Source organism: Periophthalmus magnuspinnatus, chromosome 4, assembly GCF_009829125.3.
Source record: "Periophthalmus magnuspinnatus isolate fPerMag1 chromosome 4, fPerMag1.2.pri, whole genome shotgun sequence".
NCBI classification, from domain to species: domain Eukaryota; kingdom Metazoa; phylum Chordata; class Actinopteri; order Gobiiformes; family Gobiidae; genus Periophthalmus; species Periophthalmus magnuspinnatus.
This window is the reverse complement of record NC_047129.1, coordinates 23,141,770-23,213,858: the sequence shown is the minus strand read 5'-3', so window position 1 is coordinate 23,213,858 and position 72,089 is coordinate 23,141,770. Positions and strand designations below refer to the sequence as shown.

General features: G+C 37.8%; 2 protein-coding genes across 3 annotated transcripts; one reads left to right on the top strand and one right to left on the bottom strand.

The window, feature by feature from the left end:
- Positions 1-37,399: 37,399 nt before the first annotated feature.
- LOC129456205 (regulator of G-protein signaling 8-like) lies at positions 37,400-48,896 on the top strand. 2 transcript variants are annotated; one of them, XM_055221425.1, is made up of 4 exons: positions 37,400-37,483; positions 39,420-39,478; positions 43,365-43,528; positions 47,962-48,896. In XM_055221425.1, coding segments are annotated over exons 1-4 (402 nt in total). In that variant the 5' UTR covers positions 37,400-37,481; the 3' UTR covers positions 48,139-48,896. The 2 variants fall into 2 exon arrangements, with proteins under 2 accessions (XP_055077400.1, XP_055077399.1); XM_055221424.1 differs by having other exon boundaries at positions 43,362-43,528.
- Positions 48,897-64,246: 15,350 nt separating this feature from the next.
- On the bottom strand, positions 64,247-67,999 carry LOC117369809 (regulator of G-protein signaling 8-like). Its single transcript, XM_033965153.2, has 5 exons — positions 67,901-67,999; positions 67,187-67,261; positions 66,754-66,815; positions 65,847-66,013; positions 64,247-65,591 (listed from the first exon to the last, which is right to left on the bottom strand). Exons 1-5 carry the CDS (start codon positions 67,987-67,989, stop codon positions 65,343-65,345), a joined length of 642 nt encoding a protein of 213 aa, XP_033821044.1. The 5' UTR covers positions 67,990-67,999; the 3' UTR covers positions 64,247-65,342.
- Between the last annotated feature and the right edge of the window lie 4,090 nt (positions 68,000-72,089).

Below are 72,089 nucleotides of genomic sequence, written 5' to 3'. Positions count from 1 at the left end.
AATGCAGAATAGTTTTGTTAAGAAATGTGTCGAACGTCACAGAGAAGCCAAAGTGTTCATATTTCTGGGTCTGACCAACCAGTGCTGCAAAAAACACTTTCATTCCTTTATTCCAAGTGTCAAATGGAAAAGGGCCACTCTAGTCCAGAGCTTTGTACTTTTAGAATAGGTGAGAGAGTGGCGAGTCAAGGCTAGGCTAAGTGCTAAATGTAGCGCAGCAGACAGGAGCTTTACATTATGAGCTCCAGGTGTACAGGGACATAATGGAGCAATTTCCCCAGTAGCCCGTATATCCAGCAGGGACTATATTGTGCAAAATTGACTATTTGGACCTTTTTACCGTGTTTCTGTCTAAAGTTTTCTGACAATGAACAAGTCTGGGGTCAGAGTTGGGAACATTACTTTGCATCTTTGGGTTGGCAATGGCTCAGTAGCTTGGGTTGGTGAAAATCAGGTATCGATACTAACAAACAGTCACATTTGCAGGAGAGAAATGAACCTTTCCTGAAAGATTTAGAATGATCATGAGCTGTATGAGAACAAGTATAAGACACATAGACTAGTATACGCCCATGGACCACTATGGAACAATCCTTGGATGACTGAGGGATTACGCAGATATAAGGCCACATGGTAATATAAAAGAAAGAACTGTGAGTTAATGTTGAAAATCTAAATCTATTGTCTAAAGAAAGAGTGTTTTTTTAATAATCGTGTGGTATCAGAATCCATATCGGTATTGAATATTCCTTAGTATCGAAATCGAGTTTGAAATTTTAGCATCATGACAACATTAGAATCAAGGCTGGACAGTATCTTTACTTTATGAGCTCCAGGTGTATAGGGATAAAATGGGGCAATTTCTCCAGAGCATGTAGGCGCAGAAGGGACTATATTGTGTCAAATTGTCTTTGTAGAGCTTTTTTTTTTGTTTTCTGACAATGAACAGGTCTTGGGTCATTGCTGGGAAGAATACGGTAATGTACGTAGTTACAGAATAGTGAATACTTGCATTCAACTGTAGTTTGTAATGTAGGACTGAGCAATATGGTCCAAAGTGTATATCTCAGTATATATTTTTTTGTAGAGAGGGTATTATGCAAAATCATTTTTTAAGCCTTGTACCATGTTATAATGTTGGCCCCTCATCATAAACATGCCCGAAGAGGTTTTCTATGTCATGCATGCTTGTTTCAGTAATTTTTGCAATCTCTCCTGGGCCCAATTTGAACCTTCCTTACAGTTAGTTGTAAGATTCTGTGCAAAGCTTCACCCACAAGCACTACATTATCCTTGCTACCCCACAAAACAGATACACTACAACAACACTATCACTATCTGATGCAATGTGTAGTAGTTTCATTAGCAGGATACACACTGGTTGTGTTGTTATAGCGCTCTGAAGGGGGAGTGACTTGGTGTGGGGAGCAAAGGGAGGGAGGAGCATTAAAAACAAAAGTGAAACTTATAAAACATGTTAATATGTTATTTTTATAACAGTTCATACTCGATAAAAGTGAAATACCCCCTCTTTAATCTGGTAATATCTGTAAAATGCATTTTTTCCAAGGCTGTATGCTGCTGATTATGAAGTAGAAAAGCATATACATAGAACAGGCTAGTTTTGGTGTTGCCTGTTGCAGATTAAAACAAAATCTAACATAAAAAATAAATATGATATCTTCTTGTATATACTTTGTGGCTTCTCTCGTTAACTGTGGTCAGCTGGTGTTTTTGCCAGCTGACCACCTGCTTGTGTATTTATGTAACAGGGTTTATTTAAAAAAAACTGTTGGAAAGTGAGAAATTCCCCTAAAACAGTAAGACATCCTGTAGGCTACACCGTGCCTATGTGTTAGCAGTGCCTAATGCTAATAATATAGCTACTTGGCAAAAAACTTTTATAAGAGAAACTACAGCCCACATGCCCCTGGCCTTTGTATGGGCACAGCGTGGAGCCAGTTTGGGACTTTTCCTGGGCACATTCAGCAGTAAAAGAGTAAGACAAAGCTGTCAGTAGCAGACACGAAGGAGGGAAAAAGCTATTCTTAAACATATAAAAATGAACCAGACAAAGTACTATTCTACTTAACCTCTTTTTTGATTTTTGACTTATATTTTTTATATATATATATTTCATTTTAGGAAGGTAACTGCGTTCTGATTACCACCAAATGAAAGAGTACCTATACCAAAATACAGTTTTACTCACAATTAGTATTCTGCATATGTATTTCTGCAACAGTATTAGTCCACAATGTCCGGAGTTGGGTCAGGACTGCGGAGATGGAGGAGAGTGCTTAAAGTAAAAAAAAAAGGGGACAAGGTTCTCTTCAAGGACTGGGCAATGGACTGGGCAATCTTAAAATCCGTACAATCTTAAAATAGTACAAAAAGCATTCTATATTACCTTGTGAAATAGTCCTTTATCTTAGAAAGGTATTACCCAATTTTCAAACATATTAATTTTACATTTTTCTCAGGTAATAACTAATACAGAAACTACTGACAGGGTCACCTTTTATTATCCAATCTGGCACATTGTTACAAAGAATCATGGGAAACCAACTGCCTGGCACTATCCCAGACACTTGGTTCTCTGTCATGGTGCAATATCACAATGGCAGAAATGACAGGCAGGGCAAAGAGTTCACACTAAAACTTCTTCCTCACTCATGAGTTGAAATACATTATAAGTAGCCCCGTTTTGAAATTAAAATTGTGGACACTGCTCTTTTTGGATTTCCACAAAAAAGTGATTATCCAGAGTAACACGACCTGCTGCTCAGAGCCTCTGACATTTAAAAATGGAGCAAACATAATTTCAAAAAGGAACAAAGTGAAATCATCAGTTTGTATAAAAGTTTGGATAAAATGTATTGCTTTTTGTGGCTGTATTTTGCTAAGGACCATCCTCTGCTCTGTCTGAACGTCTCCTTTGCATCCTCTTCTCCATCTGACCCTCTCCTCTGTCTGACCCTCTCATCTGCATCCTCTGCTCCATCTGACCCTCTCCTCTGTCTGACCCTCTCATCTGCATCCTCTGCTCCATCTGACCCTCTCCTCTGTCTGACCCTCTCATCTGCATCCTTTGCCCCGTCTGACCCTCTCCTCTGCTCCATGTGACCCTCTCCTCTGTCTGACCCTCTCCTCTGCATCCTCTGCTCCGTCTGACCCTCTCCTCTTCATCCTCTGCTCCGCCTGACCCTCTCCTCTGCATCCTCTCCCCCATCTGACCATCTCCTCTGCTCCGTCTGACCCTCTCCTCTGCATCTTCTTCTCTGTCAGACCCTCTCATGTAGATCTTCTGCTCCATCTGATCCTGTCCTCTGCTCTAAAGTAGGACTAAACAGGTCTAAGACTGGTCTAAACTAGGACTATATCAGGATTAACGAAAAAAATAAAAATAAATACATTTAAAAAAAAAAAAAAAAAGTCCATATAATTACTCATTTACGAGTGTTAGAAGAAGGAAAAAAAAAATCCAGATGACTACTTTAGAAACTTTTTGTAACAGAAAACAAGATATACGAATGTCATTCTTAGGTGTATATTTGAAAAAGAAAAATGAAAGTCTTTCCATTGTATCCAAAACAAAACAGTATTGTCTATTTTTGTGTTGAATAATGTTAGCTTTTTAAAGGAACACAACAAAAGCAGCTCTGTCATCCATCAATGGCACAAACACAAATATCACAATGAAACCCACTGAAGCCTATTTTTGAGTCTAAACCAGGACTGAATCCAAAGTAAACTTGATCTGAACCAGGAGGAAATCAGGTCTAAACTCATACTAACAAGAATCTGAACCAATTCAAGTCTCTAGCCAGTTCAGGTCCAGATCTGAACCAGGTCTAAAGTGAAGCAAACAAAATCCAAACTAATAACTCTAAACCAGGACTAAACCAGATCTGAACAAGGACAACTAAGACTTAACTTGTTTTGACTCAAGTCTAAATGGGACTAAACCAGGATTGATCGAAAGAACTAATGATAAAATGAAAACACTGTATTGTCTATTACTTTCTGACAGGATTAAAATGTGTTGAATAATATTAGCGTTTTAAAGGAACATAACAAGAGCAGCCCTGTCATCATCCATCCATCAAACACAAATATTACAATGGAACCCACAGGAGCCGATTTAAGAGTCCAACCTAGGACTAAACCAGGTCTAAGTCAGAATTTAACCAAATCTAAAACAAAACTATACACCAAAAATAAGCCAACTACTACCAGGTCTACAACTGGGACCAATGATTAAACGATAAATGATAGAGTCAAACAAGACTAAACTGGGCCTCACTCAGGACTAAATCAGGTCTAAACTCTTAACCAGCGGAAGTCTTGAACCATGACTGTGATAAATCAGGTCTAACTCTAAATCAGATCCAAACCGAGACAAAAGCGCTAACTCAGGTCTCTTGAAAAAAAGCAGTAACTAAACCAGAACTCTTTCCTACTGGGATAAATTTAGTGTGTTTTCAGACTTGTTGGTCCGGTTAACTGGTTCGATTCAGGGCCAAAGCTGAAACATTGTTGCAGTTTTCATTTGGTGCGGATCACGTTCTCACCACAATTCAGCTCAAATGAACTCAACTAAACGAAAACAGAATATACCCCTCGCCTGAGGTGGTGCTACATCAAAAATAGCACAGAAAACAACAAGAAACAATAAAGTGCGTTTGCCCATTGGCCGGAGGAAAGCCCTACCTGATCTGTTATAGACAAAAGTTGAAATGCATCAGATTTTAGCAATGCTTTTATTTCTGTCTGGATAATAAAAGCGCAGATCAAGGTAATAGATGCAAATGTTGTAAGGATTAGCCACAGCTCTTTACTTTATGAAACCTTGTAACTCCTCTGCTTTTTGTGATCAGTTCCAGCAGCTGTGATATATTTTTTTTCTAATTATATGAAATAACAGCAATCATTAATTTCTTCTTCACTACACATCTTGTCAGGTGTTTCTCCTGTTTTGATCACCATCATTCTGGCGTTTATTTTGTTCATGGTCAGTGCCCTACGGAAGCTTGTTTAGATAAAAAAGTGTGTGTTGGGCTGAATCACGGCCGGTTAGCATTTACATGACAAGCAAACCACACTGGAGTCTCTTGGAACCTTTTTTAATCTGCACCAAATCAAACCCTCCTAAGCCAGACAATAACACAAGTCTAAACTGGGACTAAATCAGGACTGACTGACATAATTAATATTGATTAACCTGTATGATGAACCTGCTGTATTTAAAAATTAAATCCATGATCTTTTACTGCCTATTTTTCTGACAAGACTAAAATTTGTTGAGTAATGTTAGCGTTTTAAAACTATATATCAAGCAGCTCTGTCATCCATCAGTGACAAACATTCAATTAAATTCAGTTTATTTTCTAAAGCCCAAAATCACAACAGCAGTCGTCTCTTAGGGCCGAACATGATAATTGATTTAACCAACAGAAACTTAAAAAATAAACAATGAAACATACATTGGTCAATAACAGACAAGCAAATTAATCAACAGAAAACAAGCAAATGGATAACTGTCCGAGAACATCCCCTGTCCTTAGACCCTCCTTCTCGACAAGGAAAAACTAAAAAACTAAACTGAAAAAGGGAAACCTTGAGGAGAACCACAGGAGAGATTCACTCCCATAAACGAGCAGCTGCTGCAGATGTGTTCAGGACTAATGAGCATCCATTTGCAGATAGATTTAAAGTCTGTAGGGCTAGAGCGTACTCAACTAAGGGACAGAGGGAGGCTTAACCACACTAGGGCACTAAGGGTTATCCGAGCGAGGTATTGGGCTAGGTGAGGCAAGGGAGGATCCGGATACAAGAAGATATTACAATAAAACCCACAGGAGCCCATTTCAGAGTCCATACCAGTACTGAATCCTTACTAAAATAGGCCTTAACCAGGACTAAATCAGATCTGAACCAGGACTAAACCACGTCTAAATTCAGTCTAACAAGAACCTGCACCAACACAAGTTCTCAGTTATTCCAGGTCTGGCTCTAAACCAGATCTAAACTGGACTAAACCCAATCTTAACCATGGTTTTGGGATAAGCTTGACCAAAAGATGCCACGTTGATATGTCGAACCTCAGTGCTGTATCTGAAAATGAAATCTGAAGCTTTTTACTGACTTTTTTTATTCTGTCAGGTCTAAAAGTTGGTGAGTAATGTCAGTTATAAAGGCAACGCAAATATATGGGCATTTTAAGTGATAGTATGTCATTTTCTAGAAGTGGAAAGTCAACTGTATGATTCTGTGGAAATAGAAAGTTAAAACCATACGTTTGGAACATTTGTGATGACGATAAGTACCATACTGTGGAAGATTATAGTCAAAGGAACAACAAGACGAGGTCCTCCACCAGGCCAGATTGGAATCAGCTTTGTGGAGGTGCAAACCCGCTCACGGTAAGGACAAATGCTTTTCATTGTAACATTCTATTCTGCCTCCACTGGTGTTTGGAAAATTCCTTTGCAGACAGAAAACAGTTTTTCCAACAAACACCCAGGAAACCTCTTGATGTTTTGGACATTTACTGAAGAGTAGATTGTAAAAAGGTAACATACAAAAAAAAAAAAATGCATAGTACAATCATGTTTCCAGATTCATGTGAGCAAAGATTATGCAGAGATACATAAAACAATATATAGTAGCTTATTACAATGTACAGTGGTCCCTCGTTTATCGTGGGGGTTTTGTTCTAAAAATAGCCCGCAATAGGCGAAATCTGTGAGGTAACCAGCTTTATTATTATGTTTTGCAGCTGTAAAACCCCTCACCACACACTTTATACACTTTTCTCAGACAGGCATTAACATTTTCTCACATTTCTCTCTTGTTTAAACTCTCTCAAAGTTCAAACCTTCGTAGGATCCTTTGTTGGTGCGGAACGTTTCATCGACATTGTGGGTTTTGTTGTGGAGAAAAGTTGCAAACATACAGCACTTCAGAGTCACACTGTGATCGAACATTTATGTAAATTTGCCTTAATACATTCTGTACTGTACAGGAGACATGGCACGGAGGAGACTGATTGACAATGGTCTACAGTCTCTCACATAATCAGGACGCAGAACACAATGCATCTTAGTCATACTCTGTAAAAAAAGAATGTAAAATTGCATTAAAAAATCCGCGAAACAGCAAGAGCAAGCTAACATCTTATAACGTTACAGTACTGACAGATATTTTTATGGCACCAAATGTTTACGAGGCTTAAACAAGTAAATAAGTCGGCAACAATATGGAAGATCGCTCTAAGCAGACAATACACATGAACTCACTGCACTGTGGCTTTAACCAATTCCTATTTGAATTTCAGTTGTAAATTGCTAAAGACACATGCAATTTTACCACATAGAAGTAACATTTAAGATTATTCAAATTCTAAAATCAAACTCATCAAATCAAAACTCCAATCCTTCATTTCTGACGTCGTCACCAGCCGTACCACTGGTCAGTCGTGTTCAAATGATCCGTCCCGTGTTGAAATATGATTTGAAAGTTGCGCTGAAACGGAACGTCTTGCATTATTCTCCCTGTGTCCTCGAGATACAAGAGTTCATTATGTGCCGCCTTTGATGCATCGGACACAATTTCCCTGTTTATTTGCCTGATCCCGCTCCACATGACAGTCACATTAATATTACGTAGCCTCACGCATTTTGTAGCATGTAGAATAGATAATATGAGATCCTGTTTTCAGTGGTTTCCGGGTCAACAGACAAATAATGTCACAGTTACAGAGCGATTTGGTACAATTTAATAGACGAGGACAGTAAACAACATCTTTATTCATTTGCAAATAGAAAAAATAAAAAATAAAAAAATGTGCAAAAGCTGAAGGGGGAATCTGAGGGCTGAGGGTTACAGAATGGTCCTGTTTTGGTAGAAATCTGGGAAATTCTTTGTGTCTAGGGTTAATTAAATATTGAAATCTAACCAAAGAGAGAAATCAGCCAATAATTAGAAGGCAGCTGGTTCAAATCCCTCTTGTTCCAACTCAAAATGCCCTAAATTAAAGGTGCACTGTGCAACTTTACAGCGGAGGGTATGCAAAATGTGTGTCTCAATGAAAGTGCTATTGCTTTGCTTAGAATCTCCATGGAGACTATAGACTGGTATAGCAAAAGTGGATGTCACCCTTTGCGTTTGGTTGCAGTTGTAAGAAATGTTCGTTTCTGGTGCAGCGTCAAAGAGGACCAAGAGACTAAAGCATAAAGTCAGAAGGGTTTAATGAGTTCCACACAGGTAAAATGAACAATGAAGCAACGCACTCTCAAGAAACATTCCTTAGTGAAAGGAGCTACAGATAAGAAGTGGCTTTAATCAAAAGACCAGAACATAGGTGTTATCTTCTTGTCCACACGTCCTTGTAGGCTCCCACGCTGCTCTGCATTTGATGTAGAAAATACCTTACACTGGCAAATGATGCTCATCAAGGCCAGCAGTTATAGCAGTTAATCTGCAACCTGGGCTCATATTTGCAAATCCGAGTACAGACCCAAAGAGCCAAACAGGAGGGAGGGTTTGGTTTTCAAGACAATTCTCCAATCAGAATTTCAGTTTCAGTGCCTAAAATCTGTTTGATTTGAACCTAAAAGGACTCTCTCTGATCTGAATTGTCATGACTTAAACCTCAGCACCAGCAGCCGATCATTAATCAGGGCTAGTACAGGTCAGTGAAGGAATTCTGGACTCAAAGTGGGAAGAATAAATACAAGTTTTACTGACAGTACTGTTACACTGTACAATATGTACCTCAAGTAAGAGTACATATGGTATCTGAAAACTACACAGAAAAGTACAATTTTAGAAGTACAATTTTAATACTCAACTAAATGTATTTAAGAAAATACAAAACTACCCCTTCCCTATAGCCTATATCACATTTTATGTCTGCTTATATCTTATTCACATCATCATCATTAAAAACAGTCTATCATTAGTTTTCATAATTGCCACTGGCCTTAACACGACCCATTACGTAAGGTAAATTAACTCCCTCCTATGCACACACATTTTTGAGTTCATTTTTAATCCCTAACCTTTTGTATCTTGATGAAAATATCCTCGCATACGCCACAGAGAAGGGGACATTTGTGAGCTAGCCCGGGTTAATGTTAGCTAGAGTGTGTACTGGAGGATTGTGTGGGACTGTAATCACTCTTCTATCAGGGGCTCTGGACACATTGTATTGGACGGGGGACCCATGAGGCGACTTTTCTAATTACTTCACTGATTGGAAGAATAGTGAAGGCTAACCGGTGCTGTCAATCAAGCACACGGAGTTTCACCGACAATTAAACAGAGGGAAAGTTGAGACTCGAAAAAGCTGTGTGCAGATTTAAGGTGGAACGGAACTGACAAAAGTCTTATCGTGGGGTCGTTTATGACTTCAAAAGCAACTTTGTCACAGCAGAACTTTGTCATTTATTCATCAGATGGGCCAAAAAATATGCCTGTTGTTCATTTTTATTACTTTTATCAATAATGAAAATTTGAAAAAAAAGTTATGTTCATCTGGAGTCAGTTTTTCTTATAACGCAATAACACATGTTTCTTTATAATTTCGGACTCTATTTTTAGACTTCAAATTAACGCACTGATATCATATTCATTTTATTTATTTATTTTTATTTTTTTTTTATTTTGACCAATAGACAGTATTGTAGTAAAATGTTTTTTCCATGTTGTGATTGGTTGATTACTATTAAGGGGGCAGTCCCTTAACTTATATAAAGGGAACAGAAGGGGCTGTCCTCATACATGAGAAAGGTCAGAGGAACTGTTAATAAAAGTGTTAATAAAAGTGAACCAAGAGTGAGACAGTGTGCGGAAGTTTTCCCTCTGACGCACCTGTCGCTCAGTCAAGTGTGCAGTGTCTACACAGAAACGAGTACAGCATTTTTAATCTTCACAATGTCCTGTAATTACACATTTCTGAACAAACACTATTTGCTCAGTTGCCGAGAGGGAGTTGCCAAAATTTTGTGAAAAAACATAAATATATTTAGAATGTTCATACAAATTTCATTCAAATTCCAGACTGACAGCTTTTATGAAATATACATCTCATACGACCTCATTTACATCAATAATTACTCTTGATTTTGGATTTATCATTTTGTCCATAGTTTTAATAGAATAGAATTTATGATCTTTGTTGAAATGATTGAAAGTTCAGAGCTGGACATGGAACTAGAGCTTTAACAATTGTAATTATAGACAATATACTTGATATTCTAATTTAGCATACCACTCAAAAATGTGGAACTTCCTAAACATCACTTGGTGTACAGAATATTTAAAAATGGATCTATAGTTTTAGACGCCATAGCACTGGTAATTCACTTTTTCCGTCAAGTTACTTCACTGATTGGAGGAATATTGAAGGCTAACCAGCGCTGACAATCAAGCACATGGAGCTTCACAGATGGAAAGCTGAGATCTGAAAAAGCTGTGTGCAGATTTAAGGAGGAACGGAATTGACGAAGGCGTCGTCCTGGAGAAAATACAAAACACCATGGTTACACTGGATTATTCACTTACTGCGCATTCCGTGGTGGTAAGGTACTTCTATAGCCACAGTTGCCCTGGAGAAGACCGCCAATCTACGCAATCGAACCTCTGACCTTTCGCTTGGTGGATGAGACCTCTATTCACTGAGCCACTGTCCTTAAAATGTTGGTACAAACATCTGCTGTAGCGTCAAAGTTGGATCTATATGGCAGAATAACCCCACAACGGTCGGACAAATATTGTATTCTTTAGGCTTTTTTGGTCCATATTTTGAGTTCAACCTCCAGTAAATTTAGCTGGGTTTTGTTGACAGGTTTCATAACTTTGCTCATCCAGTTCGGGGCTGTTGTTTTTAGCCCTGTGTCACATCCCTTCATTCTCCTATGGCTCAGAAAGAAAAAAAAGAAAAAGAAAAAAAACACATTCCAAAACAGTGTTGTGCAAAGAGGAGCCAATCTGCCCGAGGTGTTCTAGAGAGAGAGCATAGGGAACGCTAGAGCCTGGTGTATCTCACAGACACAGACGGAGAGAAGAGGGCAAAGAGAGAGAGAGGGAGGGGTGAGAATGGGAAAGAGAAGGGGGATGAGAGAGAGAAAGGAAAGAAAGAGAGAAATGGGAGGTTGGATAGAGAGAATGGGGGAGTAAAGGATGGGCAGGTAGAGGGAACGCTAGAGCCTAGTGTATCTCACAGACACAGACGGAGAGAAGAGGGCAAAGAGAGGGAGGGGTGAGAATGAGAAAGAGAAGGGGAAAAGAGGATGGGCAGGGGGAGGAGAGAGAGGAAGGAAAGAAAGAAGGAGGGAGAAGAGAAAAAGAGAGAGAGAAAAGAGATTAAAGGATGGGCAACTCTAGAGCCTAGTGTATCTCACAGACAGACTGAGAGAAGAGGGCAAAGAGAGAGAAAGGGAGGGAGGGGGGGGACAGGGTGAGATGGGGTAAGAGAGAGACAAAGGAAAGAAAAAGAGAGAGAGGGGAGGAGAAATAGAGAGAGAAGGGGGATATGAGATAAGAAGAGGGGGGGAGAGAGAGAGAGAGAGAAAGAGAGAGAAAAGAAATAAAGAGAAGGGAGAAGAGAAATAGAGAGAAAGGGAATAAAAGATAGAAAGGAAAGGGAGATGGTGTAAGAGAGAGACAAAGGAAAGAAAGAGAGAGAGAAGAGAATTAGAGAGAGAAGGAGGATAAAAGAAAGGAAAGAGAGATGGGGTAAGAGAGAGACAAAGGAAAGAAAGAGAGAGAGAAGAGAATTAGAGAGAGAAGGAGGATAAAAGAGAGAAAGGAAAGAGAGATGGGGTAAGAGAGAGACAAAGGAAAGAAAGAGAGAGAGAGGGAAGAGAACTAGGGAGAGAAGGGGGATATGAGATGGGGGCAATAGAGAGAGAAGGAAAGAGATATGGGAGAACTACAGAGAGAAGGGGAGTTAGGAAAGTAGAGTAAATTAGAAAGCGAGAGAAATAAAAGAGGAGAGAAAAGACAGGAAGAAGAAGAGAGGTGCAAGAGTCATATGCAAAATTGACCTTTTAATCATGTAATATGTTAATGTTTTTTGTTCCCTCATCAAAAACATACATGGGGTTGTATTGTCAAAAATGCCTAATTCGCATTTTGCCCCGATTGTTGCGTCACAGGTAAAACTCTAGACTAGTGGTGGGACTTTCGGCTTCTTTATGGGATCACAATCTTTTGGATCCGCTATCATCAAAGAGCCTTTCAAAACACTGGCTCTTTTTATACTTAATTATAAGACTGAAACCAATGTGAGAAGTCATGTTAAAATGTTAAAACTAATCACAGAGAGAACTGAACAAGGCTACGATTTGATTAAAATGATTCAAACTCTGTGTGGGAGTGTGTTTACCCATTTAAATTATGCATATTCTAAATAAAACATCGCACTACAATAATAATTTTAAAAACTAACTGTTATTAAGATGCCAAATATGTTTTTTTGTGCACAAACCTGTCACTCATGTCGCCTGCTCTGCTTCTGTGCTGCTTCTTGTTTTGGTTTAGGGTTAATTAGTGTGAAAATGCAGAAAAAGATTTGGTTCTTAAAAAAAAAAAAAAAAAAGAACCGGCTGCATCATATGTGTTTTTTAAAGGAGAGAAAGAATCAAATAAAACAACTGGAATGACTGTGAAGTTGTGATCATCAACACCAAGGAACATGGCACTCTACTTGGCCTCCACCTGCCCTTTTTTCTTTCTTTTTTCACCCCTCTCATGCATTCTTTCCCTTCAACTTCAACATTCTTTAGCTATGCATATTACACATAAACACTCACTCATAGTTTATTTTTCTCATTTATTTTTTTGTCTTCTCCACAAACTGTCCCGTTAAGTCTTCAAACTTGTTATTTGAATCAGTGTGTCTTGTTATTAATGTGTTGAATCTGCAATCCTGTATTTAAAAATGCTTAATTTGTATGTTCGGCTGGCAATAAATAAATACATTAATAATAATAATAATAATAATAATAATAATAATAATAATAATAATAATAATAATAATAATAATAATAAATGCATCCGTCTGGCTTTAAATAAATAAATAAATAGAAAAAAAGACAGAAATACGAGAAATATAGAAGGAATAATATAGGAAAATCATAGTGAGAAACGGAGAAGGGGAAGAGGGAGAGAAAAAAGAGGAAAGAGACTGAATAATAAAAAAGAGAGGAGGGAGAAAAGAGACACAAAGAGAGGAGAGACAGACAGAGTGAGAAAAGAGGCAGGGAGGAAAAGGAAAGGAAGGACTGAGGGAATAGTATGAAAGATATGGAGAGAGAAGAGAGATGAATAAGAAAAGTGCTAGAGGGAAAATAGGGACAGAGGTGGGGAAGAGAGGAAAGAGGGAGAGAAGAAACATTGGAGGGAAGGTGGAGGACAGAGTGAGAGTAAAGAAAGAATACAGGAAGAGACAGGGGAAAGAAGAGCGATAAAGATAGAAACTGGAGAGAGAAGGAGCGCAGAGAGAGCGTGAAGATGGAGAAAGCGACAGCAGTAAGTGGGATTCGAGCAAAAGGGGAGATGGAGACAAGAGTGAGAGGGAGAAAAGAGAGAGGAGAGTGAAAGAGAGAGAGAGCGGGAGAGAAGGGAGCCTTAACTAGCTGTTTGGACAGACTTGTCGTGGAAAAAATGCCTCATTTGTCAAAACAGAAAAACAGAAGTGCCACTGCTGCAGCTGACGGCTCCAGGACACTAACTGTGTGGAGAGAAATCTATTTATCAGATGCTGTAGTTCTGCCAAAAATACAAGCAAATAGTGTTGTTTATCACCAGAATATACACAAATACAATTTACAATGTGTGGGGAAAACAACTAATTATATACATAGTCACTTTAGCCATCTTGACTCATTTAAAGGTGCATTATGTAACTTTTTGGTCAAGGATCTGCTGCCTGCTCGTTTCCATGGAGATGTTATTGGTTTGCTTGAAATCTCCCACAGTATAGCATTAAATTTATCTTACATGCATTGGATTACAGGTGTTTTATTGCGTAAATGCTGAAACCTGTTGGTGTCATCTGCTCGACTCCATGGGAATCTAAGTTAAATGCCATACTGTGTAACATTAAAGGCAATGGGTGGATGCAGGGACATATATAAATGGAGACCAGGTGGTGCTCCTTTGCCTTAAGTACCCTCATGGTCAGTGTATATTCTAGGTTTAATATTTCCCTCATGAAGACAGCAGATGTGTAAAAGTTGTTTTAAACACAACATTACTATAAAAGTTTCACTGTCGCTCCTACGCTTTACGTCTCGCTCTCCTGTCTGCCCCTCGAACGCTCGCTCATGTGCATCCGCCTGTCACAGCTCCCAGACTCCACCTGTGTCTAAACCTTAATAGCACACAGCGGCAAATCAAAGACTCAAGGAACACTTTAGAAACCATAAAGATGTTCTACACCATCAAAGCTTTTAGCCTGTTTTTTAAGTTTTTTGACAATCCTCTTATTCACAATGTTAACAGCAAAAAAGGTCATGCGATAATGTGTCTGCAGATTCAATAGCGAGAGTATACCGCAGTGACATGCGGTTCATTTCTCAGAAAAGATCTGTTGAATTCTTTTAAAGGCAACATAAAACAAATGTCTAGGCGTGTGGGCAAAAGTTTTAGACTGGACTCGTGTCTGGAGCTTTTGACCACAGTCCTGTGTGAGTCTGCATCTTACAGACAGGGGGCGCTCAGTGCACTGGAGAGCAGGGGTAAGATCAGGGAGCCCCACGGGGAACCACTGACACAGGAATTGGACAAAGTGATCAGTATTTAAAAAATGGAAGTTAGTGACAAGTGCCGTAAAAGTAGGCCCGTTGTTACAGTCTATACAATTGACTGTTTTGAATCTTGGAATAAAAATAGGATTTCTTCAGCTAAACTACCCCATATTACAGGAAATCACATTTATGTTTTCAGAAATTTCCTTTTGCTGCTAAACTTAATTTTAAGCCATATGAAAAACTGTCCTTTTAGAGCACCTGCCCTTCAAAATGTCTGTGCACGTCTCTGAGACTCTGGTTATAAACTATGTCTCCATATTCAAGGTAGACATGTTCAAATCAAATATAGATTTTGGTTAGGGTTATAATTTGGTGTTTTGATTATCCAACCAGAAAGAAGAATGAGCATTACATGAGCCTCCTCCCCGCACACATCAGTCTGGAGCGGTTTTCGGGTCTTATCACGTGAACCCATGTCAAACCACGCTGCTTTGGTCAAATATAACAGACATAACAGACAGTCTCCAACTAACCTGCTCAAAGTATGTACCAGGCCAGCTCAGTAGTTAGTGTAAACCCATTGTTACAGAAAGTCTCAGACTCTATCAAGACGCTATCAAGCTGAAATTTAAATCTTTTGAGTTTTTTTTCACTTATTTTGCAGCACTCATTTGTACATTTTTACATAGCGCTTCAAGGTACTCAAAGCGGTTTGCAACAAGGACCCACTCACCCATTCACACACGCATTCACACACCAGTGTACGCAGACACTGGGGGCACTGGGTTAAGTGTCTTGCCCAAGGACACAATAACACAACAACCTCTCAACCAATATCGAAAGCGAGATTCGAACTGCCGACCTTCAGAGCCGTGGACAAACACTCTACCAACGGAGCTACTGTCGCTTTTAACTTAAAATTACTGTGGCTCAACTAAAAATTTTGTTGTTTTTCACTTCTTCCCCAGCGCTCCTTCATACAGTAAATCACTATAATGTCTAAGAACACCTAAGAACAGCTCTCCTCTCCCTCCCCGCCCTCCCTCTCCTCGTGCTGTCTCTGAGGATAAAAGTCTCGTCTCTCGCGGTGAAATTACACGTCATTGCAGCCGAATTTCATCAGCCCCGTTTGTTTTCCCGTCTCCTTACATTTGTTTGGACGTCCGTCACAAAAAAAAACACCTCGATTTTTACAAAGAGTCACTTCCAAATTGTGTTTTTCATTTGAAGACACCCTGATTTCCTCCCTGTCACTCAAACCCTCTCCAAGTATGTGGTCGTGTTGCATCGCTGTTTATTTGTTTTTCTAATTTGTATTTCACTATTTTTAGTCTCCATTTTAAAGGCGCTGTACCTGGTTTTCACTATCTTTAAAAACGTGAAAAACACAACTAGTTCATCTTAAACAGTTTGCAGTGATCCAAAGTTATTCCTCACTTATCTTATGCATCCTGAGCATCATAATCATTCACCGTGATGAGTGTATTAGTGCTTTTCAGATCTTTCAGAGACCACTGTGGAGTTTTGACGTCACGATAATGCTACAGCAACAAAAACAACTAGAATGCTAAGACGCACTTCCTCAATGACTGACAATAAACTTTATAATTAGGTGCAGACATTACACAGTGGAATGATTTTGACTTCAGAAGCTCCTTATACAATATATCTGCACTGGGGAAAGACAAATTTTGATGACCAAAACTTGTTTCTTTTATTGAGCTGTTTTAGATCTATATTGTGATTTAAAATGTGCACATTATAACATAATCATCCACAGGTGTCATAGATTACAGTTGCCCCTTGTTATATCGCGGTTCACCTTTAGCTGTTTTGCAGATTTTGTTTTCTTTTACAGTGCATGAACGTGCATTGTGTTCTGCGTCCTGATTGGCTAAGGGACTGTAGACCATTGTCAATCAATCTCCTCTGTGTCGTGTCTTCTGTACAGCACACGACGCGTTCAGCCAAATTTACATAAATGTTGGATCACAGTGTGACTCTGAGGTGCTGTATGTTTGCAAGTTTTCTCCCCAACAAAACCCAGAATGTTGTTGAAACTTTCTGCACCAACAAAATAACTTTGAGAGTGTTTAAACAAGAGAGAAATGTAAGAAAATGTTAATGCATGTCTGAGGGGACCTTAAAACACATATAATAATTGTAAAAAATAGACCACTTGACCACTTCACAAATTTCACCTATTGTGGGTTATTTTTAGAACGTAACCCCCGCCAAGAATGACAGACCACTGTATAACTATATAGCAGACACCAGCACAGTAGGTCTTTAAGTACAAACAGACTTTTTTTGGCTCTCCTAAGTCTCTCCTCTTCCTTACCTCTTTTCAGTAACTCTATAGTATTCTCCCAGATCCCTCTTTTGTGCCATCGCTCTTTCTTTTTGTCTGTTTCTATGTCACACTTCTTTTTTTCCTCTTCTTCCTTTTATTGTTCCAGTTTATGGCATTAAACATCTATCTTGTATTTGTTGGTGGCAGTATTGCTAAAAGAAATACATTAAATAAGTTGCATTCTTACAGTGAGGGGTCTCCTCTTGACAGATCTGACCTGGTACCTTTAACCTGACCTGGCGTTGTCTACTTGTTTCCACGGAGACTGATATGTTTAACTGTGGTACATTCCAGGCAAAGAAAAAGGAGACAAGCAGGTGGTGAGACCCTCCACCTGAAAAGTAACTCAGGGTATTAATGTAGTCTTCTTTCTTTCTTTCTTTCTTTCTTTCTTTCTTTCTCACCTTTCTATGTCTCCTTGCCCATCTCTCATCAATTTCCCATCTTCTCTCTATCCTCCTTTCCCTTCTCTTCCTCCCTCTCTCTCTCTCCCTATCTTTGCCTCACGCATGTCTTTCTCTCTTTTCTCTCAGATTACTGGTTTCTATCCCTCACTTTTACCACTTTTTTTCTTAATTTCCTTGAATTTACCTTCCTTGCATTGCTATTTCCTCCCATACTCTGATAAGAAGGTGTTGTGAAGCGTGATGTACCTGGACAAGATGGTTTAATTACAACTTATATGTTCAAAACAAGAACTTAGCAAGAGGTCAGTCATTTACTTTATATAGTAGAAAACCCACTCAGCATGGAAATAGCTGAAATGATTACACAGCACGATAAAGACCCAAACTACAGGGGTAATTACTATGAAGAATGTTCTATCAAAGCACTGTACCTGATTTAGGATGTGTGCAGAACATGAGGAAACAGAAGTAATTCATATTAAACTGTTTGGAGTGGTCCAAAGTTTCCAGGTAGTGGTCCAAAGTTGCTAAGTTGTGGTCCAAAGTTGCTAAGTAATGGTCCAAAGTTGCTAAGTAATGGTCCAAAGTTGCCAGGTAGTGGTTCAAAATTGCCAGATACGGATCCAAAATTGCTAAGTAGTGGTACAAGTTGCCAGGTAGTGGTCTAAAGTTGCCAGGTAGTGGTCCAAGTTGCCAGGTAGTGGTCTAAAGTTGCCAGGTAGTGATCCAAGTTGCCAGGTAGTGGTCTAAAGTTGCCAGGTAGTGGTCCAAGTTGCCAGGTAGTGGTCTAAAGTTGCCAGGTAGTGGTCTAAAGTTGCCAGGTAGTGGTCCAAGTTGCCAGGTAGTGGTCCAAAGTTGCCAGGTAGTGGTCCAAGTTGCCAGGTAGTGGTCCAAAGTTGCCAGGTAGTGGTCCAAAATTGCCAGGTAGTGGTCCAAAACCACCAAGTAGTAGTTCAAAATTCCCAGGTAGTGGTCCAAAGTTGCCAGGTAGTGGTCCAAAGTTGTCAGGTAGTGGTCCAAAGTTGCCAGATAGTGGTCCAAAGTTTCCAGGTATTGTTTCAAAGTTGCCAGGTAGTGAGGATTCAAATCAGAGAGATTCTTTACAACTGCATGTATCCATTAGCATGTCGAAAAAACTAGTAACTAATGAGGTTTAGAATTGCTTACATTTTCAGTAAAAAAAAAAAAATACTGCCTATGATAATTTGTGCCAAGGACATTTCTGAGTAAACCAGTCAGATGTTGTGTATTACAGGACGCACATTATTTTTTTTGCCCCATCTGCCTTAAAGCGGGAGGGAGCGAACTGTGTCCCACGTAGCTGAGCACATGAACCTCCCAGCCACAACACTGCTGTTCTGAGCAAAACAATGTGATTAGAATGAATATTCCACATGAGGCTTCAATGTACACTTATACTTTTCAATTTAATCAGTTCAAGAAAATAATAGTAGAGTGGTTATCCTAACTGGAATGCACATGTCCTGCTTTGTTTGCTATATTTACATGTTTTAATTATTTGAGATTGTATGATCTCCAAATTGTTTTCGAGTTTCTGCTGATAAGATAGTTGGACAAAAATCTCACTAGCCACAAATAGCTTGTACACAATTCCACAAAACACAAAATAATCAATAATAGAAATCATTTGGAGACAAAGACGTATTTTCAGTTTTCTGTAAACACTAGACAATAGTTTCTCATAAAACTCCACCATTTTGTCCAGAGAACATTGGGGCTACTGTATTTTGAATGAAACTGTCCGTGATTTCAATTGAAAATCCATTCACTCCACTGACCTCTATTACAAAGCCATTGTCTGCATAGTGATAGACTACGTTAAATTATTGCAAGAATCTGAACAGTTTCTCTCCACTCCCCAGTTGTGAGGTTTAGCAGGAAGACTTGAGCCCGTGAGCAAAATAAAACTATTTCTTTAAACCAGAATCAAAACAATAATGAATATTTGATCAGGCTGGTGTACAGACAGCGAGCCTATGGGACGACAGGCGAGTGGAAAAGATTTGATTTGGACTAAACGCCTTGAGTCCTGTGGAAACTACTGAAAAAAAACATGGAATAAAATATTAGATGAATAGTACTTTGTCAGTGTGGGAGTGTGGCCTGCAGGCGGGCCTTGCCACTTTAAGAGACTGGCCCCACTGGCTAATCACGATAGCTGTCAAACAATAAATAGCACTTCCTTTGTGTCAGTCATCATGTTACCTATGCGCATCTACGGTCCTCTCAGTGTTTTTTCTGCATCCTCCTGCGGTACCTCTGTTAAAGCTGATAATATGTGTTCCTGTGAGGTGAAAGTGATGTGATAGGAGCTGCACTGTGGGTGCTGGAGCCATCGTCTTGCCCTTGTAAATGTGGGCTAATGACTGTAGCCCGCCTTGTTCATCTTCTTGCCCCATTAATATGGGCCTGACCTGCTAAGCCCAGTGTTGACTCTTATTCTCCCACTTGTGTCGTTTAATGGACTTGGAACTGAACTAATGAAACATACAGAACTACTTATGCATCTATCCATTCAACTAAATTAATAATGTGTAAAATAAATGTACCATTTTAAAAAAATGGAATCTTGCCTCTGTGTTATGAACAACAGACTTGTGTGACCTTTTAGTTATTTTCTGGGCTATGCTCAGTGGTGTTGTTTTGCTATACTTTAGTTATTTTATTTCTCTTAAACATCACCACTCGTCTTGCCACATCAATGTACTGATCAGCCCAAACATTAAAACTCTTTTGTAACATGTACGCTTTTGTAACATGTAGTCTTATTCACAACAAACACACACAAGTAACAACCAAGTAACATCGGGACTAACACAATGCACAATGGAGATTAAGAGGAGGTGGAGGGACAGCAGATTCAAAACATGAACCATAAAATCCTCCAGATTAGTCCTGACTGGTCTCACTCAAGATTTGATGACCCACAGCAATGCTCTGTGGTACTCACTGCTCCTGATGAGATGCCCCAGTGGCACTGAAGGATTAGTTTCCTCTGCGGGGTATTAACTGCTAACACATAACATATTTAGATCACCATGTATCATGATGCACGCATTATATGCCTCCTGTGTTGTCTCCCTGTGTGCTTTCCCCTCCCTCACCTGTCTGAGCCTGGAGCTGGGCGGAGTTCCTGGCTCCTCCCGTGTGCACCTGGAGCGCATCAGCGCAATTACCTCCACCTGCTGCGGAGCATAAGTGGAGCCAGGACCAGACACTCGGTGCGAGATCGTCTGCGTATCATCATCCTGTTCTGTGCTGGATCGTATGCGTGTCAACATCCTGCTTGCTGGACCATCCCAGCTCCAGCGCTCCCGGCTCTGCTCCGACCCTGTTTCCCAGTCCTGGTACTGTCTCGTCTTATTTTAAAAACGCTATATTCCCCAAAAACAACATATTTACATGTTTTATAAGTTTCATTTTCGTTTTGACACTCTCCCCCGAGTCCCCCGTTTCTTTGCTCCCTGCACAAAGTCACTCCCCCTTCAGAGCACTATCACAACACAATCAGCATGTATCCCACTAATGAAATTACTGTACATCGTATCAGGTATATCAAGTTGTAGGGTGCAGTTTTGTATATTCTTTTGTATATTTCTGGTGGGTGATGTACACTTGAGGACTGAGCATTGCACAGAATTTTACAGCTTACAACCATAAGTAGGTTTCCAATAGGATCCAGGAGAGGTCCCTAAATTCCTGAAACATGCATGGATGGGATCTAAAGGCATGTTTTTTGAAGAAGGAACAACTTTATAGCATGGGAGAAAGCTAAAAAAAAAGATTCTGTCCTGCCTTTAACAGTAAACCGTAGCAAAGGTGGTAGCGCTGTATTGACCTGCAGATTCACACATCTCAGAGTGGAACCATCAAGTGCTGTCGTGTGCACCTTGGCCCTTTTAGGTGACGTATTCCTTTGCCCAGATATATTTACTACTAACTGAAAATAGCTGTGGTAGAACAAACAACAGGAGAAGGTTGTAACTGGGTAACTACAAACGATCATTGAAGAGGCAGCCGGTAAGCTGATTTTACTGTCGGGCTGCAAATAGACTGCATGCTATGGAGCTGCAAATAGAGTCTGCAAATGTGCTCCATGAGATGCTGTTTTGTGCTGGTTCACACACAGTTTGGATAATAAATATTTAAAGGCAGCTTGTGATTATTTGGCAAGGAGTAAAATGTTATTCAGCTGTTAAATGTGGGTTGTATCTCTAATTGGCTATGTAGTTAAATTATTAATACTCTTGGTTCTAAATTATAATATAAAATTTGTAATATAATGTGTAATGCTATATTTTAATTATGTATTGGGCTCTTATGCAATACATCATATATTTTTTTACTGTGTTCATGTGATTGTTGTGCTATCCTTACATTATTATGTCAATTGTAATGGTTAATTGGTATTAAAATGAATTTATTTGCTGTAGGTTTCATCAATCAACACTTTTAAATGAATTAATCTTTTCTGTTATGCTATTTGCGTAATATTATAATATATTCATGGTGGTACTTCATGTGTGTTTTTCAAGGTTTTTTTTTAGCTGACAAGAGCTAAAAGAACCACAAATAAATGCAAAGTGGAAAAGTTTAAATCACCAAAAAGTGTGGGGTGCAGTGTGGTCAACGAGTCAAACACTTGTCAGGTAGAGTAGCCAAAAAATGTACTGTAAGAGTACAGTTACATTAAAATAATGTTACTCAAGTAAAATGTTAAAATGCGGTCTGATGTATTATTATCAGGCCCGAGCCTGGGACTCCGTCCCGGCGAGGGACTCATTAAAACCGCGTCCGGAGCATGGAAAATGGCAAAAATCAAGTAGTAAACACGCCCCGACATGGAAGTGAGTGGTGTCAAAAATTAGAACTTGACAAGCTCTAATTGTCACAAAAGACCCTGAGAAAAAATAACAAAAGACGACTCTGTAGCGCCACCTCAAACTTTGATTTTCATGGGGCCAATGGGAGCCCGACTCGGAAAAAAGTCAACGTAAAAGTGAAAAAATGAAAGCAGTAGGATTCCCCCGCACTGTAGCATTTTGTTTACATTTCCCTGCGGAAAAAGTTGCGTTGTATTGACCAATAGACGAGCGGCGTTTCTTCTTCATGGTTTTATGTCTCGTTTCCTTCCATGGTTTTTGGTACAGCGCCACCACATGTGAAGGATTAGACAAGCTTCTCAAAAGGTTTGGTTCGTTTGACAAAAAGCAGTGTGAAAGCAAACCGCTCCAGTTGAAAATGTTAACAATGTTTCAATTTTGGTCCCGAATTGAACCGAGTCTACTGGACTATTAGGTGTGAAAACGACCTAAATGAGGACTTCTAAATAAGGACTGAAAGTAAGACCAAACCAAGATTTAAGACTTAAATCAGGTCTAAACTAGGGTCAAAAACACTTAATACATTCTGACAGCTTTAACATTTTAGAACAGAAAATAATGTTTTACCAGAAGGACTGCGGCTTCACTTAGTTTCTTGTGATCTTCAAGCTAATCTTCATGGGTCATCCTGAAAGCATTTGATTTGGTTAAGAGCTCAACCATTTTTGTCCCTGCCTGAATACCCTCAGCATCTTCAGTGAACTTGTCTGGATACTGGCAGATCCTTTCTGGATGGCATTTTCTGTCCTTGGGCCTCTTTTCCTTCTTTTTTTTTTACTGTCCAAATAACAGATGGATGATATTCAAGATTGTTTTCCCTCATATTGATTAATCTTGATTTTCAGTTTTATTTAGTCTTTTCAAAAACAGAATTTCAAATGGCTCTTGGTATTGATTTCATGAGCAACAGTCATTTAATCTACGCCATTTCACACAGAAAATAATCCCATTTCTCCAAACCACATGCTTTTACTCACAGTGGACTGGCTGTAGACTTCAAAAACCCCAACTATTTCACTGACGATTAGACATGACTCAATTTCAATCTCTCGATCTTTGAATCTTGAAATGGAGCCTGTATTTGCTCCTGGCCCCAGCCGCCTCCGAAAGAAGCTGTGTGGAGAATCCCCTCTCCTCAGTTGCCTGCCCATGAGATAAAACAAGCAATTTCTGAAGGAAGTCCCAGAGGTCATAATATAACTGGTGAATGAATGAAGGAAAGTATAGGCCAGGTGTTTTCAAACTTTTTGAGGCAAGGGACCCCGTATCAGTCTGAAAATATCCTTAGGGTAGTGTTGTCCATGACATGCATGCATCACAGTAAAACTCAGAAATTCAAATCATCACCATCAATCATATTACAATTTTGATGACAGATTGATTTCTCACAGTCCTTATTTTATTGGTGTAGTTCTTTCCATCAACAACATTACATTTTGGGATTGTATATCATAAAAACAATTTTTGGAAGATTCCCATCACATGGCTTGGACCCCACTTTGAAAACCAGTGATTTAGAGCAAGAGTCAACAACCTTTAACACCCAAAGAGCCATTTCGACCCGGTTTGCTGAGGACAATTGTGCCATTTGACTCTGCAGCTGAAGTATGTTTTTATCAGCGCCTCAGTACCTCAACTCCAGATAATTCTTATTTCTTGACAACAACCTGGAACCAAAGCAGCATTCCTTATTTCCTTATGTCACTACCCTGTCCTCACTATGAAGTTTGGCCCCTTCATTCAAAAGCAATCACAGTAACTTAAAGAGCTGCTAAACGCCTGTGCCAGAGCTTTCTCCGCCAAAACTCAACAACAGAAGTTCTACCATGTGAGTAACAGCTTTGCAAGAGTGCAGTTTTGACGTGAAGGATTTTTCTTCACCACTTTCTCCCGATGTGGAGGGAGACTTTATGGAGCCTAGCAAATGTCGGCCCTATGAATTCAAGCCGCTTTACCTTATAGCTAAAAGGCAATATACATAATATCAAATGAGAGCAACACAAAAATAATACCCAACATTTACAAATTAGAATGTGAGCTTAGACTAACCATTATATTAGCCTATATTGACACATTTCATCATCTTCACAAACTTTTTTAAATTATCGTAACAATAAAAATAAATTCTTCAAAATTAGGCATTCATAAAAATACCTTGTTGTGTTCTAGGTAATGCAAAGATGTTAGCAGTTTGAGGCGATGAGCAGCATCACAGAGCACTTAAAGTTTGAGGCGGTGGCTCTGAACCCTGATGTGCTGCAGGCAGTCTGTGTCACTTATGTGCAGCTTTTTGGAGAAAAGGTTAGTTTCAGAAAGATTTATTCTTGTTTTTTTTTTTCTTAATCATCTAAACAACACATGTCTCCTTTCAGCCTTTACATGCACCTAGCCTATAGAAATGTGGTTTGATGGCACTGGGGATATCTTGACTCTAAAGAGTGTCAGGTAAAGTGTGTTTATTACTGCTCTCCCTTCAATACAACACGTCATAATTTAAATTTTACATATACATATAAAGTTTTTGACACATATAAAGTCCAGTTTTTGCCATTGTAGCAATAAGAAACAGACACGCTCTCTAAAGAACATTTGTTTCCTTGGTTCCCTGGACGTCTAAGGATAACTGAAAGCACTACTCTGTTTGAAGCCCTGTTCCTCAAGTTGGAATCTGAGCTTTATTTTAACACAATCTGACGAGGAAGAGCTAACTTGGTTGGAACTACAACAGGTCAGATGATATGTGCACTTAAACAACTTACTCACATATAAAATTAGTCATAAGATGAGTAACTTTAGCCAACAGTTTCTCAGTTAGTCGCTCTCACCTTTTTTTCTCACCACCTATAAATTACAGTAGAAAAAAGTCCCGTAGAGATAAAATAGGAGCAGAAATAATGATGATAATAGTGGGCTACAGATACAGGTGCACAAAACCAAGACTAAGGCCTAATTTCCTTGTGTATCCCTACGCGTTGTCGTTTATCATTTTGTATTCTTTTGTATATTTATGAATAGTGACTGTGCATGGGCTACGTAAGCTTGATTGCTGAACCTTGCGCAGGCTTGTACTGCTAACCCATCGACTGTCTAAAGAAGCGGACTAAGGGAGTGTGATGTCACCAAGCCCCGGAGCCCTAAACCTGGACCCCATTCAAGATAATGGGCCGAGCTCAATGGTGCATGTCTCTAGATTAGCCTTTAGCAACCAGGTGTGTCCGGCGGCTCTCCTGCCCAACTGAGCATGCGTAGTAGTGCTCTTCTCACACACAGGTGCACACGAGCAGTTTGGGATTAGATTGTGCTCTATGGGAAAAATACTTTCTGGGCAGGAAGGATTTTTTTCGTTGTAGTACCAATGAGTAGCCACTAATCCAACTTGAAACAGATCCAAGACAGCAATACCCTATCCAGTTATGTCACCCATAGAGATCGGCTGCAGCTAAATGAAGTTCATCAGGGCTAGCTGTTACAGGGGTGAATTTGAGGCGAGCTCCATATTTGAAATCCTGTCTGCACGGGTCATAGCAACCAAAGAGTAAATTAGGAACGAAGCTGTTGAAGGTAATATATTTTCCCACCCGCACCACTGCAGTCTATGTAATAACTGTGAGGAGGGCTTGAAAACAAATATGATTATTGAACGTTATAACATGATATCAGGCTCACAAAAGTTGATATTGCATAATGCCCCCTCTTTAAAAGACAAAATGTTCACTAATGATAAAATGATTTTATGCCATTTCTCAAACTTCTAATTCTACATTTATACATGACTTTAAAAGGTCTCTGCTGTCTACAATAGGCAGCTAACATTATCACTATTCTGTCTCTTGTCTTGTCATTAAACCTGCTCTCATTTCAGCCTAATGTATTCTAGGTCTGTAGCTCTTCCCAATAATGGCCTTGTCTTCTCCCGGCGCGGATGTTGCAGAGCTAATTTCTATTCACCCACTGAAGAAAGCCTTATCAGGGCGAGTGGTAGGACGCTCGTGTTGTACAGAAGTTTTAATGATGAAAGTGCCAGAGGCAAATGGCGACATGATACAGTGGATTTTGCAAGAGCCTCTTTGACAGACGAGACAAGAGAGAGCAGGGAGAATCAATTCCACCATGTCTGAACCTGAGGACACCAAGGGAAGGCAGCTGGAAATGTTTAATAAAGTTTTTACAATGAGAGCAAATGGTAATTATGACAAACTTATGGTAGTAGTACAACAATTTTCATCCATCAACATAAAACATTAACAAATAGGAAAATTCTCCAGCTAGGTACCCCTGACCAAGCTTGGATCTAGATCTGAAGAATTCCAGTGTTTAATTTGTGAATCCATATTTGCGGGCAAAAACAGTTACAGGAACATACACAAAGTGACACAAACATGCCATCTAATAATTAATTAGTATTTAATTAATTAATAATTAAACAGCAGGGAATACTGCTGTAAATATGTTCATGAAATTTTACAGACTTATCAAATAATTCTATAGTTTTGAGACTCTAGCAATTAGTGTTTATTTATAGGCTTTAAAATTCCTTTGTATAATTCCAATGTATAATAACCAGATTGTTTTTTTTTTTATTTATTTGTCTTATTTATTTATTTCTTAACATACATAGATCTAAAAATTTGGAGATTAAGCAAGATTCACCCAATTTGCATCCACTCAAACAATTGCATGCTCATGTTGCAGGCTGTTATAAGGCTCTTTGTAATAATTTTATTTGAGTGGATATGTCTGTTTGTTCTGTCCAAAAAATAAATTGAAAACCATGCATTTGTCATAAACTGGCTCAGGGTTTGGACACATAAATGTTTAAAAATACAAACAAAAACAGGATATTTGTTAAGAACAATGTGCAAACTCTGTTGGCTGCTTTATAGAGAGAAGATAGCCAGTCTCAGGCAGCTTTTATACCGATGGACCCGACATACAGCCAGGTGCAACTCATTTGGGAACGTGCTCCCCCTCTCTCTGCAACCTGGAAGGAATAGAGTGGAGCCAGCAGCAGCTTAGACAAAAAAATAAAAAATTTTAGCTGCAAAATAACATATTTTAGCTGCAAATATGAGGAAATGTCACATATAAGTTGTATGTAATTCTGTTTGTTACTTTGAAGGTGGTCAAAGAACAACTTTCCTTTGATAATAGTTACAGCCTCAGTTTTGACACTGTTATTTACATCAAAGTTAATAGCAATAGTTTCCTTCTGGCTGACTCAGCTCTCCTCACATCCATCCATCAAAGCCGTCTTTCCAGCAAACAGTAAATGCATCTTCTCCTCCGCCTCTCTTCTCTCTGGATAAACAGTTGCTTAATCGCACCATTCAAGCGCTCATAAAGACTTCCCCACTCCCCATTAGCGTAGCTGTAATTAGCTTTAATTAGCATCAGCAAAGACACAACAAAAGCATTATCATTTATGAATACTCAATCAGAATGCAATTACACCATCCTGATGTGCAACTTCAGGCAAGAGACTCAAAAGTCACGTTTGAAAAAGGCAGAAAGAAAAACATGTTGAAATGAGATTATTATTTTTTTCCTACTATAAAGTGCCATTATGATTTTGATCACGTTAAAACATGCTATAAACTTCTTACCCCAAGGTCTATCTGCAGTTGTATTGTTTTTCATCTGTGCATGTTTGAATAATGCTGTGCAGTTTGGGACGTACGTAAATCCCGCACTTCACTTAGAAAGTCATTAACATCACTGCACCCTATTACTCCAACCTCGATGGACTCCATGTGTAAATCTGGGTGAGGCACAGCTTTTTTTTTGTCCTGTAAGAATCAGAAATGGCTCTAGGAATGCATAAGGTAAGTGAGGAATAACTTTGTACCACTGCAAACCAAATAAACTGAACTTGGTCTGTTTTTCGCATGTGCAACAAGACTCCGCTCAGCAGGAGTTGAGCTAATGGCTAAAACGAGCTTTACGTCAGAAGCCAGTTAGCATCTGCACAACCTGCTGTTTAATGGGTCAGAGCACTTTGCTGCACTGGGAGATAAACACACTGGCTTTAATTTTCCAAAACTTGAACTTGAATCTTGAATATTGACCTTGAATATATTGAAATAACAAAACTGAAACTTGAATATTTTTATTTTAGCTTTTATATTAAATTGATGTGAACAATAAACAACAGATTAAATATTTTGGAAAGTTATGTTCTGCAGTTTCTAAGTGAAGTGAAACCTAAAAGACATATGGTTGGATCCTACTTCAAACCATAGACGGCGTAAAGAAGTGGACTAAGAGAGTGTGGCGTCACCCATAGTGTTCAGCTCCAGTCAAATGAAGCCGAATTTGGAGCCGAGTTCTATATTTTGAATCCTAAATGTGAGTATCATAGCAACCAAAGAGCCAATCCGGAGCAAAGGCTGTTGAAGGTAAAGCTCCTTCCCGCCCACACCGCTGGTTTAGCAGGAAGTGGGTACTTAGCGAGAGTGACCTCAGGAAAAGAAGGCACCTGATTTGTCCGTTACCCAGGAACCCAGGATCATGTAGAGCGGGTTAATACGTACCTTTTAAGACCAAAATGATGAGAATGACAGCAACAGTTATGAAGAGAGGGGCGACAATTTGGGTGACAGTCGATGGAGCCAGAAGTGTGTCCTTGCTTACTTCCTATTTTGAATGTAGCTGCTAGTAGGTTAGCAATGTCCATTTATATTTACAGTCTATGCTTCAGACCAGTCCATACTGTAATTTTGGTCAAGACACTTTACCCAGATTGCCTGTGTATGAGGTGTGTGGGTGAGTGAGGGCAGTAAATAATGATAATGCTTTGGATTTATATAGTGCCTGTCAAGATACCTAGAGCTTTATAGTACAGTTTAAGTTACTATAGTGGCCACAGTTGCCCTGGGGTAGACTGACAGAAGTGAGGCTGCCAGTCTGTGCCATCGTCCCCTGTGACCACGACCCGCACTCACGCACACACCACATTCATACTGGACAAGGTGGCACTGGTGTCTTGCCCAAGGACATAATAACAGGACTTGGTACGAGCGGAAATCACTCCTCCAACCACTGTGCTGCTGTTGCTACAGTTGTGGTTATAGAGGCAGCTTACATCAACAGGTGTGGGCAAAGTATGAATAATGCAACATGAAATGCTTTGAGGGCATTATCATTATCCATTTGTGGGAGCAGCCGTCTGAGCAGAAATACCCAGACTTCCCCTTCTCCACTTCCTCCAGCTCCTCAGTGGGGGTACTGAGGTGTTTCCAGGTTACAGACAGTCAGATTCTTACCAATGTCCAACCGATACTGTTTTGGTCCTCTTGACCCAGAGCTCCTGTCTATGTGGGGGTATGAACGCAGAGCTTTGCATTTTGTCTGAGGTCAGTCCTCTACACAGTCCAGTATTACAAACAGTTTTATTGATTTGTAAATATTTCAACAACTAACCACAGTTTTATGAGAGGTTTCATATACCAACAATAAAAAACTACCTAAATTAACACTTTACAGTGTTATTTTCCATGAACAAAATCAATTTGAAAACCTTCCTTGATGAGGTCTAACTTCATGTTATGAGTTTGATTAAGTTTGCATACACTATATAAAGACACATATGCTTTATTGTTTTCCCTCACTGTGAAATTAAATCAGATTAAACTTTTCCTGTTTTAGGTCAATTAGGATTACCATTATTATTTCCATTTGTTAAATGCCAGAATAATTTTTCTTCAAAGTCAGAAGTTTATATACAGTAAGATTACTATGACTTTAAACTATTTTGGAAAATCCAGATGATGATGATGACATGTCTTAGGACACTTCTGAGGAAACTGAACACATTTCAGCTCATTAGAGACAAACCTGTGAATGTATTTGAAGTTTCACCTGAAACACACTGCTTCTTTGTGTAGCATCATGGGAATGTCAAAAGAAATCAGCCAAGATATCAGGAAGAGTATTGTGGACTTGCACAAGTCAAGTTCATCCTTAAGTGCAACGTCCAGATGCCTGAAGGAGCCACGTTCATCTGTTCAAACAATTATACACAAGTAAAAACTCTATGGGAATGTCCAGCCATCATACTGCTCAGGAAGGAGACGGGTTCTGTGTCCCAGAGATGAACGTGCTTTGGTTCGAAATGTGCATATCAACCCAAGAACAAAAGCAAAAGACCTTGAGAAGCTGCTGGCTGAAGCTGGTAAGAGACACACTCTTCACAAGTGAAATGAGTACAGTACTGATATGGGCTGAAAGGCCACTCTGCAGGAATAAGACAAAAGAAACATAAATAAGACAGATTAGAGTTTGCAAATGCAAATAGGGACAAAGACCTTCATTTTTGGAGACATGTGGCCTGATGAAACCAAATTTGAACTGTTTGGCCATAATGAGCATTGTTATATTTGGTGGAAAAAGGGAGAAGCTTACAAGCCTGAGAACACCATGTCAACTGCAGGGGTAGGAGCATCATGTGGGATTATTTTGCTGAAGAAGGGAAAGCTGCACTTCACAAAATAGATGGCATCATGGGAAAAGAACATTATGTGGAAAACATTTTTTGTTTGTTTGTTTGTTTTGTTTTTGTTTTTTTCAATTGGACAGTGACTCGGAGCATACTGCCAAACTGGTTACAAAGTGGCTTAAGAACGACAAAGTGAATGTTTTAGAGTGGACATCACAAAGCCCTGATCTCAGTCCTATTGAAAATATATGGGCCGACCTGAAAAAGCAGGTGCAGCCATGTTGGTCGACAAACTTGCCTCAGTTACACCAGTTCTGTCTGGAGGAGTGGGCCAAAAATCCTGCCGGCTATTGTAAGAACCTTGCAGAAGGATACCCAAAACATTTGACACAAGACATACAGTTTAAAGACAATGGGACCAAATACTAACAAAATGTATGCAAACTACTGACTTTGAAGAAAGTAATGAAAAATGGTCTAAAAAGAAATCTGTCTGTCATTATTTTTGACAAATTACCAAATAGAAATAATTTTGTTTAATCCTAATTGATCTAAAACAGGAAACGTTTAGTCCAATTTCATGTCTAACAGTGAGAAAAACAAACAAACAAACAAACAAAAATTAACATTTTAATTGTTAACAAAGTGGTAAATTAGTATGTTAGTTAATGGTTATTCAGGTATTAGGTCATGTTTAAGCACTTTTTAATACCATATTAGTATAAAAGTCAAGTAACATCCGTACAATGCTAAAGACAGCGAACAAGAGTATCAATAGAAGAAGTTAACGGCTGAATAGTTGTTATCCATTTTCTTCTGCTGATCCGGGGCTGGGTCACAGGAGGAGCAGTCTAAACAGGCACTCACAGACTTCCCTCACACCCGAGACTTCCTCCAGCTCCTCCAGTGTGACCCCAAGCTGTTTCCAGGTCAACCAAGAGACAGTCCCTCCAGAGTGCCCTGCGTTAAAACTGTCATACAGAATAAAACATGAATATCCACTTAATAAACACTAACAAAGCTCAAATTAGCTACTTAGTGTGTCTAGTACTAGTTAGCCATTAATATGTGGTCACTATACTAAAGTGGCCAAACATCCTTTTCCAAACCTGATCTTGTTTGATCTCAGAAGCTAAACAAGTCTGGGACCTCTAGGAATCCCACATGCCACAGTGGGACACCAGTGGCAAAAATTGTTGGTGTGTCCTGAGGCAAAGTACTTCACCCACATTGCCTAGTAGAATGTGGTGTGTGTGTGTTACAGTTTGAAAAATACACATAATACATAATTGCACTTTTTCTGACAAGCATTGCGATTAGATTTGTGATTGTTTTAATAATAGGATTTTGTTCAAAGTTTACATTTTAAATGCGTGCAAAAGAATCAACAAGAAAATTTGTTCAGTTTTTAAGCAGAATAAGACAGAATATTTTTGTTGTTTGTGCAGGGAATTATGGCATTAGCTCACAATAGAATTACTTGCTTACAAAAACATTACTTAGTTGAACTAGTGATTTGCAGTTAGATTAGACCGGTCCATTTCCTGGAGTCTGCTGCATTTAATTGGTCACTGTGGGTCTTATGCTGACCTCTGCCTGCTCTCTGGTCTGCCCTGGGTCCAGATGGTGCAGTTCCAAGCCCGGTTATAGTCCTGGTCTAAGGTTAGAGTCTTTAACATGGGCAGCAGCAGACCTCAGCTTTGCTCGGCACAGTGAGGGAACAGACAGGAGACAGCGGCAGAGCTCCCCCTGCTGGACACAAGAGGTACAGAAAGATAGATTCAATACTGTATCAGGTCATCTTTTAGCATTATTGCCAATTTATTATTATTTAAATCATGTTTTTTGGCATATTGTATTAAAATATAATAAACAGAGATCATTATTTTAGATGTTTTGCATTGTAAACATTGTAAAACTATTTAAATGAAACTTTGTGAAAAATGTTTAGAAGGTAAGTGTTTTGAGCATTTGTGGACAGGAAACATGTCTGTGCTTTTCTCTCAACTGAATGTAACAAAAGTTTGATTTTTCAGATTGTTCTGCTTTTGTGATTTCACTTTCAGTTTAGAGCCATCCCAGATTGGTAATGTGTAGAGCTCAAATCACACATACACACATGAATCTGGTGTGAGCCAGGTTAAGTCTGGGGGCTTTTTGGAGATTTACTAGTTTTTGGAGATTTACTAGTATTTACCAGTTTATACAAATTTACAGATTTAAGTATGATTGGAGTCTTAAATAAAATACATTTTTTTAAAAATCTTAAAACAAACTATGTTACATTTTCAATGTATAATACTCCTCAGTTTTTGTCTATTTAACACTAAAATAATGTTTGATACCATTTACTGATGACAATGACAGTCAAGGAATGTTATGAAATACAATTTTAGCCTAAAACATGGCACATACTGAGAACTGGAACCAAAATGTAATCGTCCAGGTTTTAATTGCTGTGTAGGAACTCTATTGCATATGAGTACTGAAGGCATTTCATTGTGTTACATGTTGAGCACTTCTCTGGCAAATACCATTCAGCAACAAATGTGTTTTTTGTACCAATTTACAACGTACAAATGACAAAACTTGAAGCTATCATCTTCTCTCTGCTCTTTTGCTGTAAAATGCCAGCAGCTGCTGCCATTCACCAACTTAGTGGCCCAGTTTACATTTTGCTTATTGCACTTTCTATTTCTGAGTCACCTCAAAGTACAACAGCAGGTAGATTAAGTCAGTGCTAAAAACACATTTACAATACTAGTCAAAAGTCTGGACAGCCCTTCTCATTCAGTGTTTTCTCCTCTTTGTACATTGTAAATACATATTGAAGACAAATATATGAAGCAAGATGTATAGGATTATTAGCAAATAAGTTTAAAAAGTTTAATAGCTCTTAATATGTTTAATATTTAGACCCAGATTCCAAAAGTATAACAACCCTTTGCATTGTCTGTATAAGAATAAACAAGAATATACAGGAAAGTATAAAATGGTAATAACGAGTCCAAATAGGTCTTTTCCCACAAATATGTCTTTTTAAAAACCTTCACACTTTGTGATGCCCTCAGGGAAAAGTGTGGTGGGATATGAGTCACTGCTTATTCAGGTAAAAAAACATGAAAACAGAGGTGTACAGCTCTGTGCTCCAAAATCCACTGCATCCGGATGGACAAGAAGGAGATCCAAAGATCATTATGGACATACTCTGTTTAATCCTGAATTCCTAAAAGAAGAAACCCCAGAGACTTTCAAAGAAAAGTGTCAAAGGTTGGAAGATATTTACAGATGAGAACAGGCTAGAGTGGCAAGAGAGCTGTTAAAATGGACGATTCAAATCTTGGCGACTGCATTCAGGCTGCTAACTTTTCATAGAAGATATATTCTCTTGAGCCTTAAATTTATTCACAAACACACTGAGCATTTAACTCACATTAAAGTATTTACAATTCAATTGTGGGGCAAGCTATGGATTAATTGTGGCAGTGATTGAGTTTTTTCAGGGATAAAAAAAAAATAAAAAAATCCTTTAAACCCGAAGTACAGTCTTATCCATCATGTTGAAGATGAACATCCCAGTAGTCCAGTTATAAACATCCCACTCCAAAGAGAAAGGGAGCAGCGTCATCTTCAGTGCTGAGGTAAGATCTGCAATAGTGTTGTTTGTACTGTTAGAAAATGGATATTTGGCTCTTACTCAGCCTTGACTCAGACTCGAGTGCACCCGACGCAGCTGTGACTGCTGTGTCAGAGTGCTTTTGGCCTGTTCATAAAAATAAGCAAAACTCAATGTCCTCAATATACTTGTAGCCCATATTTAATGATGGCTTTGATAAAATGTGCTCTTAAGCCCCAAAAGGTTTGACTAGTATAATAATTTATGTTTTGCTTTTTTACTGCAATTTTAATGTAGTGAGTGCTTTTGATTTGAGAATGTGGCAGTAATTTTATATGAAGAGCTGGTGTATGAGACAGTAATACAGCAGAATTACAATTTTCATCATTTTTTTTCAATGGTAAATATGATGAATGGTCCAAGCAATATGTTACAGTGAAACAGGTCAGGTTTGTTTGTAGGGCAGACCTGTTGATAAAGGCAAGCCACTTCTTTGGACAAACTAGTGGCCCATGTACTGCACGGTGCAGTGTGATAGGCCTCATAGCTACAAACCTCTCCCATGCCTTTAGACTTGCTGCTCCTCCCGAACACACACATCATTGGACATTGAACTCATAAACACAACTGTGGACTGTATACACAATTTAAGCAGGCAGTGGATTTAGCGTGGTACAGATACATCCATCATAGGGTTGTTATATGATTAATTTGTTTTATTAATATAATGTTTGATCAAATTCGTGACTGAACCAGATTCATTTTTGAAGTTACCTTGAATGTAAATTTAGATGAATGCACACAGGTAAGAACTGGTGACTTGAAACAAATGGTGGTTACTAAGAAGTGTGTACCAAAAGATCATTTTTATCTAACAATGTTGACCTTTTACCTTTTTTTTCTACACAAGGCGCAATTTAGTAACATTAAGCCTTTGAGTCTCATTCACATCATTGTTCTTCCAAGTACTCACTGTTCTTCCAACTACTCAAACCTTCTAGTCCAAGTTTTCCACCTTCTAGACACAGTTAACATCAAGGAACCACTCACTCATTCACACACTTTCGCAAACAGTGGGGGCGAGGGGGGTTAAGTGTCCTGCCCAAGAGCGACAGAGCGACAACATTCCTCTATGTGAGCTGGAATCGCACCGCCAACTTGTGTGTCAGTGGATCTCACCTCTATGCCAATGACGTTTATGTCGAGAGCAGGATTTGAACTGCCAAACTTCAGATCAGTGGACAAACCTTCTACCAACTAAGCTAACGTCACTCCCAAATCATTTAAAGTACAGTCGGAGTACATTTTGGTTTAAATTCATATTGCTACTACAACAAGAATACTACATACTGGTCCGAACCCAGGTGCTGTTGTGACTGTAATCCCCCTTTAATACTTAGAAGGGTTATTTGTGAGCGTATCCAACCGACATTTGTCACAAGGCTGTCTGTACTTTTTGCAATATCAGCTCAGATTTATGCCTATAATAGTATCTATTTGTAAAAGGATGTCCATAAAGGATGTTAAATCGCAGGTGTAACAAGAAACTGAGAGTCGACCTGAGAGAGGTAAGCAGTCTCCGCTAATGTGTCCTAATCCATGTAGTGTTTGTTATTAGGTTTGTGCTAGTGAGATAATCTGGTCCAGAGGGACAGTCTGCTACAATTGGCAGTTAAAAGGAATGATGTTTAAGATGATATATGGTTATGGTTAAGGTTAGGAATAAGAAATGGTTAAGGTTGGGATTAGAAAATGGTTAGGTTATGGTTGGTTAAGATTATGAACAGCGTTTAATAGCTGACTTTGTTACATCAAACCTAACTATCTAGCACTAAGATAGTTAAGTAACATGAGGCAATATCACGTTAAAATGCTAAACATAGTGAGTACTTATATGGAAAAATGTCAAATATTGATAAATTGAGATAAATGCAGGTATATCTTTTCGACAAGCTTGCTTCATTTAGGTGGAGCTGTCGTTTTTATATATACCGGCACATGATCTCGACAAAACACCGGCTCCATTGACCAGCTGTATCTGAGATGGTTAGATGAGCAAAAGGTCACTCACAAAATGATGGCAGTTTAATCGTGCAAAAGTTCAACAGATACCAGCTCTGACCAGTGCACCAATGAGTTGTTCAGGCAAAACGCTTGACTGAAGTGGTTTGTGTGTGTGAGGGGGTGTGTGGGGGTGTGTGTGTGTGTGTGATGTGAGACAGGCCTCTCCTTGACAATGTTTAAATCCAGACTTCAAAAGGTTCTGTTTAGCCGTGCATATGACTGAAAGGTTTTTATTCTGCACTCTTCTCTTTTAATGTTAACTTCATGATGATTATTTATGATTATTTATGTTTTGTTTTGTTGTATTGTGATTTTAATTTCTTAATCTGTAAAGCATTGAATTACTTTGTGAACAAATTGCGCTGTACAAATAAACTTGCCTTGCCTTCAAGCCACGTTGCAATGCTGTTACCTCATCAAAAGCAGACCTGGAGTTGTGTTTTGCTTCATTCGCACATGGTTGAGTAATCATTTATTATTAGTCCGTCTACATCTCCAAAGCTCAAAATGTTCTTTTCTGCCTTGTGATGTCATGAAGAGGTCATTTTCAAGCTACTTTTTACTTTTTGTTCAGTAGAAATGGGCAATTTCAGGGCTAAAATCATCCAGATGATTCTAGTGAAGGTGTATGGAGTTTAAAAACACAGTGGAGCACATATTTTTATTTTTATTTTTTCCACATGACATCACAAAGTGGAGCAGACGTCTAATCACATCTGACTGCACATTCTTGGGGCTTACCACCTGTTTCCCCTGTCCCTTACAGTCTATGGGACCTGGTGCTTTACAGTTCACCTACTTTTAGTCCAAACCTGTTTCTTCACTTTAAAATGTGCTCAAACCTGCAGAGCCACTGTAACATGCTCCTACACAGGCACAGTCAGCTGAGTTCACACGAGAGCCTGCTTTGAAACAACGTCTACGGCAGCAGGACTCATGACATGTAAGTGTATCTTTTTTTCGAAAATATTTTATCGGGATACTTGTTGTGTTGTATAAATTGTCTGTTCTCGTTATCTGTATGTAGAGTAAGCTATATTTGCTTTTTGACACAAGTTAACAACTAGCTAGTGAAAAATCAGTTGGTTTAGTAAGTTATTTGTAATATGTACTGAAACAACTACTATTACTACTTATTAAGGACAAGTACTAGTTTACTTTGTGATATAGCAATACTCCTTGATAGCACAATACAGTAGTAGTAGAGGTCTCCTTCGTACTAAGCAGTGCAGTAGAGCACACGTATAGATTTATCTTATATTAGATATATTACATATTTCTTGTTTAACTGTATAAAAACATGTACATACCCCCTCCACAGGCTCCATTTTTATAGTAGTAGTAGTAATAGTAGTAGTAGTTGTTGTAGTAGTAGTAGCAATAGCAGTATTGTCACGATACTAAAACTTCAAACTCAACTTCAGTAAAGATATATGTGTAATCCCTCAGCCGTCCAGGTATAATCCATAACAAACAAAAATTTACTAATGCTTACTAAGACTCGATACTCAGAACCGATTCCAACAAAAACACTCTTTCTTTAGCCAATAGAATGTGACTTTCAACATTAAATCACAGTACTTTCTTTTATATTCCCACGTGGCCTTATTTCTGTGTAATCTCTTAGTCGTCCAGGTTGATTCATAGTGGTCCATGGGTGTATACTAGTTTTTTGTGGTCTTATACTTGTTGGTATTATTAGTATCTGACTTTCGATACTTTTGACAACCTTAAGTAGTAGTGATAGTTTTGCTTCTCAAGAAACTTCTCTCAGTTTCCAGTGAAAGTGACTCACGATGATCAAACCACATGAGTGGGTCTGCTGTGGATCGTCTCATTCATAATTCAGCTCCTGTGTGGAGCCTTGGACACACGAGTCCAGGACAGGATGTGGACATGTGTCACTGATGGGACGCTTAAGTGACAATCTGAAGAGTCAGAGAAGCAGAACCAGTGTGAGAGCTGGTCTGGAGATGTGGATTTAGCTCATACATTGTGCATAAGTTGAACATACGGGTGGCGAAACAAGAAAAAAATAAATAGTGCATGTGCGGTAAACAGATAAAATGCAATATATTTCAAAAATACAAGATGTCAGAATAGGAAGTATCAATATCAGTAAGTATGGTATAATCACACGAACATTATTAGCAGCTTATAAAGGGTGTATTACTCTAAATCAACTTTTTGGTGTTTTCTACCGTGTTATACCATTGTTCTCATCAAAAACATGCCTGAAGAGGTTTAAAATGTCATCCATGCATGTTTGAGTAATCTAGCAATCTGTCTTGGGCACTATTTGAGCCCTCCTTATCATTTACAGTATAATTCTGTCCAATGCTCAGCCCACAAACCTATGGGACCCAGACTTCTGCAGGATACAAAGCAATACTACAACTTCACAAACCCGATGTGATGTGCAATAGTTTTACTGGTGGAATGCGTGTGGATTGTGTTGTGATAGCGCTCTGAAGGGGAGTAACAAAACTGAAACTAATTAAGCATTTTAGGATGTTCTTTTTGGTGAATATAGCGGGGGGGGGGGGGGGGGGGGGGGGTTTGGTGGTGTAAAAATATATCAAAATGTGTTAACAATGAATGCAGATAGAAGTGTAATGCCCCATATTTAAGTCAAAATTGATTCAGTAGCTGTAGCTAAACTACTTTGGAGCTGAGTATTATTTTATGTATGTGTGAGATTTGGCACGATTGTTTTGGCTACAACGGGTACTTGAATTTCTCCTAAGGGGGATCAATAATGTTTTTATCTATCTAGAAAGTTAGAATGTGAAGTTATTTCAAATTAAGAAAAAAAAAAGAGGGAATATGCTACTTTAGATGTAAATATTTGTAAACCACTTCATATCTTTCTTTTCCAGGGCTCCGGTGGACATCGTGAGTTGGGCTGAGTCGTTGGATCAGCTCTTGCAGTGTAAAAGTAAGTTTACATTTTATTTTATTTTTTCAAGGCCCTGTGCCTAGTTTTTTTTTTAGCAAAATCAGCCAGGTGTTGATATCAAAATGTGTCTGCTGTGTACCGACAAAAGTGTACTGCATCAAAGTGTTTTATTGTCTAAGAATCATGAAGTACTCTGTTAGCATGCTAGTTGTTGTTAGCATTACTGTGATGACAAAACTCAAAAGTTGTAAAAAGTGCAAAAACAGGAATTAATTTCTGTCAACTGGGCAAAAAGAGAGATTGCTGGTGGACACTGCCCTATATCGATCTGAAGGGAGGAGCTTAACACACTGCAACGAGCACACCTGTTTGTAAACTGTTTCTGAGTAAAGAGTAAATTGTGGCTGAGTCATATGTTGTATAATCATTCAGGCCCCTAATGGGTGCTCTCACACCTATTAGCATACCGCCTAGCGCTATTGTTTTCCTTGTTTTGATGTTATAAATAGGAGATAAATGATGTCTCAGCCCCCCATTCCTCTTCAAAGATGGATTGCCTTGCCTAACATAACCCCATGTGTTACGTTATATTATTAGCCACATGTCTAATCTTGCTAAATTGGAAAAGCAAAAATATCCCGCCCACTATCAAATCCATGAGACAAAAGAAAGACTTTTTTTTTTTCAACAATTTGGCAGCTACTTCATTAGTGGATACATAAACAGTATCCATGGGATCTAGAGTACACACTGTGAATATAGTCACAGTTGAATCTTCCCAAGTTCAGACAGGCATGATTGACAGGTGGATTAACCAATCAGGAACAAGTGTGGGCCATCCATAGCAAAACAAGAGAAATAAATATATATTACAGGGGACTGAAAGACATTGTAGATTTTTGAAGAATCAGTGAGCGAAGCACTAAACTCTGTTAATCTGAGAGAAATTACACAATTCATCCAGTTACACGATTATGTTTAAGTCTGGAAATACAATAAAGTTTGTTATTATTGCTTTTTGCTCTTGTTTTTTTTTTTTTGTTTGTTTTTTTTTTCCTTTTGTTAGCTTGTAGACAAAACTAAAGTAACCTTTGACCTGTTTTTTTTTCTATGTATTTGAGCAAAATCTGTCTTGCCCAAGATATATTGTATAAGCAGCTCTTGAGGTCAAAATAAGTGAGCTGTGCTGTCTGTATGTAATTAGAAAGCATTTAATTGGCTCATATCAGGAAGTGTGCACTAGAGTACTAATTGTTGTTAGCTTTGCCGTGATGACAAAAAGTGCTTATAAATTCATGGTGGTGAATAATTATGATCCTCAGAAGGCATAAGGTAAGTGAATAATAACTTTGGATAATGGTAAATCATTTAAAATTAACTAGCTTTGTTTTCCAGATTTATAAGACAGTAAAACTCAGGTACAGCACCAATTCAGATATTTAAAACATTGGGGAAAAAGCCTACAGAAACAAAATAATTGGACATTTTTTCCAATATTAAGAACAAAAACAGCTTTATATGTGGCCTATGTTTTATACTCGTTCTCAGGTTGTCTGTATCTTCTGTAATTTCAGCAGTAGCTCTAAATGAAGTCCACACATTGGTGGACAAGTGCATTGTCTCGTACCAATTACCTCACTTCGGCTCAGGTTTTACCACTTTGTACTGCTTTGTTTGGGCTCCAGGTAACACGCTATGCATTCCACCACGTTACACTCAAAGAGAACAAAACCATAATGAGCAAATCTGTGCCATAGTTGGTCCAATTATAAAAGAGAGGAACTGAGCCAGGAAGCCAAAGAACACAATACTTTGCTGTTGTGTGTGCTGTGTTGTTAACGAGGCCAAGACAAATAGGAAGAAAATCACATAAAGGATTTGTGGAAGAGCTAAACAATGTGGATAACCTGATTTGACTCAAAATACTTGAACTTTTACAGCCACGTCAAATCAATAATATCAGCAACAGTTTTTTTTTTTTACCATCAAAAGAAGATTGCAAAAATCAAAGCTATAAAAAAGAGTCAGGACTAAACATGGGGAATCAGTGTTTTAGTTTTATGTAGTCTTCCTGAAGATGTGAGACAGGCCTCTACTTTGACAATGTTTAAATCCAGGCTCAAAACTTTTGTTCTTTTTAGCTGTGCTTTTGACTGAAAAGTTTTTATTCTGCCTCTTCTCTTTTAATGCAAATTATATGACGACTATTTAGGTTTTGGTTTGTCTTTCTTATTCTGTAAAGCACTTTGAAACTTGACTTGCCTTGTCAATGCCATGAGTCAATGTTCTGTTTGATAATTACGGACTTCTGCCACTGAAAACTGCAGTGCCGTAAACAACAAAGAGCTGTGCAGTTGTTGGTATCTACAATGGATGGCTAGAAATCACGATAGCAAGCCACAAGTTATTTTTATTTTTTATTTTTTCCATTTGTTCCACAATGGCTACGTGACATTGCCAAATTCTGCACATATCACTGATTAAGAAAATAGAGTCTTGAATATAAGCGATTAAAGATGACTCAAATATGCACAAATCACTCCATATACAACTTTGGGTGAGTAAATGGTGAGGGGAAACAGCTACAACACGATTAAACGCTCTGAAAAAACCTGAGCACTATCCTCTGCTTTGTCCTATTTTCTCATCAGCAATGCTATTCACATGTTGTCCCCCTGTCCCACTCCCCCTGTGGAGTGTAACTCTTTCAGATGCCCCGATGACAGCTGGACCCTCTCCTTCTCCCCGCCTGGCCCTCCTCCACCCGCCTCCCTCTCCTCCTCGCCTGCTCTTCCTCCTCCTCGCCTGGCCCTCCTCCGCCCCCTCCCTCCTCCTCACCTGGCCGATTTTTCTTGTTTTGTCAGATTTTTCCTGTTATTTTGTTTTTGTGTGTATATCACGGTGGCTGAGTGGCATCACTCATGCCTCACAGCAAGAAGGTTTTGTGTGATCCCCGGGTCGCCCAGGCCTTTCTGTGTGGAGTTTTTCATGTTTCTCCCCGTGTCTAGATGGGTTTCCTCCGGGTACTCCGGTTTCCCCCATCAGCCAAAACATGAACGCCCTTCGAGACAACTGTTGTTGTGATTTTGGGCGTTACAAAAATAAAATGAATTGAATTGAATTGAAAAGTTGATTTTGCACAATAGATGTGCTTTAAAGGTGCACTAGGTAACTTTTCTATTGAAGTTTATGCCACCTGCTTGTCTCCATGGAACTGTTTGGAATGTATTAAACTGACACTGCTCCACAGATCTGACCTATAACTTGCCTTGGTGGTGTCACCTGCTTCTCTCTAGGACGATGAATTTATACAGGATTCAAAAATATTGTAATGTCAATGTTGGCCATTTTTATAATCTTTCATTGAGGTCATGGGGCAGATCATGTAGGGGGGTAAACTGTTTGGAGTTTGGTGTTTTTTTTTTTTTTGTGTATATTTCTGTATTTTCAAGTTAGCCTGTGTTTATAGCTTTATGTTAAATACATTTGTGATGGGAGTGAAACTAGTAACGAGTAAAATTATCAATACTTACCTGCTAATGTTAGACACCTACTTACCTGTGCAGACAAATGAACTTTGTGGTCCTGACCTACAGATGAGGTCTAAAAGCTCTCTGTTGAATTCATTTAGGAGGACTTCAATGTAGTTGTGCGTGTTGATTTAAGTGACTAGTTTTCTGTTGAGTTGTGTAAAGTTGTAGTTGTAATAAACTTATTTTGCACTCATAATTAAAATCATCTTCTTTAAAAATGTTTGTCTGGTAAAATGTAAAACGATCTATTTGAAATGTGGCCCTGGGTGGAGTTTAAATGTTTAGGCCCACTTTAAGTTGCTTTAAACATTGCGGCCTGCAGTTAAATGTTAAATGGTGATGTATGGATAATGAAGCATAACATTGTCAGTATTTGAATGTATGTGCAGCAGGCCTGTTGGTGTTTGAGGAGTACCTGAGGAGCGAGTACAGCGAGGAGAACCTGCTATTTTACCTGGACTGTGAGGCGTTCAGGAGTCTGCCCCCAGAGTCCGACAGAACAGCAGCAGCACGAAGGATTTATAGAGAATTTGTGGCCATTGGAGCTCCACGACAGGTTAAGACATTTCTGAATTATTTATTTATTTATTTATTCACTTTTCAATTTAATTATTTCAGTTTTCAAAAATATGTAATATCCTGCATCACCTGTCAGTTAGTCAACCCCGAGGTTCATGAATTTAAATGAAAATGTTCAATAATACACTAAGGGATGCCATTTCAATTTAAAATAGCTCAAATGAATCAAATCAGTACCGTATGTTATGAAGAATAGAAGAAAAAGCATTACTGAAACTGTCATAACTAAATGTTCTCCTTGTCAATATGTGTATCAAATTTGTACCACTTATGATAAACTAAAAACAGTGAATAACAACTAATGTGACTTGTATTGGTTAGTAATATTGTTTAGAATATTTGCATTTATGGTATGGGTTTAGTGATATCGACATAATTCCATCAGACATTTGCCTGTGCATGTTTTGGTTGAGTTTTTCACAAAACATATATGCTTTGTCAAATTACAGAAATATCAAATGTACAGTTTTTGTCGTTTTTTTTGTTTTTTTTTGTTTTTTTTTGGCAGATTTACACTTCAGGGTTTTTTGTTTGTTTTTTTTTATTTTCTCATTCACAGCTTTTTGACATTTTTTTTTTTTTTTAAGATGATTTTCGGGACATGGACAAACATTTAGAGAGAGACTGTTTGCAAAATCTAATGACAGAGTGAGTGTCCGAGTGTCCTCCCTTAGAAATTGTTTAAGGAAATGTACAATATTTTAGAAACTTGCTGAATACTTTAACAACCATTTAGACCTATGTTGTGTGCAATCATATTCTTCAAAAGCATCTAGGCAGGAGTCCAGAGATATCAATGCTTTATAATGCTGAACCAGTGTGTAAAAAATACAGCAGTATTACTTTTACAGCACTTTAGTTTGGGTATTGAGTGTAGCAAATCATGGAATTTTCAAATCTTTTAACATCATTATCGGGTGACACTGACTGACCATTCACGTTTCTTTATTAATTCTGATTACAATTAGCATAACAAATTAAGGAGTCTAAACCAGGACCAAATCAAGACAAGAGCAGAACTATACCTGAAATAAACCATGAAAGCCAAAACTAAGCCAGCACATGACTAGGACTCATTTTCTACTAAACCAGAAGCATTTTATGACTACACCAGTGAACGGCTTAAGTCAAAGTAGTTGTAGTGGTAGTAGTATTAGTAGAAGTAGTAGTCTTTTCAATTGGAACTCCAAATAACTCTGAATAGCCCCAGAGAAGCTTGTGGCCCTCTCCCTCGACAATACAGCATGTCTTTAAAGGATCCTCTCTGCTGACATTTCTTCTGAAAAATCTGATTACTTTGGAGTAATTCATTGGAATGTCTCTTTCTAGGGCAATCAAAAGGAGGTCAGACAGACATTGTTATTGAGATTTCTGAAAATGATCTCAACAGATGCAATTCACAAAAGTAATGTTAAGATGTTGGAAATATAAGATGTCCAAGTCTTGCAAATCTGTGCATGGAAAGCTGGAGTGGAAGGCCTTCAGCTTTGTTTTTATTATTGAAATCACAAAGAACATGCATAGTGTCTTCAGCTTCTGGGTTCGGTGGGCTTGTCCGGTTGTCTCTCACAGTTAACTTATGGAAGAACTGGATTATTTTGCCAGTGGCCATCCCTGTATTGACCCCCTTTAATCTCTTGTTTATCTCCTCAGTCATAATATCCAGAAATGTGTTGTAGCCACAAGTCCTAAAATACGCTTCTACAGACTCAAACTGGTGGTCACTTGCTCCAGAGGCTGTTGAACTGTGTTGAAAGTGTGCCAGCACTTTATTTTTTTTCTCTCCGGGCCAGCGACTACAGTAGGCACAGACATATTGAGAGACTCAGCCTTCTTTGATGCCTCTGAAAATACCTCCTTATACCTCTCTTTGCACCTTGTTTTTTGTAGTTTATGAAGGACACCATCAATGACTGTAGTGAAGAATGCTCTAGGCTCTCTTCCAGTAGAGCATTTGAGGTTAGTGCCATAACCTGGAACACTGGGGTTGTGATTTCCATACAGAGGACAAAGGGTTGATTGCATTTCTGTAGATCTTGGCATACCCTTGAGCCAGGTCAGATGGATCACTTTCACTGATGTCATCAAGTGGCTTTACAACAACGGACAGAATGTAAATAAATACGTGCCTTGAGTGCAATCTCCCTTCAAGCCCATTGCAGTATCAGACAACTTCTGGAGCCTCACAACATCTTGTCCAAGATACTGTGCTTGGTGACATTTTACCAGTGCTGTGCAATGCTTTGTGGAGACACATACAGTTTAGTCATTAAATGTCTGTGGGACTATGAGGCTTTCACTCAGGCCAAGTTCAAACAGTGTTCCCCACAGTGCACATAAAGGGCTTTCGCATTGTGTTTATGAACTTGGGCTTGAAAACCATTATACATACCACCCATGCTGGCTGCTCCAACACAGCCCTGGCCACACATACTTGTTTTCCATGCTATTCTTCTGTAAAAGGAAGAGAATGGCATTTTCAAGCTCCTCACTTGTTTTTTTATTTTTATTTTTTGAAACATTCACTATGTCAGTGAATCTCTCCTTGCTTTGCATTTGGTGAAAAAAGCAGACAGCAGATGACACTTGCTCCTGGTGTGAAGTGTCAGTGGTTTCATCAAGTAAGATAGAATATAATTCAGTCTCTTTTACTCTTGCGTTTGCCTCTTTATGTAGGTGCCAAAATGTCATTTTGGCTTCTGTTGGACAACAATGAAATCTGTAGCCTAGATTGTTTCACTTTTCCCTGACTCCTAAAATTATCCAGGTGCATCTTAGGTACATTGTCATCATGAGAAAACAAGTGGAGAAACTCAAGAAAGTTCCCTTGATTGTTATTTGTGTTGCCCTCATCATTCTCTTAAAATGCTTGTATTTGCTGTGCCAAATATACATTCAGATGAATTGATTCTGTCAGGATTTGTACATTTGTCTGTCTCTCTCAGTTTGGACTTTCTCCTCCCAGTTGGTCTGAAACATCAAATGAGGATCCGAGTGCCTTCGTCTGATAGTGTGTCCATCTCACATACTGTTTCTGTGCAGTTCTGTTACTGAATGTTGCTTGATTTTTTTCAAGTGCCTTACTCCCTGTCTTTATACCAGTCCTCCTTGCCTTTCTACTGTTGTATTTTTCATCTGTGAGAAAAGCTGGCAACTGAAGGAATCAGCTGCAGGTGAGTATTCTAACCAAACATGACTAATGAACCAGTATTTCTGAAAACGTCCTTTGTATTTTTTTGATAAACAATATCTGGCTGACATGGTTCTTTACTGCAGCACCTAGAAATGCATGCTTCATGCCAAATAACATCACATGCAAAGGATCAGTGGGGTACTGCATACTAGCAATGTTTGCAATAAAATCCTCTCACTCAGTGGCACCATTCATCTCAGACTCTACTTCATCTGAGTCCGAGAGCATTGCCTCTGCAGTCCCTGAGCATTCTCCTTGAACCACATCCTCCTGAGTCTGACTGAATCCAGGACAGAGGAAGAGCTGGTACCCTGGGCTGCCTGCTCTAACTCTCTCTCCCTTTGCTTTTTTAGTCTCTCCTTTCTTGACTTTTTTGCTGCAGTGGGTAAATAAGTATAAATACTGTGCTAGACTGTCACTGTATGCGGCACACTCTGATCAATATCACATTTTTTGGAGTTTACTTAAATGACATCTAAAAGTCAAATCATTCAGTTTGCTTGTCATTTAAGTAATCTTAAAGAATCAGAAATCAGATTATAATCAGATTTTGGTGTGCATAATGTGCAACCATCTTAGTTTCTACACATTTCCACTTTCAAACATCTGTCTCTGTTGCTCATTACTAATAGGATTAGGTCTTATGCTATTGCTTAGGCCTACTGTGCAGATTTTTAACCACTGCAACAATAATTGTTCGCATCAAGGGATCTGGACTGAGAGCTGCAACAGATGTCAATCAAAGGCAGAGCTGAGCTTCATGACCAGAGCGTGACCGGCAGAAGCAGGGAGTTTAAAAAAAGTTGTAAAATATAGTTGTCATTCAAAATATGACATGAGTGCTCCGGAACACACATGCACTTAAAAAAATAATTTTAAAAATCTAGTAGGGCACTTCAGGCAAAGGGGCAGGTATTACAGAATGCACACTTCAATATGTGAGCCTGGTCACTTGTGAGTTCAAATATGTGTGATTGACAGATGGATTAGCCAATCAGGGACACACATGGTCCATCCGTATTAAAACAAATATGGCTGCTTTTGTTCTAAATGACAGGTGACCAATGAGCTCCTTCATTTTACATGTGTCACTGAAATAAACAAATCTGATTGGTGTTTGAGCCTGGCTTGAGGAGCGGTCTGGACTTGCCAGGCTACTACAGTATCATATAAATATTTAATGTATTTATTTGTTTTGTTTTTTCCTTTCTTCACAGATAAACATCAACTGTGTAACACGGGCAGAGATCAGGGCCAGTCTCTCAGACCCAGGACCAGACTGTTTCAGCTCAGCACAGAGGAGAGTGCACTCTCTGATGGCACAAGACTCCTACCCACGCTTCCTCAAATCTCCGGTTTACCAGGCACTCCGGCTGACTGCCACCAGCACGTGAGAGCTGCAGGACTGTGGCATAGTCGATAACACTGTCACCTCACAGCAAGAAGGTCCTGTTCGATTCTCAGACCACATAGGGACATTTTGTGTGGAGTTTGCACGTTCATTTTTGCCGAATACTCTGCTTTTCCCAATCAATGAAAATATGCATAATCCTCCACCTTAGTACTCCTGACCAAGATCCTAAATCAGTATCTGGAAATGGGTCCCTGGGTTCTGGTTTAGCCCCAGAGACTCTGACGGATGTATCAAAGAGTACATATTTCCTTTGGTCAAAGAGTACACATTTGTGTGCAGCACACCTAAAAGTATTCTCTAGGCCTGTCACAATAATTACTATATCGACTTATTGTTCAATATATGTGAGATGGAAAAATCATTTTTGGGGACCAACACTCATCATGTGTTTTTTACCAGATCATGCAATTTAGTTAGTTTTTTTTTTATAATCCTGTTTTAGGGCTATTGTGTCAGTGGCATACATTTGTTTCAATGTTATTGTTTATCATCTATTTTCTAATTATATTTTCTTCAGCAATATATAAATTCTGTTATCATGAGTAACCTCTAAAAAAGAAAAATTGTACTGTTTTATAAAAAAAAAGCGATATGGAAAAGTGCCTTTGTCTTGGTAGAGCACCTGCCCCTCTAAATGTCGACGCATGTTGCTTTGTGAGTAATATGGAATCTGTTTTGTGTATGTCTATTCCATGTCATTAAACTAATGGAGATGAGCAGGTGGCACCACCACCAGGTTTTATAATTGTTTCGATTTTTATTAATTTATTTATTTTTTAATATAGTACTTTTCCACGTACACATTCATACATCAGTGTACGTAGACACTGGGGTTGAGATGGATCAAGTGTCTTGCTCAAGGACACAACAACAGTATTAATGAGAGCTGGAATCACACCCCCAGCATGTGGGCCAGTGGATCTGACCGCTCTAACAATGATGTTTTTTATGTCGAGAGAGGGTTTCAAGCCCTCACACGGTAGTGTAATGTCATGCCCTAATGTGGAATATTCCAGATAAAGTAATAACATATCCATGGAGACCAGCAAGTACCAGATCCTTGCACCAAAAAAGTTACATGAAGCATCTTTAGCTTATCCTCTTCAAAAACCCAATCCAATATCTTCACTATCGTTTTATTTTCAACAATTTCACCTTAGGATACCATCTTAGCATCCTATTTTTATTTATTTATTTATTTATTTTTATATAAGAAAATTACATAAACCTTTGTCAGTTATTGATGCAGCTTTCCTTAACAGCTGCTTTGAATCGAAAATGAAAAATACATTATACACCATTTCATTGCAAAACTATGTACATCCAAACAAAACTAAACTTCAAATTTATTATAGAAGTTGCTATTTTGATGTAAGGAGTTTCTTAGCTTCCCCTTATCAATGTTAGAGGCTTACGGTTCACGGCTCTTAACCATAATAAAGCTCATGCTATAGTTATCATGAAAGATTCAGTTCTTAAGCTATCAGCGCGCTGGTTAGCAAACTGAGCCTGTGAAGAGAAACATTCAACACAAGCTTTCCATAAAAGTACAAGGATATAAGGATTTTGCATTATTTAAAGGCAAAAGTGCAGGATCAACTTGAACACGGCTGTTTTTGAAAATAAGATGGGGTTTTGAGCAGCGTAATCCTCCTTGAAGATTCTGTTTAATAAATGATATAGGCTTTAGAGAGCTGAGGGAGGCTAGACCAGGCAGGTTCTCTATATGTGCTACTCAAGGTTGTTTGAAAAGTCTGCAAACATTTATTTTTAAAGCTCCTGTATTTGATTTTTACCATGTATGTGTGTCTCACCCCAGTACAGATATGTTATATGAGCAACTCTTGAGGTCAAAATAAGACTGTTGTGTACCGTCTGCATCTAATTATAAAGCATTTTCATTGTTGGATGATCAGGAAGTATGTGTAGTTGTAGCATGCTAGTTGTTGTTAGCCTTACTGTCACGGTGAAACTCTGCTCTGGTCTCTTAGAGTTGTGAAAAGTGCTATAACCTCAGTATAGTGAATAATCAGAATACTGTATTTTCCAGAGTATAAGTCGCACTGGAGTATAAGCTAAAAAATGCATAATAATGAAGAAAAAAACATATTTCACATATAAATCACATCTGAGTATAAGTCGCACCCCCGGGCAAACTATGACAAAAAAATGCAACTTATAGTCTGGAAATTATGGTACTCAGAATTTATAAAGTGAGTGAGGGATAACTCTGGACCTTTAAAACCATTTGAAATGAACTAGTTCTGCTTTTACACATTTTTAAGACAGGTACAAGAACTATATGTAAGATTTGATTTGTGTTTTAAATTCCATAAACGTGACCTAACTGTGTCCTGATGGTATGAGGTAAACATGTTCAAATCAAATATAACTTGTACTGATAACAATTCTAATGTTGATTAAGTCTTCTTTACAAAAGCATTGGACATGTTATAATTTAGTGTTTTGATTCTCAAGTCTCACATGAGTTTCACATTTAGGTTGCCAGTTTTAATGCTGAAATATAGTTGATTTAAAGCTAAAAGGGACTCTCTCTGATCTGAATCATCACTATCTAAACCCCAGCATCTGCAGCCAGTCATTAATCAGTGTCCATATACTGAGAATGAGAAAAACTTGTATGTGTCCACTATCTGCAGGTTAAAGCAGATGTGATTATTTATTTATTTATTTATTTATTTATTTATTTATTTATTTATTTATTTATTTATTTATTTATTTATTTATTTATTTATTTATTTATTTATTTATTTCTACTGTAAGAGTGCAGGCTGCATAGAGTTCCTTATTTAATAGTTAGAACGTAAATGTAACATGGACTCCTGGGTTAAAAATCCCATTACAATCAGAACAGAAGCTGGGACTCCATTATCTGTCATATACTGAGAACAAATCATACAGAGACATTTTGGGTTTATGACATTCAGATTTTAGTCATAGGATCTGGCAACCTAAAGTGAGGAGTTTGTGAAATGTAAGCAGCATACCTATTGCAAAAAGTTGAATTGTTCACGGTGCCTTCAACTGTAGAAAAGAATATTCTGTGACAAAATAACTGATCTGATTTATAATTCTGATGCACAAAACATGAAATCATGCATAAATTGTGGTATTGTAAATGAAATTACCACACCGATTAGACAAATAAAACATATCTGAAGAAGCTATTGGACAAAATACTAAAAATAAATAAATAAATAAATAAATAAATAAATAAATAAATAAATAAAAATCTGTCATGCAAGTAAAAAATTGTGTTATTTGATGAAAGATGTTTCTTCAAAAAAATAAAAATAAAAAATGAACACAAGAATCCCGTTTACCTGTTTACTCCATTTAGAGAAGTTATTCAACCTTTTGCATAAATATCACATACATTTCACTTATTTTTGCTTGTCCTACCTGTGTCTGACACCCAGAAGTAAGTAAGGCTAAAATACATCTCCTCCCAATCTGGAAAAAGCACAGTACAGCACAGCCAAAGGTGCAAAGGTTGTGCAAAACATCATGATTCGAATTCATGGAACAAATTATGTGTACATGTTAGTTATAACAAGGAAGGAAGGAAGCAAGGAAAGGAACTAGGGGCCAGTGCAGGTCAGACTTAATAGTGTCAGCATTCCATAACTAGATATGTTTTCATTTTGGAGATCCCACGCACTTGAACAAATCTGGGTGCATGCTGGGTGAGATGTAAGCACTCCCACCTCACAGCAAGAAGGTCCTGTGTGCAATTCCAAACCTTTTCTGTGTGTTCCTGTGTCTACGGGTAGAAAGTTACTCATTACAAATACTCAAGTTATTGTTTTGGTACTTTTTGAGTAGACACGCACTTGTAATTGTGATTGAGTAGTTTTTCTAGCATGCAATTGTAATGAACTATTTATTTATTTGTGAGTTTTTAGGAGTTACTGAGTACATAAGTCCCAATCTTCCCAGAATGCACTGCTGTCTCACCACTCGCTGCCTCTGCTCCTTCGTATACCTCTAATACCCATAACAGTCCTGCGTCGCCTCCCCCGAGAACATGCATATTGTGGTTTATAACATCTTAATTCAGCGTATAACTGTCAAATAAAGTTTTGAAAGCCTAAAAATTTTAAATGCTACTAATAAGTTACTAAATACAGTATTAAAATGTAACTAGTACTTTTGAGTAGTAATTGAGCAGTACACATGTATATAATGTAGTACAGTTTACATAAAAAAGAAAATCTGGTTTATTGCATTTGATACAGTAATGTTCACATATGTCCACTAGAGGGAGACAGAGGTGTACAGTAGAACGTCTCCTAATTAATATTATGATACAAAACAATATGAAAAAAGTAAGTTGTTGGGATAATATGCTACAGTTTTTCCGTACAGGTAACATCCACACTGAGCAAAAATATTGACCTAATTTCCAAAAATGTCACTTAAACAGTTGTATTTATTATTTACAGTGCGTTGCGTCTACTCTGGGGGACGCTGTAGCTGCCTGAGGCCAGGAGAGGGCGCTTTGAGGGAGGACATGAGGTCAGCTCGGCCCTGTCTCAGAGCACAGAGATTATACAGAAAATAAAGATGAGTGATTATCTATGGCTGTGTTTTTATTGCACTGATCATGAGTTGTTTAGCTGGAAAATTTAATCCAAAGTGCATGTTTTAAGTTGCAAATAAAAGCTAAAGTTGTCCTGACCAGGACCAGGCTCAAGATCTGGAGATGGGTCCACTGAAGAATGGGTCAAATGCACAGGACACAGTTTCCTGTTGGGACAATACCCTAATCTATCACTTTTCTGGTAAAACAAAACATCTGATTTTGAATCCAAAGTCAATACCACAGCTACTATTTTCAAAGTACTTTAAAAGGACTGAAAATGCAGAAAACAGTTGAAGATCTTTAAAGGTACACTGTGTAATTTTTCTTTTTGTATAGTCCGCCCCGTCTTGTTTGCATGGAGATGTTATTGCTTTTACTGGACTGTTCCACAGTGCAACAAAACTCCGCTTTGGCCTCTGAAAGGTGTGAAAACCTCTTATAAACTCATCATGGTGAATAATTAGGATACTCAGAATGTGTAAGGTAAGTGAGGAATAGTGATGTCACGATACAGATATGAAAACTCCTGCCCAGACACGTCCTCCATGCTCCTCCTGTGGGACCTCGGTGGTTAATGATAATAATAAATACATAAATAAAGACTTTATTTGGAGTTTAAATAGAATGTGTTTTTTTTCAATATTAAACCACGGTACTTTACTTTATATTCCCACGTGGCCTTATATCTATGTAATCCCTCAGTTATTCAGGTATGTTCCATAATGGTCCATGTGCATATGTGGTCTTATACTTATACTAGTGCTAGTTTTAGTACCGAAAAAGGATCTGGATTTCAATACTTTCTCAATACTTTACTTTTTGGACCACTGCAAACAGTTTAAAATGAACCAAAACATTTGATATCAATATAGATATTAGTAATGCCATATTGTAACACATTCCCGGCACAGTAATACAGTTTCTATACAGACAAGCAAGCACCAGACCCTCCCCCTAAAAAGCAACACAGTATATCTTTAAGAACCATGTGTTTCCATGGCAAACGTGCCAGTCTCTCACAGCACACACTTCCTGTCTCAGCCCAGAGAGTTTCCTGAATTATGCAACTGTATAACTGTAACTGTGTCAGACGATTACAGCGGATGGACAGAAGGACAGAGGACGTGATGACAAATGTGGGAAAGTTTGGTCTTCAGTGCTACGGGGCGTTTACCAGGGGGTTAAAGGTTCAAACTCTGTCATTGCATCCCTGGGCAAGACACCTCACTTGTGTCATGTTCAAACAGTTACACTAATGCAGCTTTATTGTTGCAACAGGAAGGGCATCTGGTATGAGTAGTTTTCAGGCCTGCAACCTTTAACAGAAAAAGCTGCACTGGCCAAAACAAATGAAAGTCAGAAAGAGCTTGAATATGTACTTTTTACAAGTAATGAGACGAAGTGATTAATACATGAATAAGCAAGTAAAGTAAAGTAACTGACTGTTTATAGCTATTAACACATTATAAAGAATATGTAACATTTTATATTTATGTGGGATTTGTGGACTCATGTGAAGTGTTTTTAGGGGGTCTGGAGATTTAGAGCTAATTGTTTGTAATTTCCTGCATTCTATATATATATATATATATATATATTTACACATGTATTTATTTACAAAATTATCATTATTCTTTCCAATTTTATGCATGGGATTTAGTCAGGTGAATAGTAAAAATATACATATATATGAATAAAATTAATTTCAACAGAATGAATACTCCTTGGTATGCTACAAACACTGACAAATACAAACTTAATAAAGTATATGCAAAAAAAAAAAAAAAAAAAGGGAGTGTTTCAGACCCCTGATCTAGAATGTGAATAAGATGGGGGCAAGAAACAGTATTTCCTATTGATTACATTGCACTTTGCCATGAAATATCCAAAAGGTAAAATCACAAATGTTGAACCTGATGACCCAAGAACTCACCGTATTACAACAAAAGTCACCATTTCAACATAATTCATTTTAGCTGTCTCCATCTGTATTAAATATTATTGGCCTATAGAATGTTGTTATTAATGACAAAAGCAGCTCTTAAGGTCAAATAACTGTGTGCTGTCTGCATCTAAATATACATATCCTCTAGGAACCAGGATGTAGGCTGGCAGGCTGATGGTTGTTAACTTTACTGTGACAACAAAACTCTGCTGTCTGAAAGTTATGAAGAGCACTGACATAAACAAACAAACAAATAAACAACGAGAATGGAACAGATGTTCAACGATTACTATTTTTTAAGTAGATTTCTTTCCTCCACACTAGGCCTACATTTGGTTTAGCGGAACTGTTACCAATCCAGAAAAAAATATAGATAAGACCACAATCCAGTGAAACATTAGACACAAAGTAATACTAGGTCCAATCAGAGCCTCTGGTCATAGTCATTAGTCATTTCAGCACAATACAGATATGTTGTATAAGCAGCTCAAGGTCAAAATATGTCTGTGCACTGTCTGCATTCAATCACATGTTTTATTGTCAGAGAATCAAGAAGAACTAGTTATTATGTAGTTGTTAACTTTACAGTGACCACAAAACTCATTGCTGTGAATAATTAGGATAGTCAGAATTCATAAGGTAAGTGAGGTATAACTTTGGACCAATGCAAACTGTTTCAAATGAACTAAGAGCAGGAGCAGCTCAGTCGCCCCTGGACCTAGTTAAACATTTGTCCAAGGCTGATGGTTCAAATCCTGCTCTCGACTTAAACATCACTGGTAGAGCAGTCAGATCCACTGACCCACAGGTTGGCGGTGCAATATCTGATTCCACAGATGAATGCTGTTGGTGTGTCCTTGGGCAAGACACTTAAGCCAACTTCGCCACTAGTGTGTGTGTACACTGGTGTATGAATGTGGGTGAAATGGTGAGTGCTTCCTTGTTGCACTTGTGCCTTGAACATGGAAAGGCACTATATTAAAAAACAAAGCAAAAAAAAACAAAAAACATTTAGCATCTAGTTATGTTTTTCACATTTTTAAGATCAGAGTAAGAAGTTGTTGAGCAGATTAGTAGTTCTTGTCTTGCTTCTTGCTAATGCTAAGCAGCTAAGTATGTTACATTACACAACACAATTATATCATTTGGACCAGTTTTGTCTCTCTAATTTTAGGTTATGTGCTGGCATTGGTTAACATCATTTATTGAAACTATTAAATTAAATTATTATTTAGAGTTAGTGTCAAAACAGAGAAAAGCTGAATCTGTGCATCTTTACTTAAAGCGCATATGGCAGGTTTCGTGTTTTTTGTTTATATATATATATATATATATATATATATATATATATATATATATATATATATATATATATATATATATATATATATATATATATATATATATATATATATATATATATATATATATATATATATATATATATACACACATATATATATATATATACATATATATATATATATATATATATACATGCATCGGTTATACTTTACTGGATTTCGATTGTGTCTTTGAAGACACCCAAAGTTCTTCACAGTGCATTATTCATTCACTCCAAACTCACACTGGGGCAGACTGACAAAGGTGAAGCTGCCAATTTGCACCACCGGCTCCTCCGACACCACTAACACTCACAAACACCACATTTATACTAGGAAAGGTGGATGAAGTGACAATGTACTTGGTCCGAGCTGCTGCCTGTGTCCAACCAGGAAGTAAAATGATAAACAGTGGCAAGCAGCACATTTTATTTATTTATTTTCATTTGAGAAAGCTGGCTACCCGACATTTCTGTACCTTAGATGTATGTATTTGCATGCAATTTTTTAAAACGTAGAACAAATAGGCAAGAATTGAGTAAAATCTTAAATATAATGACATTAACACTGCCTTAGTGACATGAGTAGTCTAACCTGGCATATGCACTTTAAACAAATATTCTGTGCTTTTAAAGAATTTTAATGATTGGTTTCTTCATTGTGTCTTTATAGCACACTGTTGACATGTTGCCATAACACTTTAAACACCAGTTTTGGGGAGTGCTCCTAGCAACTTTTGTTCTAGTGTTCTTTGTTCGGTGTGTCGTTGTTAGCTTAGCTTTTCAATCAATGCATGTCTGGATCCAGCTGTGTCTTTATTACTTAACCATTACCATCAATAATTTTCAGATTTTTTTTTTTTTCTTCCATATTTTAAAAACAGCATCATGGAAAATCTAAGGTTTATGGTGAGATCAGGTGACCGTCCATTGAGTTAAATATAGTCACATTGTAAAAATAGCAGTGCAAAAGAAACTATCATTAAATTGTGTAATTACATTTAAAAATAGTCATGGGGAGTATTTGTGTTTCCATCATAAAAAGGGGAGTAGTGCGACATGGAATAATTCAACAGTTTTGACATTTTGAAGCTCAAGTGCATATAAAGTACTTTGAATCTGCAATGAACCCAGATGTTAGGGTCCGGGTGAGGAGTACAGCTGGAGGTGTCCGTCTGTGCAAGTCTGTCATCTGCTTACCTGGAGATGTAATTTGTGGCGTTAAAAGCAATTAACAACAATGCTTAACACACATTTTTATTGCTGGAAAAAAAAAAAAAAAACATTGAAAAACATTGAAACACATGCATTCTTATAACCCAAATGCAAGACTGACTGGATAATTGCCTTGAGAACTAAAACACTAAATTATTACATGAACAAGATCATCACATGTTTTTTTTTAGTTAAGAATAAACCATTTTTATCTAAAGTTATATTTGATTTGAACATTTTTACCTCATATCTGGGGACACAGTAATCATGTCATGTTTATAAAATGTAAAACCAAAATCATACATACAGTTCATTTAAGCTATGATGGAAAAAAACTCATCTTAGTTAATTAGTAACTATTGTTAATTACTGCCAGTAATTACAGAGTTTATTAATTACTGTAATAAACCAGATCGACAAATCTGCCATGTCACAGTTAAAATTGCACCTGAGAATTCTGACCTGTCCTACAGATCAAATTATTAATAGTATTAGATTGTCATTATGTCACAAGAGCTCAGCTTATTAGAACAAGATAAAGACACCAGGAACTCTCAGTCCATTTGCAGTAGGTCTGATCCTAACAGTATGACCAGAGTACACACTATCTGCTTGTTCTTGGAAGTACTTTTTAAATATTTAGACTCCTGGAACAAGATTATCAGAATACTTCAACCACTGCTCATCGTAACAGGCTTTCTACACTGCAAAAAGTCCTAAAACGGAATCCCTCTGTCTATGTCAACACAGAAAATGCAGGGACCATTTATGCACAACAAACACATTTATGATACAGTTTAATTCATAGACTGTATACATAAATGGACATAGCTAATGCACTAGCTGCCATGTTCCGAATAGAAAGTGAGCATGGGCGACTTCTATTGAAAAATCTTCACCCTTCTCTCCATAACTGCCGTCATTCTGACCTTAAAATGTTCGTATTAACTGTATTAACTGTATTAACTGTATTAACTTTATTATTAACCTAAGTCAAGATATGATGATTAATAACAAACTAATGGCCTTCTTTTCCCAAGATCACTCCTGCTAGTGTTAGCAGCAGGTTTGATTGGCTGCGTTGCTATGCAGCCGTCCCATGTCAAACCAGCGGTGCAGGCAGGAAGAGGTGTTGCTTTGATACTCCCAATCGGATTTACAAATCAGGTTCCTGTTTGCAGATTAGCTGTTATAACTACTTACTTTGATTTGCTGTATTTGGTTTCAACCGAACCCTATGGACAACGTCACACTCCCTTAGTCCACCTCAATTGTTCAGTCTGAGGTCTAATCCTACCTATTGTGCAAAGTTTTAGCTTGCAAAGTTTTAGCCTTGTTTACAGTGTGGTTGCTACATAACAGTTATGAAATTACCTCTTTGTATAGATCTGCTAATCATGTCCAAACAGAAAGTAAAATTATAAACTTCAACAAATTTTAAAAACTAGTAAAAATGAGGAAAGTTTTTTTGTAAAATTTGTAATATAATGTTGTCAACTGTGTTCTGAGGTGGGTAGAGTAACCAAAACTTGTACTTAAGTAAGAGTAACGTTACTTCAAAATAATATTAATCAAGTAGAAGAGCAAAGTAGTGGTCCAAAAAATTACCCCAACACATTGGTGGTGGACATTGCAGTACCAAGTGATGAGAACATCAGAAAAAAAAAAAACAAAAAAAAACAAAACATGAGGAACAAAAGAAATACCAGTGGTTCATAGAAGAGCTGGAGAAGGTCTGGAAGGTGAAGGTATCACTGGTGCCCAGGGTCATTGGAGCACTCGGGGCAGTGACCCTCAAACTGGAGAAGTGGCTACAGGAGATACCAGGAAAAACATCAGACATCTCAGTCCAGAAAAGTGCAATACTTGCAAGAGCAAAGATACTGCACAGAACCCTGAAGCTCCTCTGGTAGAGATCCTGTGTGTGGAAAAGAGGATGAGACCACCCGCAGAGGGCGAGGAAACTAAATCATATCTGAAGGAGCGGTGCAAGAAACACAAATGTTCAAATCATTTCATATTGTCAACATAAAGCTTTTACAACTTGTAGACTTATTCACAGTTGGAAGAGGAACCAAAACTTTTGCTCAAGTAAGGATACATTTACTTCAATAAAAATATTACTCAGGTATAAGTAAAAGTATCCACCTGACTGTGTTTTAATACAATGCATAGTTAAACCTAGCATATGCACTTTAAACATTTTTTTTTTTTCTATTAATTTGTTACATTTTTGCAGTGATTTTTTTTTTCAACTTTTTGTTTCTGTTGCACCCAAACTTGAATATCTGACTTGGCAGGTTGGTCGTGGTAAGCTCTGACGTATTCATTTAGGAGGGTGACTATTTTTAACCATATGTTTACTGTCACGCCTGAAGTATTTACCCAAGGCTGAAGGATCTCTGGAGAGGTGCCCGGTTGCCAGCGGAGAGCAGAGTTTGAAGAAGAAGCCAGCACAGAACAGAGAAGGAGGAGCCATCTGATATCTTTCAAGTAGATGGTGTTTTCAGTGCACTGGTGGTTTTCAGACTCTAAAGTGGTGATCCAGAGCAAAATTTCTCTATTGATTACGTTATACTTTGTCATGAAGTATCTAAAATGTAAATGCATGAACTTCGAACCCAATCATTTCTATTAGTGACTAAAAAGTTACTGTATTACCACAATACAAAGGAGCAAAGGAGCTGATCATAGACTACAGGAGGAAGAAAACTGACTTTTCTCCACTCTCCATCAGTGGAGACTGGGTGGAGAGGGTCACTGATTCCAGGTTCCTGGGAGTCCAGATCGAAGAAGATCTGACCTGGAGCAAAAACACCTCTGAGCTGCTGAAGAAGGCCCAGCAGAGACTCTTCTTCCTCAGGGTGCTGAGGAAAAATAACATTACACAAAGACTTCTGCTGTCATTCTACCACTGCTGTATAGAGAGTATCTTGACCTATTGCATCGGCGTGTGGTATACCAGCTGCACGGCGGCTCAGAGGAAAGCTGTCCAGACGGTCATAAACGCAGCTCAGAAGACCATTGGCTGCCCTCCCAGGACACTGGCCGGCTTATACACTTCCCACTGTCTCAAAAAGGGCCAACACATCCTTGGGGACACTTCACACCCCGGGCACTCTCTGTTTGAACTGTTACCGTCGGGTCGGAGATACAGATTGATTAGAACAAGGACAAATAGTTTGAAGGACAGTTTTTATCCTACAATCATAACTACACTTAATAAACATATCCGCACTTACTAAATATATGTATATATTTATATATTTATTATTTGTATGAGATTGGGTAATAGGTGGGATGTATGTATGTATGAGGGTGGCCTGTTTTCCTAGCACCTTAAACTGCTCGACACTTCTTCTATTCTATAATATGTCATTTCGAAAGGATGTTTCTCAAGGTTGTTTTGAGCAATAAAGACAGTTTTAGTTCAACGCTGCGCTGTGGAACATTACAGGCAGCAGAGCAATAACATCTCCATAAAGACAAGCTGAATACCAACCAGAAAAGTTACATAGTACACCTATATAATAAGAGGCAGTTCACAAAGTAGCAAGCAGAGATTTTTTGCATTTGTGAAAAATGGCTTACCAAGAAAGGTAGAGAAATGGAGTAGCTACCGTAGCTGTAATTCAGATTAAATCTATTTACAGTACTGTTATCATGGAGATTAGAAATAATGGGGACATTTTGAACTGATGTGCATGTATAAATGTGAGATGTTACAGTTTTGGGGACATGTTGATGTTGCAATTCAGAATAAAATGTCTTATTTAAAAAAAAAAAAAAAAAATGTGTTTGTTGTTTTGAATATGAACCATAATTTAAAAAAAGATACAATCTGCTTTTAAGGATCATTTATGGAAGGTAAAAAAAAAAAAAAAAAAAAGCTTAACAGATTACTAAAATAACTGATAGCTGCAGCCCTACCTATATGTATCACCTTTTAGACACTTTTGCAAAACAATACAGTATTACGCAAATGATGATGAAAAGGGGTTTGGTCGGCAAAATGGCATCTTGAAATTATGAGGTTAAAGATTGCTCAAACGTGAATGAATCACTCCAAATACAACTTCAGTTGAGTAAACAGTGAGAGGAAGCAATTATAACATGATTAAAAGCTCTGAAAAGTCAATTTTAATAATAATACGTGCCCTTTAAATTATTCTGAAAACGTGTGCAGTCTCAGCAAAGGTTTAAATCTGTTAACCTGAGATGAACAGAGAGTATGAGGGACTGGCTGGTCACGCAAGTATGAAAGCATTTTGAAGTATCTGTGAATGGACTTTAAAAACATAGAGGAGCAATTTTGGATTCCCACCAAATGACTTCATGCAACGGTAACGACCACATTTTAGCCATGGACTTTCCTTAGAGAGAGGAGACCCCAGGATCCTCCCTGCTCACACATCCATATAAGTACAGGGTTTTTGCAGAGTCCGAGCGTTCCCATGGGAAGAGCACAGTGGAGGAATGAGGTTGAAAACAGACTGGGAAACCCCTGTAAAAGACTGGACGGTATGTTACAGATTTACTTCCTACATTACGTCATGGATGTGTTTGCTACTGGACAAACGAATCACTCAATAATCAATCAATCTTATCTATTTTATCCATCTAGACTTTCTCTTTGCCAGTTCAAATGTTTCCACAGTAGGACTTGGCTTAGTACAAGTCTAGAAACAAAATAAGCACATGCATACTTTTTTTTAACCATTTTATTTAGATAGAACAGTAAAAGGGATCAAAGAGAATCAAACCCCCATGTGGCCGACGGAAAAGTTTGGTCACACGCATCAGGAAGTATATTGAATCAATGCTTTTAGTAAATATACTGCAAGTGTCGCTCCCCACTCCTAACCCCCATTCCATACAGCAACTGCCTTGTCTATGAAGTAAAGAGGTGGTTAGAAGGCGAGACAGCGTCAGTGGAATCAGAGATCATTTGTGAAGAAACAAACTGTCCACCACTGACTATCCCTGTTTGTACAAAAGGGTGTCAAATACAGTTCAATATACACACGTACTAATAAACTATGTAGGTCTAGGCTTCTCTAATTGACTCCAAAATCACTTAATATATATGGATTTAATATGTCAGTAAAAATAAATATACTAATTTCAAATGTAGTCCATTTAAAAAGTGGTGTTATTAATTTGTTACTGGCTAAATATTGATGTCCACACCAAGTCTATTCCCCAAACGTGAACTTTTTGACTGAACACCTGGACCTTAGTGCACTGACAGCAAAAAATAAATAAAATAAAATAAAATAAAATAAAATAAAATAAAATAATAATAATAATAATAATAATAATAATAATAATAATAATAATAATAATAATAATAATAATAATAATAATAATAATAATAATAATAATAATAATAATAAAACCATCTGCAAACAACAAAGCATTTAAACAAGCAGAAAATCTTGAACACATGAACTATACTTTGTCCAAATGACCAGGTATCTGAATATTTTACTGTTAGTCAAATGCTTTCTACATCTTAACCCCATATCATTACAACACCATGCCACTCCTTTCCTGACCCACTGCTGTCTAATTAAAGTAACATGTTCTCAGTGTTTTCAAATATTGTGTAACTTAAAAGTACAGCAATATGTCTCAATGTACTGCAGAACTCAAGTGTTTTGGTTTGAGACCTTTTAGAGAGAGACATATTGGAAACATGGACTCACAGCTGTGTATGTTCAATGCATTTGTCTACATTAAACCTAAACTACATGTTATTTATGGCCAACGCTGGTGGGATGGAGAACAGCTGGTCCTAAAATAATGGACATTCTAGCTGAAGTTTCCATATGTTTTTTTGTTTTTTTTTGTTTTTTTTATATATATATAAATAGCTTTCTTTAGACACCTTTATATTTGTATTTTATAACTCATATTATCAACCTTTATGAGCTTTTTTATGCCTGCGATCCAGTAGTCCATGTGAGTCTGGTCACTAGCGAATCTCTCCAAGTTTAGATAGGCGTGATTGACAGGTAGATTAGCCAATCAGGGGCAAACGTGGTCGGTTTGTATCAAAACATATATGGCTGTTTCTGAAGAAAAAAGAAAGGAAAAAAGCACATTGACAAACATTGTGAATTTTAGCAGAATCAATGAGGAAAGCACTAAACTTTAAGATTTTGTTATAAATTATATGTGGCCAATGAGCTCCTTTGTTTCACACCTGTCACTGAAATAAACAAATCTGATTGGATGGTCACGTTTGGTTCTGGCTTGAGATGTGATGGAGGGGTTGATGACCAGACCGATATCTGCATTTCTTTAATAATCACAGGTGAAGTACAGAGACGTAGGTGAAGATAAAGGGTAGGTGAAAGCAGAATATTTCTGATCACTCAAGACTCAAATGTGAGAAATTTAGGATTACTCAAACATGCTCAGTTCAATCAAAATACAATATGAGATGAGCTTATTGTTGCAGAATAAATTGTAGTAGCCTCAGTGTTGAAAAGAAGAGGCATGAGACTGGAGTGATAGTATTGCGCATTCCAGTTTAGTCTAGCTATACTTCTGTGGTAGGGAGTATTATACCTCTGATGAGGTAGGCCAAGATAACAAGGACTGAGCTGGCAGTGAGCGCCTTTGATACAGCACAAAAATGCAATTTCTCTAACAATTATGATGTTGGAGCACTTTTATAATATGGTTAAAAGCTCATAAACATAAATTAATGTGCCACCTTTGGTCTATATAGGATAATTACTCCTTCTCCATCTAAGATACATGTCTGTATACATTATAACATGCAATGTATGTTTTATGATGATGATGATGATTATTATTACTTTTACTATTCACTATGAAGCAGATATTCTGTGTTCTTAATAAAAATGGAACTGAAAGCATAAGATAGTATAAGCATAACATTCTGCTGTCTGACAATAATAAAAGGTCAAACAAAAACTTAAAAAAAAAAATGTATAGGGCACAAAAGTACTGGTTCACTTCAGTTCATTTTATTAGCATGCAGTCCAGCTGCCTCAGTCACTAACATACACATACAGTGCTTTCAGTAAACAGTGTCTGTTTGTGTGCATATTTACAGTACAAATATGTCCATACAAAACGACCAAGCTTTTAACTTAACCATTATACAGTCATAAAAACGTGAAGTGAAATACATTCACACACTGTCGGTGGTGGGCTCACAGAACACAAAAAGGACAGTGTCTCTTTAAATAGCTAAAGACTATGTACAAAATATTGCAACAGAAAATGTAATAATAAATATTTAATTTAAAAATATGGTACAGAAGTCTTATGCAACGAAAAGGGTATTTGATAATTGTGAATTCTGAGGTAAGAATTTATAAATTTGATCTGGATTCATAATTATAGTGACTAGATGGTTTGCAGTTTTGTTTATCTATGCTGACAATATTTATCCTGATTCAAGTAGTTTTGACTAGTTCAAGTTTGTGAGGATTGTCTATATTAAATTATTTGCCAATGGGGTAAGACTTGGGTAAGACAATTTACAAATCTGTTTTTAGAAATGTTTTCAAATCAATAAAACATTCTACGTTGACACTAGTCAAAACTACTCAATTGTAGTTTAATATTCTAAACTCAACTCATTAGTTACCAAGACTAGATATGCCATTTTTGCAGTGTACAAGAGAGATAGATATACACTAGGTGCTTGTTTTAGCCCTGACAGGTCACACTGGGTGTAGGGTGGGTCAAATTCAGTGGACATGTTCCAAACCTAATCCTAACAAGGCTCTCGTCTGCATTGAAACTTCACTCAACATTTAGGCAAGATCTGTGCAACATGGCTTCAAGTTTACTATTGAAGTGCATAGTCCACTGGTCATCAAGTCTGCTCCAATGGTAAACAAATGTCCTCGGTGCTAGGAACTTGGACTAGATCTTGGACAAAGTCTTGGAACAGATTGTGGACCAGTTCTTTGACTAGATTTTGGAGTATATCTTGGACTATTTTTTTGCAGTTTTTGGCCTTGTCTTGGACTAGATCTTGAACTAGTTCTTTGACCAGGCCTTGGACTAGGTTTTGGACTAGGTCTTGGACTAGTTCTTGGACTCTTTCACAGACTTTTTCTTGGGCCAGGTCTTGGACTTGGAGTCAGTCTGGATGTGCTTGTTCTCCCCTGTGGCTTTGGCGCACAGGTCTCTGTAAAAGTCCGACTGTAGAAAGCGTGGGTAGGAGTTGTTCTCCATGAGGCTATAGACTTTACTCTGAGCCTGGAGGAAGAGTGTGGTACTGGGGTTATCCAGGCCGACCGTGATGGCATTTCTGGTCTGGTAATCCAGATTTATCTGAGGAAAGGAGGAAACAACATTCATATTAATTGAGAAATACAGACAAAATCTAAGACCTATTTGCTAATTTAAAAAGATCAGAAAGGGGTAGGACTTATGTTGGTCACAGATACTGCTGCTACCACTTGGTTACTACCACACTGACCATCTTGTGCATGGTTACATGGTTTGTAATCGCAGAAGCAGTACTTCTACTACTACTACTACTGTCACCATCATAAGTTGTTCAGCCATATTGGATCTGCCTCTCACCTCTTTGGGTGCCTCACAGCACACATACTCCTCGTAGATGATGTTGGCTCGTGCCTCCAGGTCTTCCTTAGACTTTAGGGTCCGATACTCCTCACACTTAGACCAAAACTCGATGTTCTCCTCGCAGAACTCAGATTTCAGGAAGATGAAGAACGCTGCTTTACCATCTAGAAAAGACAAATACAAGATTATACCATTAGTTTGATTTTGCATGTAGATTCACTGTTTTGGATAGAAATAGCATTCTTTCCTTTGGGCCCAGAAACCTTCCTTGTAACTCACTTTGTGTCAAATGTGAAACTTTGAGTCAGTTTTTGTTTCTTGTAAATAGGTCCAGTAATGGCAGACCATTAAACCATAAAAAGAAGACACATTTTGAGGTCAATTTCTACCATAGAATTCTAACCTGACAAGCTCAGTTTCCAAATATGGGAAGTTTAGGTTGTTGTGATGCCATGGACCCAACCCAACCTATTGTGTAATGTTCATGACATAATTATTATCTTAAAACGATATGTATTATTTAAGAATTGACATTGTCTGTAGTCCGCCTTGAATAGCTATGACATGTATGCACAGTATTCCAAACACCAGCAGTGAACACTACAATTACATCTGCTGTGGTATGTTTAGCAGTTTGTATCAAGCTTTGGTAAGTTGCTAAATTTAGTTTTTTTTTATTCTTATATTGTATATTTCTTTCAAAAACAGTTATCCTCCATAGCGTTATATAGGCCCTTGCTCACCATCTGAAATTATGACATTATCAAAATTCTACAGAATGAACACAACCTATTGTTGAAACTATTTAACAGTACTCCTTTTTTCTGCACATAATAACATGTACTGACTGCTCTGATTTGTCACATAGAGGTGAATGAGGTGAAAGGAGGTTGAGGGTTCTTACATTTATGAGAGAGGAGGTGGTCAAGTGACTGGGCCCAGTGCAACACGTCGTCAGTGCTTGGCCTAAAGGCACAACAGAGAGAAGAGACGTTATAATTAGACCAGAAAAACTATTTGAAAAGAAGGTACTAAAATATTAGAACATGTTACTCCAAAACCAGGTAATTAAACTTAGAAACAGTCAGAAATATTGTTTAAAAAAAAAAAAAAAAAAAAAAAAGACTCTAAAAAACTAATTTAACTTAACCAGTTGAAATGATTCAAAACACAAATTTGAGTGCTTTTGATGGCTGCAGACATGAGCACAGGCTAAAGGCTATTTATGGATGTATGGTAATTGGTCACATATTAACATTGGACATTGTTACATATTTATAACTCAAACAAACAAACTGATAAATAATAAAAATAAAATAAATGGTAAATGTATTTACCTGCAGGGTTTGTTCCTAATCAAATGTGTGTTTTTCTTCAATAGTAACGTGATCCGGTTTTTCCAACTTCTCCTCCTGAAAAATCAGTACATTTATTAGATTCCATACATGAAAACTGACAGACTAATCACAGAATGTCAAGTGGTTTGTTTATGATGTAAAGCACATAAAAATAATTTAACAATAAACAATAGTTTTTGTAATTGTAATGTTATGTATTAAAAAAATATATAATCTATACACTTTTCATTTCCTAATGTTATGTTTAAAATTAAACTACTGTAAAATGTGTTCAAAATATTTAACCACTATTATATCATGCATACTGCAGATACTGCACTTTGTCATTTAAGTATCTACTAAATTTCTTCAAATTAATCACATGTTAATGTCATTGTGATCTAATAATTTCAAATAGTCAATGATCAGTTTGGAGCTTTTATTTTAAAATCCATATGCACTGGTTTAGAAATTATGAAACTGATTGCAATATAAGGACAAGGAAAAACATTTGGTAATTTGCATTTTGCATAGATTGGCCAGCTTTTCTTCCAATATTCCTTAAAAGTACTTTTAAGCATTCAAAAACTTGCATGCTCCAAAATGATCATATTTGTTGTATGCCAATGCACACAGCTGCTTTAAACTGACAAAACAATACTTAACCATCAGCTATTATCAAAATCTTAAAAATGAATAAATTATCACACTTACCTAATTCCTTTCTTCTCAGTGTTAAACTCTGCAATGTTTTCAGTAAATGCCATTTTGTTAGACTCCAGACTAACTACCACCTCTCTCATGGTTTTCAAATGCTCTGTCTCTCTGCTCTGCCCTGCACCTTATAAAGCCTGAGGGGGGCGGGCTTTAGGCATCAGAGCTGCGAGCTGATTGGCCGGCTGCCTCTCCCTATGCACAAACAGTGACTTGGCCTGGTTCAACTCTGTAAACGGCCCGGGGCAGAATGCGGGCAGAGTCAGGCAGGCGTGACGCAAGGGGGAGTGGCCACTGAAGACTCATCTTAATTTGTATAGTAGTGACACTGTCTGCTGAGGTGAGCTATTTTTCCATTATTCCTGGAAGAGCTAACAATAGGAACAAAACAAAGTGTAGCGCAGGTTGTAACATTAATTAACATTTCGAAATTTAAGCTCATGGAAGTTGCAAAATAGATTTAATATGGCATGATTTGTGGTTACCATATCTGCTATTAAAAAAAAAAAAAAAAAAAACAACTCTTGGAAGCGACTTTTAAGAGCTAAATAGTTGCAGTAGTAGCAACAATAATATACAGTTACATGCAGTTAGTAAAAGTAGTAGTAGCAGCAGATGCAGTGGCAACAGTGGCAGCAATAGTAGCAACTGCAGTAGTAGTTGTAGTAGCAATAGCAGTAGTACTAGTAGTGCTGGTAGCAGTTATAGTAGTAGCAACAGTAGTGGCATTGTCAATAGTAGTAGTAGAAGTAGTATTAGTAGTAGCAGCAGCAGCAGCAGTAATATTAGAAGGGTAGTAGTAGCAGAGGCGATAGTAATATTAGAAGAGTAGTAGTAGTAATATTAGAAGAGTAGTAGTAGTAATATTACAAGGACAGTAATTGCAGCAGTAACTGTAATATTAGACAAATAGTAGTAATTTTAGAAGAGTAGTAGTAGTAATATTAGAAGGACAGTAATTGCAGCAGTAAGTGTAATATTAGACGAATAGTAGTAGTAATATTAGAAGAGTAGTAGTAATATTAGAAGGGTAGTAGTAGCAGCAGTAGTAGCATTATCAGTAACAACAGTATTAGTAGTAGTAATAGTAGTAGTCATAGTATTAGTAGTAGTTTGAACAAATGCATTTAAACATTTTGTTTCTAATTTAGTCTGTCAGCTGATGTGAAATTTCTTTTTGGAATTTACCTGAAGCTTTCTTGATCAGAAACAGAAACATTATCCTTAGTACAGGTTTAAACAGCATATTTACTTCACAAGTTATTTAAAGCCATAGTATATCACTTTTAGCCAAAAAAAAGACAAACATTTCTTATGTTTATTGCACCAAAAAAACATGCATCCTAATGGTGAGTGGGCTTGCATTTCCGTAAACTTGACTCAATCATGCAAAAGGTCCACATTTACCAAGACTTTTTCTATTTCAGAAGCGTAGGAACGTGGCACCCCAATTTAAAATACCAGTGACTGTCATGTAAATAACCTCCCTGTGACCACATGACTCCACTCACCTGACAACGCAATACTGACTAACCTAAAGCTATTATTCTGCAACAAAGAACTAGCACCACAAGAAGAAAAAAAGAAAAAAAAAGTTGGAGTTTATGCAAAATGTTATAAAACTACTTGAAGTAACTGAGTTCAACAGAAGAATCCTACACACAATGTCAATGATATGTAAAAAAAACCCATGTTGAGTGTAAACAGGAGACACGGGGGCTGGGACAAAGAGAGTTTGTTTTACCTGAAGTTAGTCAGATCAAACGTTTGAGGAGAGGAGAACCACAACAGCAGTACAAGTTTGATATGAAAACGTCATGAGATTAAGTCAGGATCGGTGTGGTTGTGGATAATGTTATGTTCAATCAATTACCTCAATACTTAACTGCATTTAAAGCACATATGACTGGTTAAACTCCCCATTTCACTAAAACACAGTGTCATCAATGCACTTGCCTAGAACAGTCGTCCAGCCAGATTTGTTAGCGATAACAGGAGATCACCATGGTACAGTCGTGGATTTGCCTGTAGAAGTTTCCCTGAAAATATAAACAACTATGTGCAAGTGCCTTTTAAGAGCCAAACACACTCATTGTTTAGTCTTGTTTAGTTCTGGTTTAAAGACAATTTTTGTGTCATCCGAGTTTACTCCTGATATAGTTCAGATTTAGTCCCAGTTTAGTCAGGATTTCAGTGAACCGGGTCTATTCTTGGACCTAACCTCAACTATAACTCAACTGTGGCAACCCGTCTAAACAAGGATTAAACCAAGACTGAACAAAAAGTCTAAAGCAGGTCTAACACAAAAGTAAACCAGGGCTATTTTACCGAAAACATTATTCCAAATCAGGACTTGGCAGCAATCCTGACCATGAGTACTTAGATGAAGGATTAACCGTCTTTGGATGGGAAAATCCAGAGGAAACTCCAGACACAGGGAGAACATGCAAACTCCACAAGGTCAGATCGGAACTGAACCAGGGAACTTCTAGTTGGGAGGCATGGGTTTGAATACCTGTAAATATGTGTGTATTTTCAGAGTCTAACCAGAAGAACTTAAAGAGAAACAGGGAGGACAGAGATGGAGAGTTACTTAAAGACTCTCATCAATCAGCTTTATGAGCAAGTCTTTCCTGTTAAATTCAAAAGGAGGCATGGATGCTAAGAAATGTATGATTTTAACCGATAGTTAACCTATAACGTTTATCGTAAAGGAACCATATGTAACATTTAGATTTTAAATTCCATAAACATGACCTAACGTGTAAATGTGTTGAAATCAGATACAGAGCCTACTGGTTACTCAACAACTGTAATGCTGATTTGTTCTTAGTGTTCTCGTTCTTGGTGTTTTGACTCTCAACATAATTATCCAATCAGAAAGCAGACTAAGCCTCATGTGAGACTTTCATTTGGTTTGCTGGTTTCAACATTGAGGCATGAGGCTGGCCTGTCCATATACTGAGAATGAGAAAAACTTGTACTATGTGTTCTCTATGTGCAGAGTCACTGGCAACCCAGGTTCAGTTGTGACTGTAGTTGATTTTTTTACATACAGTTCCTCCTGCACTCTTTCACATTGCTCTTTGGTAATATGCAAGATATTTTTCAGTCTCCTGTGATATTTATCCTTTTAAAAATGTGTTTCCTTGTACACAGCCATATTTGGACAAACACATGTCCCTGATTGGCTAATCCACCTGTCAGTCACTCCCATGTGAACTCGGGGAGGTTATCTGGTGACCCACACTCTCGTTTTATTATTATAAATAAAAAATAAATGTAAATCACAAACAAATACAAAAAAATACACAGAATATATGCATTAAACACGGATGAGATTGCTTCAGTGGGAAGCCCATATGTGAAGAAGGAAGGTGTTGGACTTGTTCAAATATAGCAACCATGGTGATGAACTATCATTGGAATCTGACTCCACTTATTGACATTTCCTTGACATGTCACGTGTGAATGAGAGGAATGATTGTTGGTTCTACTTAACAGCCATGTTAAAGACATTAGGACATTTTTCACAATATTTATCTAAAATAACTTCACAAAAGAAACAAGTCTGCGGACATTACCTTTAGAAAACTGTGGTGTCCAAATAGAGCTGACGACACCATAAACGTCATCACAACAAAGAGCTGTGCAGCTGTATCACCGATTAGGAAAATAAAATTGGAGAAGGAAAGAAGTACAGCGCAGTGGGCATGTGCCAGTGGTGAAAACGGGAGTTTAATGGCAATAATCTTTATCTTTAGTTTATGCACATGCACAAATTTTTCCAAATTCAACTTCGAAAGAGTAAAAGTCAATTTGACATAATAGATCTGCTTTAATGTAACTGTACATTGTTCTAATAAATAAATAAAGAAGTGAAAATGGTATGACAGTCCACTGGCATAAAATTGTGGCTATAATCTTAACCCATATTATTTATCATTTGGCAGTTGTGCTAATTAAGTATAACCTAATAATTGCCCAGCTCTAGTGTAGAGTTTTATTTTTGCTGTCTAAAACAGAGGTGTCAAACACATTTCCACCAAGGGCCACATCAGCAAAATGGCTGCCATCAAAGGGCCAAATGTGAAATAAAAGTAACTACTTTTTTTTAACTTGTTAATTAACCGTTTCTGTATTTATTACTTATTCAAGTTACAAATATTGCATAAGCCTTTGCAAAATA

Coding starts and splice junctions, on each gene's coding strand:
- LOC129456205 (XM_055221424.1), top strand. Junction 39,479..43,361: donor TCAGCTCTTGCAGTGTAAAA/GTAAGTTTACAT, acceptor ATGTATGTGCAG/CAGGCCTGTTGGTGTTTGAG. Junction 43,529..47,961: donor CCATTGGAGCTCCACGACAG/GTTAAGACATTT, acceptor CTTTCTTCACAG/ATAAACATCAACTGTGTAAC.
- LOC117369809 (XM_033965153.2), bottom strand. CDS start 67,989: ATGAGAGAGGTGGTAGTTAGTCTGGAGTCTAACAAAATGGCATTTACT. Junction 67,262..67,900: donor ACTGAGAAGAAAGGAATTAG/GTAAGTGTGATA, acceptor CTGATTTTTCAG/GAGGAGAAGTTGGAAAAACC. Junction 66,014..66,753: donor CCACCTCCTCTCTCATAAAT/GTAAGAACCCTC, acceptor TGTCTTTTCTAG/ATGGTAAAGCAGCGTTCTTC.